The sequence below is a fragment of the Triticum urartu genome, chromosome 3, assembly GCF_003073215.2.
Source record: "Triticum urartu cultivar G1812 chromosome 3, Tu2.1, whole genome shotgun sequence".
Classification (NCBI taxonomy): Eukaryota; Viridiplantae; Streptophyta; class Magnoliopsida; order Poales; family Poaceae; genus Triticum; species Triticum urartu.
Window position 1 is genome coordinate 40984036 of NC_053024.1, and position 72089 is coordinate 41056124.

The window sequence follows — 72089 nt, forward strand, 5'->3', positions numbered from 1 at the left end:
GTGATCACGGGTATATACTATATACTTTCTACAGGATACATGTGGTGACTAAAGACGGGTCGGCTTGTGGAGCACCCGCGAGTGATTCACGGATTGGGGGCTGAAAGGACCTTTGTGTTGGGGAACGTTGCAGAAAACAAAAATTTTCCTACTCGTTTCACCAAGATCCATCTAGGAGTTCATCTAGCAACGAGTCATCGGATGCATCTACATACCTTTGTAGATCGCGTGCGGAAGCGTTCAAAGAACGGTGATGATGTAGTCGAACACGACGTGATCCAAATCACCGATGACCAAGCGCCGAACGGACGGCACCTCCGCGTTCAACACACGTACGGGACGGGAGACGTCTCCTCTTTCTTGATCCAGCAAGGGGGAAGGAGAGGTTGATGAAGATCCAGCAGCACGACGGCGTGGTGGTGGATGCAGGGCGTCACAGTAGCAGGGCTTCGCCTATACTACGAGAGAGAGACGCAACGGGGAGAGAGGGAGGCGCCAGGGGCTGGTGTATGAAGTCCCTCCTCTCCCCCACTATATATAGGGGTGCTAGGGGGGGCGCCGGCCCTAGTAGATGGAATCTACTAGGGGGGAGCGGCGGCCAAGGGTGGGGGGCTTGCCCCCCAAGCAAGGGGGCGCCCCCTTTAGGGTTTCCCCTCAACCCTAGCCGCATGGGCCCTAGGGGAGTGGCGCCCCAGCCCACTTTGGGCTGGGTTCCCTCCCACTTCAGCCCATGGGGCCCCCCGGGATGGGTGGCCCCACCCGGTGGACCCCCGGGACCCTTCCGGTGGTCCCGGTACAATACCGGTGACCCCGAAACTTGTCCCGATGGCCGAAACAGCACTTCCTATATATAATTCTTTACCTCCGGACCATTCCGGAACTCCTCGTGACGTCTGGGATCTTATCCGGGACTCCGAACAACATTCGGGTTACTGCATATACATATCTTCATAACCCTAGCGTCACCGAACCTTAAGTGTGTAGACCCTACGGGTTCGGGAGACAAGCAGACATGACCGAGACGACTCTCCGGTCAATAACCAACAGCGGGATCTGGATACCCATGTTGGCTCCCACATGCTCCACGATGATCTCATCGGATGAACCACGATGTCGAGGATTCAATCAACCCCGTATGCAATTCCCTTTGTCAATCGATATGTTACTTGCCCGAGATTCGATCGTCGGTATCCCAATACCTCGTTCAATCTCGTTACCGGCAAGTCACTTTACTCGTACCGTAATGCATGATCCCGTGACCAGACACTTGGCCATTTTGAGCTCATTATGATGATGCATTACCGAGTGGGCCCAGTGATACCTCTCCGTCATACGGAGTGACAAATCCCAGTCTTGATCCATGTCAACCCAACAGACACTTTCGGAGATACCCGTAGTCTACCTTTATAGTCACCCAGTTACGTTGTGACGTTTGGTATACCCAAAGCACTCCTACGGTATCCGGGAGTTACACGATCTCATGGTCTAAGGAAAAGATACTTGACATTGGAAAAACTCTAGCAAACGAACTATACGATCTTGTGCTATGTTTAGGATTGGGTCTTGTCCATCACATCATTCTCCTAATGATGTGATCTCCTTATCAATGACATCCAATGTCCATAGTCAGGAAACCATGACTACCTGTTGATCAACGAGCTAGTCAACTAGAGGCTTACTAGGGACATGTTGGTGTCTGTTATTCACACATGTATTACGATTTCCGGATAACACAATTATAGCATGAATAAAGACAATTATCATGAATAAGGAAATATAATAATAATGCTTTTATTATTGCCTCTAGGGCATATTTCCAACAGTCTCCCACTTGCACTAGAGTCAATAATCTAGTTACATTGTGATGAATCGAACACCCATGGAATTCTGGTGTTGATCATGTTTTGCTCTAGGGAGAGGTTTAGTCAACGGATCTGCTACATTCGGGTCCGTATGTACTTTACAAATATCTATGTCTCCATCTTGAACATTTTCACGAATGGAGTTGAAGCGACGCTTGATGTGCCTTGTCTTCCTGTGAAACCTCGGCTCCTTGGCAAGTGCAATAGCTCCAGTGTTGTCACAGAAAAGTTTGATTGGCCCCGACGCATTGGGTATGACTCCTAGGTCGGTGATGAACTCCTTCACCCATATTGCTTCATGTGCTGCCTCCGAGGCTGCCATGTACTCTGCTTCACATGTAGATCCCGCCACGACGCTTTGCTTGCAACTGCACCAGCTTACTGCCCCACCATTCAAAATATACACATATCCGGTTTGTGACTTAGAGTCATCCAGATCTGTGTCGAAGCTAGCGTCGACGTAACCCTTTACGACGAGCTCTTCGTCACCTCCATAAACGAGAAACATTTCCTTAGTCCTTTTCAGGTACTTCAGGATATTCTTGACCGCTGTCCAGTGTTCCTTGCCGGGATTACTTTGGTACCTTCCTACCAAACTTACGGCAAGGTTTACATCAGGTCTGGTACACAGCATGGCATACATAATAGAACCTATGGCTGATGCATAGGGGATGACGCTCATCTCTTCTATATCTTCTGCCATGGTCGGACATTGAGCTGAACTCAATTTCATACCTTGTAACACAGGCAAGAACCCCTTCTTAGATTGATCCATATTGAACTTCTTCAATATCTTATCAAGGTATGTGCTTTGTGAAAGACCTATGAGGCGTCTCGATCTATCTCTATAGATTTTGATGCCTAATATATAAGCAGCTTCTCCAAGGTCCTTCATTGAAAAACTCTTATTCAAGTAGGCCTTGATGCTGTCCAAGAGTTCTATATCATTTCCCATCAATAGTACGTCATCTACATATAATATGAGAAATGCTACAGAGCTCCCACTCACTTTCTTGTAAACGCAGGCTTCTCCATAAGTCTGCGTAAACCCAAACGCTTTGATCATCTCATCAAAGCGAATGTTCCAACTCCGAGATGCTTGCACCAGCCCATAAATCGAGCGTTGGAGCTTGCACACCTTGTCAGCATTCTTAGGATCGACAAAACCTTCCGGCTGCATCATATACAATTCTTCCTTAAGGAAACCATTAAGGAATGCCGTTTTGACGTCCATTTGCCATATCTCATAATCGTAGAATGCGGCAATTGCTAACATGATTCGGACGGACTTCAGCTTCGCTACCGGTGAGAAAGTCTCATCGTAGTCAACCCCTTGAACTTGTCGATAACCCTTAGCGACAAGTCGAGCTTTATAGATGGTCACACTACCATCCGCGTCTGTCTTCTTCTTAAAGATCCATTTATTTTCTATGGCTCGCCGTTCAACGGGCAAGTCAGTCAAAGTCCATACTTCATTTTCATACATGGATCCTATCTCGGATTTCATGGCTTCTAGCCATTTGTCGGAATCCGGGCCCGCCATCGCTTCTTCATTGTTCGAAGGTTCACCGTTGTCTAACAACATGATTTCCAAGACAGGGTTGCCGTACCACTCTGGTGCGGAACGTGTCCTTGTGGACCTTCGAATTTCAGTAGGAGCTTGATCAGAAGTATCTTGATCATTATCATTAACTTCCTCTCTAGTCGGTGCAGGCACCTCAGGAACATTTTCTTAAGTTGCGCCATTTTCCGGTTCAAGAGGTAATACTTCATCAAGCTCTACTTTCCTCCCACTTACTTCTTTCGAGAGAAACTCTTTCTCTAGAAAGGACCCATTCTTGGCAACAAAGATCTTGCCTTCGGATCTGAGGTAGAAGGTGTACCCAATAGTTTCTTTTGGGTATCCTATGAAGACGCATTTTTTCGACTTGGGTTCGAGCTTTTCAGGTTGAAGTTTCTTGACATAAGCATCGCATCCCCAAACTTTTAGAAACGACAGCTTAGGTTTCTTCCCAAACCATAATTCATACGGTGTCGTCTCAACGGATTTCGACGGAGCCCTATTTAAAGTGAATGCGGCAGTCTCTAAAGCATAGCCCCAAAAAGATAGCGGTAAATCGGTAAGAGACATCATAGATCGCACCATATCTAATAAAGTGCAATTACGACGTTCGGACACACCATTACGCTGAGGTGTTCCAGGCAGCGTGAGTTGTGAAACTATTCCACATTTTCTTAAGTGTGTGCCAAATTCGTGACTCAAGTATTCTCCTCCACGATCTGATCGTAGAAACTTGATCTTCCTGTCACGTTGATTCTCAACCTCACTCTGAAATTCCTTGAACTTTTCAAAGGTTTCAGACTTGTGTTTCATTAAGTAGATGTACCCATATCTACTTAAATCATCAGTGAGCGTGAGAACATAACGATAGCCACCGCGAGCCTCAACACTCATTGGACCGCACACATCAGTATGTATGATTTCCAATAAGTTGGTTGCTCGCTCCATTGTTCCTGAGAACGGAGTCTTGGTCATCTTACCTATGAGGCATGGTTCGCACGTGTCAAATGATTCATAATCAAGAGACTCTAAAAGTCCATCTGCATGGAGCTTCTTCATGCGTTTGACACCTATGTGACCAAGGCGGCAGTGCCACAAGTATGTGGGACTATCATTATCAACCTTACATCTTTTGGTACTCACATTATGAACATGTGTAGTATTACGTTCGAGATTCATAAAGAATAAACCATTCACCATAGGAGCATGACCATAAAACATATCTCTCATATAAATAGAACAACCATTATTCTCGGATTTAAATGAGTAGCCATCTCGAATTAAACGAGATCCCGATACAATGTTCATGCTCAAAGCTGGCACTAAATAACAATTATTAAGGTTTAAAACTAATCCCGAAGGTAGATATAGAGGTAGCGTGCCGACGGCGATCACATTGACCTTGGAACCATTTCCGACGCGCATTGTCACCTCGTCCTTTGCCAGTTTCCGCTTATTCCGCAGCCCCTGCTTTGAGTTACAAATGTGAGCAACTGCACCGGTATCAAATACCCAGGAGCTACTACGGACACAAGTAAGGTACACATCAATTACATGTATATCACATATACCTTTTGTTTTGTCGGCCTTCTTGTCTGCTAAGTATTTAGGGCAGTTCCGCTTCCAGTGACCGCTTCCCTTGCAATAAAAGCACTCAGTCTCGGGCTTGGGTCCATTCTTTGGCTTCTTCCCGGCAGCTTGCTTGCCGGGCGCGGCAACGTCCTTGCCGTCCTTCTTGAAGTTCTTTTTACCCTTGCCTTTCTTGAACTTAGTGGTTTTATTGACCATCAACACTTGATGTTCCTTCTTGACTTCTACCTTCGCTGATTTCAGCATTGAGAACAACTCAGGAATGGTCTTTTGCATCCCCTGCATGTTGAAGTTCATCACAAAGCTCTTGTGGCTTGGTGGAAGCGACTGGAGGATTCTGTCAATGACCGCATCATCCGGGAGATTAACTCCCAGTTGAGACAAGCGGTTATGTAACCCAGACATAGTGAGTATGTGCTCACTGACAGAACTATTTTCCTCCATCTTACAGCTGAAGAACTTATCGGAGACTTCATATCTCTCGATTCGGGCATGAGCTTGAAAAACCATTTTCAGCTCTTCGAACATCTCATATGCTCCATGTCTCTCAAAACGCTTTTGGAGCCCCGGCTCTAAGCTGTAAAGCATGCCGCACTGAACGAGGGAGTAGTCGTCAACACATGTCTGCCCAGCGTTCATAACGTCTTGGTTCTGTGGGACGGGAGCTTCACCTAGCGGTGCTTGTAGGACATAATCTTTCTTGGCAGCTATGAGGATGATCCTCAGGTTCCGGACCCAGTCCGTATAGTTGCTGCCATCGTCTTTCAGCTTGGTTTTCTCTAGGAATGTGTTGAAGTTGAGGACTACGTGGGCCATTTGATCTACAAGACATATTGTAAAATATTTTAGACTAAGTTCATGATAATTAAGTTCATCTAATCAAATTATTAATGAACTCCCACTTAGATTAGACATCCCTCTAGTCATCTAAGTATTACATGATCCGAGTTAACTAGGCCGTGTCCGATCATCACGTGAGACGGACTAGTCAACATCGGTGAACATCTTCATGTTGATCGTATCTTCTATACGACTCATGCTCGACCTTTCGGTCTTCTATGTTCCGAGGCCATGTCTGTACATGCTAGGCTCGTCAAGTCAACCTAAGTGTTTGCATGTGTAAATCTGTCTTACATCCGTTGTATGTGAACGTCTGAATAAAACACCCGATCATCACGTGGTGTCTTGAAACAGCGAACTTCGCAACGGTGCACAGTTAGGGGGAACACTTCTTGAAATTATTATGAGGGATCATCTTATTTACTACCGTCGTTCTAAGTAAACAAGATGCAAAACATGATAAACATCACATGCAATCAAATAATAAATGTGACATGATATGGCCAATATCACATAGCTCCTTTGATCTCCATCTTGGGGCTCCATGATCATCTTGTCACCGGCTTGACACCATGATCTCCATCATCATGATCTCCATCATCGTGTCTCCATGAAGTTGCTCGCCAACTATTACTTCTACTACTATGGCTAACGCGTTTAGCAATAAAGTAAAGTAACTTACATGGCGTTTCTCAATGACACGCAGGTCATATAAAAGAATAAAGACAACTCCTATGGCTCCTGCCGGTTGTCATACTCATCGACATGCAAGTCGTGATTTCTATTACAATAGCATGAACATCTCATACATCACATATAGATCATTCATCATTCATCACAACTTTGGCCATATCATATCACAAACCACTTGCTGCAAAAACAAGTTAGACGTCCTCTAATTGTTGTTGCAAGTTTTACGTGGCTGAATTAGGGTTCTAGCAAGAACGTCTTCTTACCTACGTTAAAGCCACAACGTGATTTGTCAACTTCTATTTACCCTTCATAAGGACCCTGTTCATCGAATCCGCTCCAACTAAAGTGGGAGAGACAGACACCCGCCAGCCACCTTATGCAACTAGTGCATGTTAGTCGGTGGAACCGGTCTCACGTAAGCGTACGTGTAAGGTTGGTCCGGGCCGCTTCATCCCACAATGCCGCTGAAGCAAGAAAAGACTAGTAGCGGCAAGAAAGTTGACAAATCTACGCCCACAACAAATTGTGTTCTACTCGCGCAAGAAGAACTACGCATAGACCTAGCTCATGATGCCACTGTTCGGGAACGTTGCAGAAAACAAAAATTTTCCTACTCGTTTCACCAAGATCCATCTAGGAGTTCATCTAGCAACGAGTCATCGGATGCATCTACATACCTTTGTAGATCGCGTGCGGAAGCGTTCAAAGAACGGTGATGATGTAGTCGAACACGACGTGATCCAAATCACCGATGACCAAGCGCCGAACGGACGGCACCTCCGCGTTCAACACACGTACGGGACGGGAGACGTCTCCTCCTTCTTGATCCAGCAAGGGGGAAGGAGAGGTTGATGAAGATCCAGCAGCACGACGGCGTGGTGGTGGATGCAGGGCGTCACAGTAGCAGAGCTTCGCCTATACTACGAGAGAGAGACGCAACGGGGAGAGAGGGAGGCGCCAGGGGCTGGTGTATGAAGTCCCTCCTCTCCCCCACTATATATAGGGGTGCTAGGGGGGCGCCGGCCCTAGTAGATGGAATCTACTAGGGGGGAGCGGCGGCCAAGGGTGGGGGGCTTGCCCCCCAAGCAAGGGGGCGCCCCCTTTAGGGTTTCCCCTCAACCCTAGCCGCATGGGCCCTAGGGGAGTGGCGCCCCAGCCCACTTTGGGCTGGGTTCCCTCCCACTTCAGCCCATGGGGCCCCCCGGGATGGGTGGCCCCACCCGGTGGACCCCCGGGACCCTTCCGGTGGTCCCGGTACAATACCGGTGACCCCGAAACTTGTCCCGATGGCCGAAACAGCACTTCCTATATATAATTCTTTACCTCCGGACCATTCCAGAACTCCTCGTGACATCCGGGATCTTATCCGGGACTCCGAACAACATTCGGGTTACTGCATATACATATCTTCATAACCCTAGCGTCACCGAACCTTAAGTGTGTAGACCCTACGGGTTCGGGAGACAAGCAGACATGACCGAGACGACTCTCCGGTCAATAACCAACAGCGGGATCTGGATACCCATGTTGGCTCCCACATGCTCCACGATGATCTCATCGGATGAACCACGATGTCGAGGATTCAATCAACCCCGTATGCAATTCCCTTTGTCAATCGATATGTTACTTGCCCGAGATTCGATCGTCGGTATCCCAATACCTCGTTCAATCTTGTTACCGGCAAGTCACTTTACTCGTACTGTAATGCATGATCCCGTGACCAGACACTTGGTCATTTTGAGCTCATTATGATGATGCATTACCGAGTGGGCCCAGTGATACCTCTCCGTCATACGGAGTGACAAATCCCAGTCTTGATCCATGTCAACCCAACAGACACTTTCGGAGATACCCGTAGTCTACCTTTATAGTCACCCAGTTATGTTGTGACGTTTGGTATACCCAAAGCACTCCTACGGTATCCGGGAGTTACACGATCTCATGGTCTAAGGAAAAGATAATTGACATTGGAAAAACTCTAGCAAACGAACTATACGATCTTGTGCTATGTTTAGGATTGGGTCTTGTCCATCACATCATTCTCCTAATGATGTGATCTCGTTATCAATGACATCCAATGTCCATAGTCAGGAAACCATGACTATCTGTTGATCAACGAGCTAGTCAACTAGAGGCTTACTAGGGACATGTTGGTGTCTGTTATTCACACATGTATTACGATTTCCAGATAACACAATTATAGCCCGGTGAGGCCACGGCCTCCGCCCTCCTCCTTCCCCTGTCGCTGCGCCCCTCCTCTCTCTCCGTTCGCCGGCCGCGCAGCTCGGCTGCGCCCGCGTGCCGGAGCTCACGCTCCAGGCCGCTCGCCGCCCCGTGCCGTGGCCTCGTGCTCGCTGCGCACCGCAGCGCTGCTGCCGCTGCCCACCGCGACCTTGCCTTGCGTCGTCCCCGCTTCTGCTCTGCTGCCGCTGCCTACCGCTCGCCGGGCCGAGCCCCCTCCACCCCACGCACGCCCCGCGAGCCTCCTCCCTGCGCGCCCCGTGCCGCTATTCCCGCCGGCCATGGCCCGCGCGCCCACGCCCCCCCACTGCTGCAGCTACCGTGGCCTCGCCCCTCACGCCAGCCCGTCTGCGTGGCTCCACTCAAGCGGCGCCTCCTGCTGCCACCGCGGCCACGCCGGCGCCGTCCCTTGCCCGCAGCCGCTGCTCCACTCGAAGCAGCGCCTCTGCCGAGCCCACCCACCATTCCAGCCATCGCCGGAGATGGCCGCGCCGGCTTGCCCCCGCTCGGGTACCCAGTCGGGTCCCGGCGCCCACCCGCGCCCGTGTGCCCGCAAGGCCCTGGGCCACTTACACGCGGGCCCCAGCGCCCAGAACGTTTAAAAAAAGATGGAAAAAAAGATTAAAAAAATAATTAAAAAAATTAATTAATTAAAATTAAATGAAATTAAAAATATTAATTAATTAATTAATTAACTTAATTAATCCTAATTAGATTAACCTAATTAACTAGTTTCACCTAATTAACCTTGATTAATTAACATAACTAATCTGATTAACTAAACTAATTAACCTGGTTAATTAGATAACAGACAATGACATGTGGGTCCCACTGGACCCACCTGTCTGTTTGACTGGTCAACCGACCAGTTGACCTGCTGACATCACTCTGATGTCATGCTTGCGTCATCATTCACTGTTCTGGATAATGTTGGGTTTAAATAAATAATTAAAATCAGAAAATGATTTAAATCTTTAGAAAATCATATCTTTTAATCCGTAATTCGGATGAAAATACTTTATACATGAAAGTTGCTCAGAACGACGAGACGAATTTGAATACGCAGCCCGTTTATCCGCCACGCATCCCTAGCATAGCGGACACGTAACTTTCCCCCCTCCGGCTCCTCTGCCCGAAAACGCGAAACACCGGGGATATTTTCCCGGATGTCATCCCCCTTCACCGGTATCACCTACTACCGCGTTAGGGCACCTCTAACGCCATTACTTGTCATGTCATGCATCACTATGCATATGCTTGCATTATATTTATTGTTTCTTCCCCCTCTTCTCTCGCTAGACACCGAGACCGACGCCGCTGCTACCCAGTACGACTACGGTGTTGACGACCCCTCTCTCTTGCCAAAGCAACCAGGCAAGCCCCCCCCCTTGATCACCAGATATCGCCTACTCTCCTCTATACTGCTTGCATTAGAGTAGTGTAGCATGTTACTGCTTTCCGTTATTCCTATCCTGATGCATAGCCTGTCCTTGTTACTACTGTTGTTACCATTACCTGCTATCCTACTGCTTAGTATAGAATGCTAGTGTTCCATCAGTGGCCCTACACTCTTGTCCGTCTTCCATGCTATACTACTGGGCCGTGATCACTCGGGAGGTGATCACGGGTATATACTATATACTTTCTACAGGATACATGTGGTGACTAAAGACGGGTCGGCTTGTGGAGCACCCGCGAGTGATTCACGGATTGGGGGCTGAAAGGACCTTTGTCCCAACGGCCCTCTGTGTGGATCTTTGTGGCGAAGCGACAGGGCAGGTTGAGACCACCTAGGAGAGAGGTGGGCCTGGCCCTGGACGGCGTTCGCGGTTATTTCAAAATAACACGCTTAACGAGATCTTGGTATTTTATTTGAGTCTGGCTACTGGCCTATACGCACTAACCATCTACGCGGGGACAGTTATGGGCACTCGACGTCGTGGTATCAGCCGAAGCCTTCGTGACGTCAGCAACGGAGCGGCGCGCGCTGGATTGGACTGGAACGCCTACTAGGCTAGGTCTGCTTCCGGCCGCGCACGCAACGTGCAGGTGTGCTAAGGGCGATGGGCCCAGACCCCTGGGCGCTTAGGTTTAGACCGGCGTGCTGACCTCTCTGTTGGTCTAGGTCGGGCTGCGACGTGTTGATCTTCCGAGGCCGGGCATGACCCAGGAAAGTGTGTCCGGCCAAATGGGATCGAGCATGTTGGGTTATGTGGTGCACCCCTGCAGGGAAGTTAATCTATTCGAATAGCCGTGATCTTCGGTAACAGGACGACTTGGAGTTGTACCTTGACCTTATGACAACTAGAACCAGATACTTAATAAAACACACCCTTCCAAGTACTAGATACAACCGGTGATCGCTTTCTCACAGGGCGACGAGGGGAGGATCATCGGTTAGGATTATGCTATATGATGCTACTTGGAGGTCTTCAGTCTACTCTCTTCTACATGTTGCAAGACGGAGGCTGCCAGAAGCGTAGTCTTCGAAAGGATTAGTTATCCCCCTCTTATTCTGGCATTCTGCAGTTCAGTCCACATATGATACCCTTACTCCATTTGATACCCATGCATATGTAGTGTAGCTCCTTGCTTGCGAGTACTTTGGATGAGTACTCACGGTTGCTTTCTCCCTCTTTCCCCCTATCCCTTCTACCTGGTTGTCGCAACCAGATGTTGGAGCCCAGGAGCCAGACGCCACCTTCGACGATGACTCCTACTACACCGGAGGTGCCTACTACTACGTGATGGCCGCTGACGACGACCAGGAGTAGTTAGGAGGATCCCAGGCAGGAGGCCTGTGCCTCTTTCGATCTGTATCCCAGTTTGTGCTAGCCTTCTTAAGGCAAACTTGTTTATCTTATGTCTGTACTCAGATATTGTTGCTTCCGCTGACTCGTCTATGATCGAGCTCTTGTATTCGAGCCTTCGAGGCCCCTGGCTTGTAATATGATGCTTGTATGACTTATTTTATTTGTAGAGTTGTGTTGTGATATCTTCCCGTGAGTCCCTGATCTTGATCGTACATGTTTGCGTGTATGATTAGTGTACGATTAAATCGGGGGCGTCACAAGTTGGTATCAGAGCCGACTGCCTGTAGGAATCCCCCTTCCACACTCCTTGGCCCAAGTTGAGTCTAGTCATTACAAAACTTTTACTAACATGGCTGTGTGCCTTATGGGCCCACGTCGCCATTGGGTGGTATTAGGATCTTTTACTCCTCGATCCTTACCCTGGGACTCTGAACTCTCTCCTACTCGGGTTAAACGATTTTACTAACTCTAACACTAGGATCTCGTGACCACGTTCACCCCAAAGTTGGGTAAGCCCTAGTTATTCTTTAGAGTAGTACTTGAACATTATCCACATTGTCATTTGACTCCTGTGAAAACATCTTTGTTTTCAGATGGAACCCACGAGGCAGGTCGTGCGCCACATGACGGCCATTGGTGCCTTAGGATCACCTGCTGTGTTCGTTGAGATGATGACCTATCTGGGTTATCGCTGGCACCCTGAGTACACCGTCTATGAGGAGTATCAGGACTTCAACCAGGAGCAGTACCGTGCCATCGTCCACCTCTACTCTCGGGAGTATGACTCCACTACCGTGCTGCACACTGCTCATGGTGTTGGAGTGACTATCGATATGGCGGTCCACGATGCTGCTTATGCTGCTCTGACACGTCTCCGTGGAGAGTATCAGGAGTTGGATACCTCCCCCTTCAGGCACATTGCTATCGCATCCGATGTTGGTGCGGAGGGATACTACACTGCTGCCTACTCCACTGTCACCCGAGAGCCCTTCTACCATCAGAACCTGGTTCTGCATGCTGATGGGCTGGATAGAGCTAACCGAGCTCTTCGCCACGAGTTGTACACCACCCGTCAGCACCTGTACCGTGCTCTGACGCTGTTGCACCCCTCTGTCCGATCTGGTGATCTGTCGCGTTCTGTGGTCTACCCTGCCAGGACCGTGATGCCCCAGGGCGTTGGCTGGCCAGATGTGGGGGGCTACTCTCCTGCACTTGGTCCTCTCCTGCCACCTGTGCATCGGGTTCCGCACCAGAGTATCCGCGGACCCCAGGCTACTCGCGTGGAGGTCTTCCCTTCGCGTCACTACCAGCTGTCGGGCTACACCTACCTCCGCAGTACCGCATGGGACTAACGTAGACTTGCTTATTAGGGTTAGATGCATTCGCCGCGAGCCTGTGTGCCGCCTATGATGTCTTAGCCTATGTACTGAACACTGTGTAACGAACTCTATGCATGATCTCTTTTGTAAGATATGCCGACTACTATGTAGTATCTATCGTGCTGCTATCGTTGTGCATGTTTCATCATGAATGACTCTTGTTTTTTTGCAAATTTCTCAATGCTGAACTACCCCTGTTAAATATTAGCAGGATGGTTAGACCAGGTGGTCGTGGTCGTGGTGGCAACGCCCCACCACCGCCTGAGTACATGGCTGGTATGATCCAACAGCTTGAGATGAATCGCCAGTTCATGGAGAATATGATGGCTCAGTTTCCTCGCCCCAATATGAACCAGCAGCCAACCCCAGTAACTCTGCAGGATTTCATGCACCTGAACCCAACTGTGTACCGCAGCTCAACTCAGCCTCTGGATGCTGATGACTGGCTCCGTGACATCACCTATGAGATGGAGTCTGCTGATGTAGCCCCTGCAGCTATGTCACCTTTGCTTCCTTCTTCCTGAAGGGACCCGCAGCTCAATGGTGGGACAGCCACAGGCGTACACTGCCAGCTGGAACAATCATCACCTGGCCAGACTTCCAAGCTGCCTTCCGTGCTCCCTTCATTCCTCAGGGAGTCATGGACCGGAAGAAGAGTGAGTTCCGCAACCTCACCCAAGGCAACAAAACTGTGGAAGCTTACCATCGGGAGTTTCTTGACTTGTCCCGCTATGCTGAAGAAGACATTGCAACTGATGCACGCAGACAGGAGAAGTTCCGTGATGGCCTTCAAGCTGACATCAAGCTCGCACTTCTAGTGCATGACTTTGTTGATTTCGCCACTCTGGTGAACAAAGACATCAATGTCGAAACTGGTCTGCAGGAATACCAGAGCTCTCACAGGCGCAACCGTGACACGGGCTCATCTTCGGGCCCGTCCTCGCAGAAACGCAAGATATGGATTCCCAATAGCTTGTACCAGCCAGATGCACCTACCCCAAGGCAGACCTATGCTGCACCTCGTCTTCCTGCTCCTCCGACTAGGCAGCCAAGACTCCCAGCTCCACCACCACAAGCTCCTGTTCCCACTCCCAATAATGGATTGTGCTTCAGGTGTGGACAACCAGGGCATCGCGCTAGGGAATGCAACCAGAACCAGAATCAACTGGCCCTTCCAGCAACTGGCCGTGGAAGCAACCAACCCCGCAGCAACAATGCCAAGTCTTATTGTCGTGTTCATGCCAACCACATTGATCTGAGAGAAGCTCAAGACCATCCTGCTACTGTGATGGGTACCCTCCTCGTAAATTCAGTACCAGCATCCGTTTTATTTGATACAGGTGCATCGCATTCATTCATGTCAGAAGGTTTTGCATGCTTGCACGACATTAAATGTGAGGACATGAATGCTTCACTATTAGTACACACCCCTGCGGGCCAATGTCGAACCTCCATGATTTGCAACGACGTCCCTGTAGAAATCGAAGGACTGGAATTCCTTGTCTCTCCCATCGTACTGAAGTCATGTAGCATTGATCTCATTCTGGGAATGAATTGGTTAAAAGCGCATACTGCTTCTATATTTTGCGCCACTAAGGTCGTCCATCTGCTACACCCTTCTGATGAAATAATAGCTTACCAAGCTCATCTAGTTCAGAACGCCGAGGCACGACTTTATGCCTTGAATGCATTGAACGCTGCACCACTTGAGGGCATTGAAAACATTCCCGTCGTTCGTGAATTCCAAGATGTCTTCCCAGAAGAACTTCTAGGGATTCCCCCTGCTAGAGCTGTCGAATTCATCATCGACTTGAAACCCGGCACTACCCCTATAGCTAAACGACCCTACAAGATGCCGCCGCATGAACTCATTGAGCTTAAGGAGGAAATCGACAAATCTCTTGTCAAAGGTTTCATTCGCCCAAGTTGCTCTCCTTGGGGAGCACCTTCTCTCTTTGTTAAGAAGAAGGATGGGACAAACCGATTAGTCCAAGACTACCGTCCTATAAACCAAGCTACCATTCAGAATAAATATCCTCTTCCCCGGATCAATGATCTTTATGATCAACTGGCTGGCTCATCAGTGTTCTCCAAACTCGACTTGAGGTTGGGTTACCACCAGATCCGTGTTCGTGAAGAGGACATCCCAAAAACCGCCTTCGTGACTCGGTATGGATCATACGAGTACACCGTCATGTCATTCGGCTTAACAAATGCTCCAGCCACCTTCTCTCGTCTGATGAATTATATATTCATGGATTACCTCGACAAGTTCGTCGTGGTTTATTTGGACGATATCCTTGTATTTTCCAAGAACAAGGAGGAACATGCTGAACATCTTCATCTTGTGCTGGAAAAGCTTCGGGAGCATCAGCTGTATGCTAAGTATTCCAAGTGTGAATTCTGGCTCCCCGAAGTAACCTATCTTGGGCATGTCATCTCCAAAGATGGTATTGCCGTCAACCCTGAACGAGTTCAGGCTATTCTCGATTGGACTCCTCCGAAGAATGTGAAGCAAGTCCGAAGTTTTCTTGGTCTCGCCAGCTATTGCCGTCGATTCGTCGAGAACTTCTCCAAGATTGCCAGGCCTCTGACTAATTTGTTGCATAAGGGTGTCAAGTTTGACTGGACAGACAAGTGTCAGGAAAGTTTCCAGGCGCTCAAAGACAAGTTGACTTCTGCCCCCGTGCTTGCACCACCTGATACTAAGAAGGACTTCGTCATTTACTGCGACGCTTCCCGCCAAGGATTAGGCTGTGTCCTAATGCAAGAGCGCAGAGTGATTGCTTATGCCTCTCGTCAACTGCGCCCTCATGAAGAAACCTACCCAGTTCACGACCTCGAGATGGCTGCTGTCATTCATGCACTGAAGCAGTGGCGACTTACCTTCTCGGTAATCGTTGTGAGATCTTCACTGACCATCAAAGTCTGAAGTATCTGTTTACTCAGCCAGATCTGAACCTCCGTCAGCAGAGATGGATGGAGACTGTTGCAGACTTTGACGTGGGTATATCCTATACGCCCGGCAAGGCTAATGTAATGGCTGATGCCTTGAGCCGCAAGTCTTACTGCAACCACCTCCAGGTTCATAAAGTTCAGCCCTTGCTTGTCGAAGAATTTAGAAAGCTGAACCTCCATATTGTTCCTCCTGGAGCACTCGCTCCCCCTCCCCCGGAATTCCGCAAGATGAATCTTCTTGTTATTACTAAGGGTTCTCTAAATACCCTGATTGTCGTACCAGATCTCGTAGCTGGTATAAAGACTATACAAGGTTATGACTCTGAAGTCCATAAGATTAAACGCCATCTAGCAGAAGGGAAGCCCTCATTCTTCACTATCGCCGATGATGGCGCCTTGTATTTCAAAGGCCGCCTAGTGGTACCATGTTCGAAGAAAAACCTGGATAAGACTAAAAGGGTTATGCAAGAAGCTCATGATACGCCTCTGTCCATCCATCCTGGTAGTACAAAGATGTACCAGGATATTCGTCAAAGATTCTGGTGGTCTAATATGAAGCAGGACATTGCTCGTTATGTTGCTGAGTGTGACGTATGTCGCCGTATCAAAGCAGAGCATCAGAGGCCTGCTGGAACTCTGCAACCTATCTCTATTCCTGAATGGAAATGGGACCATGTTGAAATGGACTTCGTCACTGGATTTCCCAAATCGCAGAAAGGTAATGATGCTATTCTTGTCGTCATTGACCGGCTTTCTAAAGTTGCACATTTTCTGGCGGTCAAAGAGACAATCACTGCTAGTCAGCTTGCTACTCTCTACATGGCCAGAATTGTTTCACTTCACGGTATTCCACTGGTTATCAGTTCAGACCGTGGCAGCTTATTCACTTCAAGATTCTGGGCAAGTTTCCAAGAAGCTATGGGGACTCACTTATCTTTCAGTACTGCGTTTCATCCGCAATCACAAGGGCAAGTTGAACGTGTCAACCAAGTTCTCGAAGACATGCTTCGAGCTTGTGTAATCTCATTCAGCAAGAAATGGGAGGAATCTCTTCCATATGCCGAGTTCTCTTATAATAATAGCTATCAAGCTAGTCTGAAGATGTCCCCCTTCGAAGTGCTATATGGACGAAAGTGTCGAACCCCTCTGAACTGGTTAGAAACTGGGGAACGTCCACTCTTTGGTCCGGATATTATCCAACAGGCCGAAGGACAAGTTCGCATTATTCGCGAGAATCTCAAGACTGCTCAGTCACGTCAGAAAAGTCAGTATGACCGTCATCACCAAGACATGGTCTGTCAACCTAGCGAAAAGGCTTATCTTCGAGTTACACCAATGAAGGGTGCACACCGCTTCGGGATCAAAGGGAAGCTAGCTCCCCGCTATATTGGTCCTTTCACTATTCTCGAAAGGCGTGGAAAGGTGGCATATCAACTGGAGCTTCCGCCGAACCTTTCTCAGGTTCACGATGTGTTCCACGTGTCACAACTCCGACGCTGCTTCAAGGACCCAATCCGAGCAGTGGATCATGAAGTGCTTGAGTTGCAACAAGACCTCTCCTATAAAGAGCATCCGGTCCGCATTCTCGACCAAGCTGAACGCCGCACCCGTCAGAAGGCGATCAAGTTCCTCAAGGTCCAGTGGTCGAATCACTCTGAAGACGAAGCCACCTGGGAATGCGAGGATCGTCTTCGCGATGAATACCCTGCACTGTTTCCTTCTACCTCCTAAATCTCGGGACGAGATTTCTTGTAGTGGAGGAGATTTGTAACGCCCGGATAATCATGCTACAGTGATCTTACGTTAATGGTGACACGTCACCTCTGTCACTGTAATTAATCTCGGGTTAATTCAAAACCGTTTCAAATTTAAATCCTAAATAAGTCAAACGACAAAAGTTTTCAAATATTAAAATAAAATGTTCGGGCTATGTCTAATATTACACAGGTAATTATGGGGCAGCAAACCCATTTTTTTTATAAAATGTCTAAATAGTTTAGAAGGTTTAAAAGCAGAAATGCAAATAGATAAAAACAAAACAAAAAAAGGGCAAAGCAACCCCCCTTTCACTGGGCCAAGTGGCCCAGCTGGCCTCAGCCGCCCGAACGGGCCAGCCCACCCCACGGCCCAGCCGCCCCCCCCCCACAGTCCCTTAACCCCCACACCCCAGAAACCCTAACTCACCCCCACCCCACTCGCACCACTCCCCCCTGGATCTGGATCGGGAACTCCCGATCCCCTCGCCCCCGCACGCCGACGCCGGCGCCCGGAGCCCCCCGGACTGCTTCACCCTCCCCCCGCCGGACTGCCCTCCCTACGCACGCTCGTCCCCGTCGCCTCCCCAACCTTCCCCGAGCCCGCTGCTTTGACCCTACCAAGCCCGGTGAGGCCACGGCCTCCGCCCTCCTCCTTCCCCTGTCGCTGCGCCCCTCCTCTCTCTCCGTTCGCCGGCCGCGCAGCTCGGCTGCGCCCGCGTGCCGGAGCTCACGCTCCAGGCCGCTCGCCGCCCCGTGCCGTGGCCTCGTGCTCGCCGCGCACCGCAGCGCTGCTGCCGCTGCCCACCGCGACCTTGCCTCGCGTCGCCCCCGCTTCTGCTCTGCTACCGCTGCCTACCGCTCGCCGGGCCGAGCCCCCTCCACCCCACGCACGCCCCGCGAGCCTCCTCCCTGCGCGCCCCGTGCCGCTATTCCCGCCGGCCATGGCCCGCGCGCCCACGCCCCCCCACTGCTGCAGCTACCGTGGCCTCGCCCCTCACGCCAGCCCGTCCGCGTGGCTCCACTCCGGCGGCGCCTCCTGCTGCCACCGCGGCCACGCCGGCGCCGTCCCTTGCCCGCAGCCGCTGCTCCACTCGAAGCAGCGCCTCTGCCGAGCCCACCCACCATTCCAGCCATCGCCGGAGATGGCCGCGCCGGCTTGCCCCCGCTCGGGTACCCAGTCGGGTCCCGGCGCCCACCCGCGCCCGTGTGCCCGCAAGGCCCTGGGCCACTTACACGCGGGCCCCAGCGCCCAGAACGTTTAAAAAAAGATGGAAAAAAAGATTAAAAAAATAATTAAAAAAAATTAATTAATTAAAATTAAATGAAATTAAAAATATTAATTAATTAATTAACTTAATTAATCCTAATTAGATTAACCTAATTAACTAGTTTCACCTAATTAACCTTGATTAATTAACATAACTAATCTGATTAACTAAACTAATTAACCTGGTTAATTAGATAACAGACAATGACATGTGGGTCCCACTGGACCCACCTGTCAGTTTGACTAGGTCAACTCGACCAGTTGACCTGCTGACATCACTCTGATGTCATGCTTGCGTCATCATCACTGTTCTGGATAATGTTGGGTTTAAATAAATAATTAAAATCAGAAAAATGATTTAAATCTTTAGAAAATCATATCTTTTAATCCGTAATTCGGGATGAAAATACTTATACATGAAGTTGCTTCAGAACGACGAGGACGAATTTGATACGCAGCCCGTTTATCCGCCACGCATCCCTAGCATTAGCGGACACTAACTTTCCCCCTCCGGCTCCTTGCCCGAAAACGGAAACACCGGGGATATTTTCCCGGATGTCATTCCCCCTTCACCGGTATCACCTCATACCGCGTTAGGCACCTCTAACGCCATTACTTGTCATGTCATGCACTATGCATATGCTTGCATTATTATTTATTGTTTTCTCCCCTCTTCTTCTCGCTAGACACCGAGACCGACGCCGCTGCTACCAGTACGACTACGGTGTTGACGGACCCCTCTCCTCTTGCCAGAAGCAACCAGGCAAGCCCCCCCCTTGATCACCAGATATCGCCTACTCTCCTCTATACTGCTTGCATTAGAGTAGTGTAGCATGGTTACTGCTTTCCGTTATTCCTATCCTGATGCATAGCCTTGTCCTTGCTACTACTGTTGTTACCTTTACTGCTATCCTACTGCTTAGGTATAGGATGCTAGTGTTCCATCAGTGGCCCTACACTCTGTCCGTCTGCCATGCTATACTACTGGGCCGTGATCACTTCGGGAGGTGATCACGGGGGTATATACTATACTTTCTACAATACATGTGGTGACTAAAGACGGGTCGGCTTGTGGGAGCACCCGCGAGTGATCACGGATTGGGGGCTGAAAGGACCTTTGTCCCGACGGCCCCCGGCTGTTACTTTGTGGCGGAGCGACAGGGCAGGTTGAGACCACCTAGGAGAGAGGTGGGCCTGGCCCTGGTCGGTGTTCGCGGATACTTAACATGTTTAACGAGATCTTGGTATTTGATCTGAGTCTGGCTACTGGCCTATACGCACTAACCATCTACGCGGGGACAGTTATGGGCACTCGACGTCGTGGTATCAGCCGAAGCCTTCGTGACGTCAGCGACTGAGTGGCGCGCGCGGATTGGACCGTAAGCCTGCTCTTGTATTAAGGGGGCTAGTTCTGCTTCCGGCCGCGTTCGCAACGTGCAGGTGTGCTAAGGGCGATGGGCCCAGACCCCTGGGCGCTTAGGTTTAGACCGGCGTGCTGACCTCTCTGTTGGTCTAGGTGGGGCTGCGACGTGTTGATCTTCCGAGGCCGGGCATGACCCAGGAAAGTGTGTCCGGCCAAATGGGATCGAGCGTGTTGGGTTATGTGGTGCACCCCTGCAGGGAAGTTAATCTATTCGAATAGCCGTGATCTTCGGTAACAGGACGACTTGGAGTTGTACCTTGACCTTATGACAACTAGAACCGGATACTTAATAAAACACACCCTTCCAAGTGCCAGATACAACCGGTGATCGCTCTCTCACAGGGCGACGAGGGGAGGATCATCGGTTAGGATTATGCTATGATGCTACTTGGAGGACTTCAGTCTACTCTCTTCTACATGTGCAAGACGGAGGCTGCCAGAAGCGTAGTCTTCGAAAGGATTAGTTATCCCCCTCTTATTCTGGCATTCTGCAGTTCAGTCCACATATGATACCCTTACTCCATTTGATACCCATGCATATGTAGTGTAGCTCCTTGCTTGCGAGTACTTTGGATGAGTACTCACGGTTGCTTTCTCCCTCTTTTCCCCCTATCCCTTCTACCTGGTTGTCGCAACCAGATGTTGGAGCCCAGGAGCCAGACGCCACCTTCCGACGATGACTCCTACTACACCGGAGGTGCCTACTACTACGTGATGGCCGCTGACGACGACCAGGAGTAGTTAGGAGGATCCCAGGCAGGAGGCCTGCGCCTCTTTCGATCTGTATCCCAGTTTGTGCTAGCCTTCTTAAGGCAAACTTGTTTATCTTATGTCTGTACTCAGATATTGTTGCTTCCGCTGACTCGTCTATGATCGAGCTCTTGTATTCGAGCCTTCGAGGCCCCTGGCTTGTAATATGATGCTTGTATGACTTATTTTATTTGTAGAGTTGTGTTGTGATATCTTCCCTGAGTCCCTGGTCTTGATCGTACATGTTTGCGTGTATGATTAGTGTACGATTAAACGGGGGCGTCACAACTGCTGAGAATTGCAAGAACGATTACTACGCTGTTCAAAAGAATGTAGTAAGTAGTGTTACCTAGATTCATCTGCTGATGCCAGTAAGCGCTCCCTAGCTGTGAAGGAGGTGGCTCATGCCAGGAAGAGCTCCCTGGCTGTGAAGGAGGTGGCTCATGCCAGGAAGAGCTCCCTGGCTGTGAAGGAGGTGGCTCATGCCAGGAAGAGCTCCCTGGCTGTGAAGGAGGTGGGAAGGAGGTGGCTCATGCCAGGAAGATCTCCCTGGCTGTGAAGGATGAGGTTCTGCACGGTGCACAGAGGGTCGTGGTTCTGAACGGTGCACAGAGGGTCGTGGTTCTGAATGTTGTACAGAGGGACGTGGCGGACGATGTGCTGGAGGAGGAAGTGCAACATCCGAAGTCCGTCTACACGTAACAGCTGCGTAAATCCCGCGTAGCTTGTCATCAAGACGCCTCAACCATGAGACGCCCTCTCGCGGTGGGATAGTTCTCCCCTCTGAAAGCGCCGCATTAAAGCGGAAACCTCCTCTCGCGCCTGTAGTGTCAAGTCACCCTGTACACAAAGATGAACCAATTATATCCTCGTTGTATGATAGACACCACGAATAGACAACCAAGCGAATATGTCCAGATTAACAAAAGACTTAACATATGAGAACCAAGGCATTTACCGCGTGGTGTCTGGTTCCCACAACAGAGGCAGTTGGGTACATATCGCTGGTGAGAGGGGCTTCGATCTGATCAGGAGCAGCTGATGGAACCAAGTAGATCCTCGTTGTATGCCGGTAACGCTGCAGATACAACCCGAACATTTCCCAGTTAAAGGGCCGAACCTCACCCCAGATATTTGTCGCAGCGGTAGTCCATTCGTCAACGTAAGGGGTAATGCTCTCAAGCCAATAAGCCATGGACTTGTTTCCTCCTAGGCGACTGTCCCTGAGATTGACATGCGCGATACATGATTAGGTATATTATGAATGCAGAGCTGCCAACTAAAATAGTATTAGTACTTACTTGTGCACGTGGTCTGGCAAGTGTGGAATATCTGGAATCTCAGGCTCTTGATATAGACCGAACTGTCTCATCACCCTATGAAGAGACATCTCCTCAACCGTCACGTCGAACACCAACTTGGCCTTGGTCATCCAAAAGTGCCGATCTCTAGTGCACAATCCAGAAATCCCAACTGGGTACCTCGATGATATAGCCTGAGGCGAGTATGGCTCCCAATAACTTGATCCTCGTGCAAACTATCAAACTGCGCCATGAAGGACGGGTAGCATCCCCTAACCTGAGTATGCGCAAACTGTCTCTGTGCATGACAACAAATAAGCATTAGTAATACTATTGAATGGCAAGAAATAATTGAATTAATTGTTACTTAATATAAAAGTACCTCTCGCCGTGTCCAAACAGATCCCATAGTAGGTAAGTCGCCGATAGCAGGCACATAAGTCCCCAGCTAAGTCCTCCAAACCAAAAGGTTTATCAACATGTAGACATAGGGTCGTCCAATAGGGAATCTCTCGTATGACCAGAGCTGCAACAATAATGGACATCCAACAAGACTAGATTTTCTAGACTTCAACAAGCAAGCTTTGCACAGGCCTCTGTACGTAGCCGCTAACACAGCAGAACCAAAACTCCTCTGTAGAATATCCGCAGGGCAACGTGCGTCAGCTATCTCTCGTGCAATACCGATGAGTCGTGCATCGACAGTGGTCACGTGGTTCTCCGTAAACATTGTCTTGCCGAACAGCCAAAGAATATATGCCTCTAGGGACCGGTCAATCTGTAGCCTCCGACAACTGAACGTCGGGATGTCCTAACGAGACAATCTACATAGAAACGTAATAATTGTATGAACATCGGACAACTAAAAAACAACATTTGTTTAAGTGGCCGTGATGGTTACCTGAAACTGGCTCAACCATCTAAAAAGAGGTCCATGAGGATCGTTGTCTATGGCCCTAGCAGTCGGGACCGCAGCCAAAAAACGGGTCTGCATCGCTGCTTGCCACCCAGATTCTGCCTCTAAGGGACCTATGGCAGCACCGGCCAGAGGTAATCCCAACAAGTAAGACACATCCTGTAAAGTAGGCGCCATCTCTCCCCAAGGAAAGTGAAACGTATGTGTCTCTGGTCTCCATCTATCTACTAAGCAGGTAAGGAGTGACTTGTCGTAAGAGAAACGTTTCACTTGCCTCTTGTGTAACTGCAATGGTTCACCTGCCTCATCTAAGTCCGGACCATCAATCCACTCATCCAATGTACCCTCAACCAGCCGTGCCAAGGGTAGAAGTCCAGCCCAACTTAACCTACAAAATAAAGAGATTGTTAGCGGTTATGAAAAGTATGTCAAACATAGTAAGTCATTATATGGTCTCCATTATATGCACACATACCTATCAACCCATGAATCGTGTATCAGCCAGTTAGTCTTTGGGGTACGAGTGACCAACACGTCTAAGTTGTTGCCCGCTTCCGTAAGGGCGCCCCGGTGCTTTCTATCGATGTTACCATTAAGCAACGGATACGAAGACATATCTGCAATTCAAACAACAAATCTTCAGGTGCAAATAAAACATAGTATGACATATTACAAATTAACATAGTCCTGACATATTACGAATTAAAACATAGTCCTGACATATTACATATTAAAACATAGTCCTGACATATTACAAATTAAAACATAGTCCTCACATATTACAAATTAAAACATAGTCCTGACATATTACATATTAAAACCCACTACGGCACATTATATAGCTTGTGAGTTATTTCTTCCTCGTCCGCCCCTTCGGCCTCGACTGCCACGACCACGTCCGCCTCTTGCTCCTGTTGTCGCAGCCGTCGATGTGGAAGCACTCGTCGATGCGGAAGCACCATCTTTGTTCAGGTCGGGACAATATTTCATCCTATGCCCATAAGCCGCGCATAACAAACATTGTCTGGTTGCTCCACCAGCTTCAGACTGGTCCATATCGTTCGGATGCGACGGGCCTTTCGTCTGCCCCTACTTGTTCGCCGAAGGTCTGGATGCGGGATGTATACTCTCTCACCGTCGTTTACCTTGTTGAAATTGCCGACGACTCTAAACCCTGTCATCTCGCCTGTCCAGGTGTTGAGCACTGCCTCTTTTAAATAGTATGGGGACACGAAGGATATAGCATCCAACTCAATCTGGCCACAGGCAGCCAACACATGAGAGCAAGGTAGGTGCAACAACTTCGGTTTGTTGCATGTACACTCACACGTTGGATAAAATTCCGTTCCAATTTTTACCTCGTGTGTCTTCACCTCATTTCCAGAACCAAAACCATCGGTAGGAAGCTGAACCTCATACCTCCTTTCTTGATTCCCTATGAGTCTGACAGTGTGCTTCTTTGCTTTCTCTATCTTCTTTGCCATGTATTCCATGACACGGCTACAATAAGGTGTGTTCTGATTATCTTCAATATGCTTCTTTGCTAACTCGTGCCTTTCTCTGAAATATCTCAAAGTGCCATGGAATACAGCCTCCACAATAGCTGTGAGTGGCAATGCTCTATTCCCTCTCAGCACAAAGTTATACACCTCTGCAAGATTGGTTGTCATGTGGCCATACCTAGCTCCATGTGTGTCATGCAGCAAAGACCAATTCACTGGAGGCTCTTTCTCTATCCACTCAGAAAAATTCTTTATTGCCCTTCCCTTCTTTCTCTTAGTATTAGGAGGGTCAATTGCTGGCAAGTCACAAAGACCTACTGGCTCCTCTAGCTCCGCGACGAGTGCTGCTAATTTAACCTGATCTTCTTCCATTTTCTTCCTCGCACGGACCTGCTTCTTAGTAAACTCATCTAGTTTTGACCAAATAAATTCGTATTTGCTGCTGGCTCTGCTTGCATAATTTTTTGAACAAGTTCATCAACCGCTTGTTCTTGAACTGTGAGAAAAAATTAGCCCCAAGATGGCGCATGCACCACCGGCTCTGCAAGTCCCTCCAAGGTGTTGGTTCGTCATCTGTTGGATTACGTAGTGTCTTCACGGCCTTCAATATACCAGCATGTCTGTCATGAATGACACACACGTTTGGTCGGTCCTTCACGATGGCAATTTTCACTTGGGAAGAACCATACCCAGCTGAAAAGTTCTCACCCTCCACAAATGCCATGGCAAGTGGGATGATTTGATTGTTCCCGTCCACACCAATAGCAGTCAGGATTTGCCCTCTATACTGACCGGTCAGGAATGTACCATCCACAAACATAACAGGAGGACAATGCCGGAAAGCTTCGATGCACATAGCAAAAGAGAAGAACACTCGTTTCAACACCTTGAAATCTGGTATACTCAGCAACCTCATGTGTTGTACGTTCACATAAGTGCCGGGATTCCTCTCCTTCAGTATGCCAGGAGACGGACAACATTATCATATGAGTCGAAGAACGTCCCAAACCTTTCCTCCATAGCCTTCTGCTTAGCCCTCCAAGCCTTCCCATAAGGAATGACATAATTCCATCTGACCTTCACTGCTGTCTGGATGTGTTTTGCTTCCATATCTTTCTTCTCTACTATCTCAGTATACATGAGTTGCGCAATGAGACTTGAAGTCAGGTTCGGATGCTTCACCAGCAGGTTCTTCCTCACACAATTATGTGGGACGACAATGGTGACAACCCAGTGGATGTCATACTTCGGCACGTGCCCGTGCACCTTCCCAGGACAACCTGTTTCAACACATTTCACGGTATAGTTTGTTGGACTTGAATATGTGTGTCCGGAAAACCCTCTGCGTAGACATAGCCCACTTTATCACCGCATACTTCAATTTTTTCTTTGTATCAAACATAGCCCCTATCTGTACTTGGTTCAGATTATACTGCCATGGAGTCTCATGGCCATCGTTCACCGTAAGGCCAGTGGATATGTCCTGCTCCCATGCAGAAGGAATCGGTACCTCCACTTCATCCTCAGAATTTTCAGAATCCAGTTCCTCCACCAATCCATCCTCGTCCTCTTCCTCCATCACCCTCTGCATTTCATCCCCTTCCTCATCCCCATCAGCAAAACCGGAACCAGCTAATATTATCGACTGGCTACTCTGCCCAGTATCAGGACCACAAACATTGTGTGGCACGTAGTCTGACTCTTTCTCGGGTTGGCTAGCATCCACATCTTGTGGCTGTGACCCGGATAAAACAATCTCGTTAGCCACTTCACTGCCTTGGCCGGGTTCATACCCCCTGTGGAGTTGTACGGCATTCTCCTCCTTCGGTACAGGTTGCACAAGTGCATATGGGTGGATTCTTCGGTCTCGGCAGCGTCTTAACAGGGAGAACCAATGTTGGCTCCTATCTACTGGCATCAACTCCCACTTGACATTTTTACAAGATTTGGTCCACAATGCGTGAATACTGATGGAACATACTTCAGGATCCAGCCCGAAACTAGTTGTCAACCAGTACTTCAATTGTCTAATGTCCAGTCTGTCCGGGTCTGCTAGTGTCATGACGCCATTTTTAAACTTGCTAAGATCAACTCCCAACTCATTATATCGAACGTTACCAGCGCCGTAGTAAACATTCAAATTTACTGATTCAGACATTTTCACCTGTCAGACATTGTCATCTTCTCATTAATCACAACGAACACTAATATTACCCGCTACACTAACTACGCGCTAAAATGCCACCACAAACATATTAACTCTAACTAATAAACTATACAATTTAGAGAAAATTTGTTACGCCATGGTTATACCTTCGAAGCGTGCGTCTCTTCCGGTCACCGGCACCGGCCACCGGACAACGGCAGCGCCGCCCACTCGACGGCCGGAGGTTTAACTCCGGTCACCCCACAAGCTGCTGCTCCTCCTCACCACCTCCTCCTCCACAGCTGCTGCTCCTCCTCACCACCACCTCCTTCCCAACCGGACCTCCTCCACCCCACCATGGCTCCTCCCCCAAGCGCACAAAAAACTAACCCATAACGAAAAAAAAACCATAGGCCGGTGGAGAATGCTATGATCTATCTATTCTGTGCCTTGGTTGTGTAAATGAGTGCAAATTGGAGGAGATCAGGGAGGAGACGCGAGCTCTACAGAGAAGAACGAGAGGAACGAGAAAGAACAGAGGCGAGCAAGAGGAGGAAGGCGACGACGGGATCGGCCTTATCCAGACCTTTTCGGTCTAGGCCTGGCCGAAAAGGTTTTCGGCTGCGGGCTGGCCGAAAACGGCCCATTTTGGTCTAGGCCTGGCCGAAGCTACTATTTTCGGCCCACCCCACCCCGACGACACCTCTTCGGCCCAACTGAGGCTCATTTCGGCCTAATGCTGGACGAAAAGTCCTTTTCAGCCTAGTTCCGGCCGAAAACTACCACTTCGGCCACCACAAGGCCGACAGGGTCATATTTTTGATATTTTGGCAGTGGGTACTATAGTTTCAGAATTAGCTATAAAAAAGGTCATAGTTTTGAAAAAAAATCCTGGATCTACGCACAAGAGACAACGCTGACGAAGCACTGCGCGGTAGTACTAAGGCCAACTCCACCGCGCGACCCCATTCTGCCTGGCCCTGTCCGTATGAGGTAAAACGGACAAACAAGGCGGCCCAGCGCGCGAAGGCCCGAACGCATCTGGTCCATTTTATGTCCGGGCCGACCCATTTCAAACGCATCTTTGCGTCGGGTTTGGATCGCCGCGGACATCGAACGGACGCGCTGCTCGTCCGCGTCTGGCCGCGTGGCGGGGCGGCCACCTACCTCCCGCCCGCCAACATCAATGCGCACGGGTGGCAGACCCCACTTGTCATCGGCCCAGTGGAAGGTCGCCGTCCTTCTTAAATGAGGAATTCGTGGACCGGTCGTCGTCCACACTGTCCCACTCCATCCAGCGGCCTCCTCGAAACCCGACCGCGCTAAACCCTAGCCCCTTCCTTGTCGAGCTCGCCGGCCGGCCACCCTCGACGCCATGGGCTTCTGAAACCGTAAGGGGAAGCACGACAGCAGGGCCGGCTCCTCGTCGGGGCGCCGCGCCGGCTCCAGGAAGCACGACCGCGAGGCCGGGCGTCGCGCCGGCTCCGCATCACCACCACGCCGGGCCCCCGCGCCGACGGATTTCTCCATCGCCCCCACGTCCGCCGGCGAGCGTGGCCGGTACTACGTCCGCGCGTCGGTGTGCCGCCGTTATTGGGAGACGAGGACGCTGCTTCCCTGGAGCGACGTCCACCTCCCCAACAACTGGCACCTGTCCGTCGATCGTGTGCCGATCCCGCCGGTCCCGGGGAGCGGCCGTGCAGGCCGTGAAGAGATCGCGCGCCGCCGCCGCCTCCTCCCCGACGACCTGTACTACGACCACAGGTATGCCCCCGACTCCCCGCTGTGGGACACTTGGCTCCAGGACGAGCACGACGTGCAGCGCGCGTCCTACTTCGCCGGCACCGTGTCGGGGCCGTGGAGGCCACGTGCAGAGGCGCGCGGGCGTACGCGGGTGCGCGGCTTGACGCCCACGCCATCGCCTTCCCCGTCTCCGTCACCACCTCCCCCTCCTCGCATGACAGCGGAGGAGGAGGCCCGTCTCCTACAGCGTGTCATGGACGACTCCATGAACACGCACGACGAGCGGCAGTGGGACGGCCTGGAGGAGGCCATGGCGCTCTCTGCCGCCGGGGACGTCGCCTTCCCAGAGGAGGCGATGGAGGAGGACCCGCCGGCCGCGTTCCAGCAGCTGCTGGGCCAGGGGTGGGGCTGGTCCTGCACTGCTCTGGAGATGGCCGCCGGCGTGGGCGTGAACTGGTACCCCACTCCGCCGCGCTCACCGGAGCGGGCAGCGTCGCCACGGGAGGAGGTGGTGCAGGCACCTCCGGCCGTCCAGCCCGCCCCCGTCCACCACGCACCTCCGGCCCACGTGCGGACGCCGCCGGCATACGTCGACCTCGTCAGCGACGACGACGACGACAGCGGCGGCCAGTGAAGATGGCGACGGCCACGGCACCGATGGACGCGGCAGGAGCGCGCGGGAGGAGTTTTTTTATTTTGTTTTTATATGTTAATTATGAAACTGGGCCTTTTAAGTGGCCGTGGAAACTGGGCTGTTTTGTGGCCGACCCCTATATATGTTTTATGTTTTTTAAATGCGTTTACTTACTTTTTTAGTTATTTCATTCCATTTTATATATTTTTTTTATTCATGTCCACTCCGGACACGATTTGGGGTGCGGCCACGCGATTCGCGCATGCACGACCTATCTGACAAAGCCGGACACAGGCGAACCCATCAGCGCCTCAAACGGACAAGATCCAGCCAATCCGGACGTCCGTTTGGGATCGTGCAGTGGAGTTGGCTTAAGCATTCTCGGCCCGGATCAGAATGATCGGTCGGTGCGCAACGCCCTGACATCCATGCGGTAGACGCTGGCCGGGGGAGCTTGATCGGGATTTTGCAGATCGAGTGATCATTGCTGTTTTTACTGCCAAACTCTCCGTCTTATAATATACTATAAAATAATTTTGTAACCCATGTAGAGCACCAACAGTCGGACGTCTCAAACCAGTTTCAAACATCCGAACGGGCGGACCGGTCACTGACGGGGGGGACGAACGCCCGCCCGCCAGCTCCGTCAGAAAAAATGCGAAGGAGCTCCGGTTTGGGCTAGAGCAATCTGTGCGCGAGGCGGCGCAGACAGTGGCTATGCTGAAGAGAAAGCAGGACCCCACTGTCCGAAGGATGAAGGGCTTCATCGATTCCTCCTCCCCCTCCTACGACATCACCTACGGTGACGGGCTCCGACCACCCACTGCATGGTACCGCCGACTACACGGACGCCTACAACAGTGTCGCCGCCCGGAAAGGGCAAAGAGACGAGGAAGTGGTGAAGCTTCGCTGTTTCTTCATCTTTCTTTTTAATTATTATTAGTAATCTAGTTTAGAACTTTGTCCGTCGGTTTATGTGGACTTACTGTGATGATCTTTTGGTGGTCGAAATGTTGCTTATAAGCGTTTCTATGTTCGTTCGACGGTCTGCATAGTTTTTATTCACGTTGCATGCTCGTCTGCACGCGCCCGCGGACTTATAGAATGCCGGTTTTGGCAACCGCGGCTGTAAATGCTCTTAGCTTGCAAAACGTCTGGGAGGGAGTAGTTCACAGACCTTGCTCTGTTTCTTAACTCTGTATTCGTGTGCGGATTACATATGTGCCTCATTTTTGCTATGTGCTGCGCGTTTTCCAGGATGAAGGCGAGAGTCGGAACTCAAAACTATTGTCCTGTCGTAGAACATTAATGCAACGCAGATGCTACTCCATTTGAGTACTCTTAAGTGCAAGAAAAGAACATCACTTGTGTAAGATACATAGGGCTGGATTTATAATTTCGGATTAGTTAATCATGCATAAGTGACTAATTGGAACCAGCCAAAATATTCCACACAGGCACTAAAAGTCATCACTAGATAAAGATTTCACTTTCAGAAATTTCACCATTATAGATAAAGATGAGGGCTGTCAACTTTTGCATATATCCACATCCTGTAACTTGGACAGCAGAAACAGGCCTAATTACACCCAAAAGAACAATCTACCCGTCTGTCACTACACGCTCCTTTCTTAACCTACTGTGATTACTCCAGACCAAGAACAGCGCGAGCAGCCAAAATGCCAAAAGAATTACCAGAGCACCATGGAAACCAGCCGATCGAGCTAACTACAAGCTTCCTCCATGTCTTTGTTCCCTCGCCTATCAGTGAACCCGAACTTGCTGCTGCCTACAACGCCAGCACCATCCCCTGAATCAGCACCGACCACCAGAGCACGGCGACCATGGCAGACCACGAGGAGGACGCCGGGAGGCTCGAGCTCGCCTCGGGCTTCCTCCCGCCCCCATCCATCCCGTCCCTCACGCCGACGCGGGGCGGGTCCTGCGCGTCCTTGCACACGGCCACGCCGGTCGGCGCGCCGCCGGCCGTCTCCGCCGTGCACAGGCCGGGGTTGTCCCAGGACGCGAACCTGCTGCCCATCCTCTGGTAGAACCGGGCCGAGAACTCCAGCGTGCCCGTCAGGTTGTTGCCGTTGAGGTACATCGCGCCGATGCTCGGCAGCAAGGCGAGCTTGGCCGGCACGGCGCCGGAGAGCCGGTTGTGGTCCAGCGCCAGGAACCGCAGCCTGGGCATCGCCGCCATGGACTCCGGGATGGCGCCGGCGAGGCCGACGTTGGACAGGTCCAGCGTCGCCAGGCTCGCCATCTTCTCCCAGCCGTGCTGCATCAGGGTGCCTCCCAGCAGCGGGTTGCTCGAGAGCAGCAGGTCCTGCAGGGCCGGCATGCCCAGCACGAACTCGGGGAGCCCGCCGGTGAGGCTGTTGTTCCGGAGGTCGAGCAGCGTGAGGCTCTCGAGGCCGGCGAGCTCCGGCGGGATGCGCCCCTCGAGGCGGTTGTTGCTGAGGTCCATCTTGAGCAGTCCCTTGAGCCCACCTAGCGACGGAGGCAGAGACCCGGTTAGAGAGTTCTTGCTCATGTCCACGATCAGCAGCTGCTCGTTGTCGAGGCGGCGTAGTTGGGGGTTGTTGTTACCGAGCGTCGCCGGCACGGGGCCCGACAGCCCGTTCCCGGACAGAACGAGCCGCCGCAGCTTCGCCAGCCCGCCGAGCTCCGGCGGCACGGCGCCGGTGAGGTTGTTGTCGACGAGGACCAGGGACTGCAGGCTGGCCAGGCGGCCGAGGGACGCCGGGATGGCGCCCGCCAGGCCCGTGTTCGAGCGGAACTCGAGCGTCTCGAGGGTGCCGGCGAGTTTGTCCCAGTTTGTCGCCGGGATCGTCGTGGGGTTGGACGCCGGGAAGCAGGCGTAGAAGGTGAGGCTCTTGAGGCGCCGGAGGTCGAACAGCTGGGGGCTGAACCTGGCGTCCGGCGCGCACTGCAGCGAGTTGTCGAGCACTGGACCGACGCTGACCACCGTTGGGTACCACACGCCATTGAAGAGGTCACATGACACCCCCTGCAGAAAACAACAGAATGGGGGTCCAAGAACCAATTATTGCACTGAATTTGAATATCGAATTCAGTAAAATTGAATGCCAAATCATCACTCAGTAAAATTGCAGGCAAATTGAGAAGTATTACTAACAAATTTGGATCCAATAACCAAATGTTTCACTCAAAATGTGATTCTGGTAGTACGACTGGGACTGTAAATAATTCCCAGCAGATGTAAACGAGGTTAAACTAAGTAACTGCGTATGAAGGTAACAAGTGTTAAATCGGTGAAAGTAAAAAAAAGTAGTACAGTACTTGGTACCAATAATTCTCCGGGCAAAGCAAAAGAGCAAGAGGACAGAGGCATGGGAAAAGAAGGACGAAATGGGATGCGTTTAAGAATACATTGACATTTCAAATCACAGATTCTTATCATGTGCGGGGAAAGAAAGTTGTTGCGCACAGGAGAAAGAAAATAAGCTCCCAAATTAGGCAACAATCGCGAGGCCGTAGGTCGAGGAACAGAGGTTTTCGTCTCAATCGTCCAAACAGTGGAGTACTGGTAGTAAATCTTGCATTTTCCGAGGAGAAACAGTTGAGGAACAATGGAGCAAACAGTGAGAGAGCTGCTGCAGGTGAAAATGGGATGAAACAGAGGGTGCACACAAGAACAGGGGAGCTTGGAGCGATGATACAGTGCTGAGAATTTGACGGGATCTTGGCGATAAAAAGCATGTTTGAGGAACGCTTGCTCGGAGCAATTCACTGTGCGTTCCCAAGATATAAGACGACTAATTGGATGTACTGTGCAAACAATCGGGATCCTTTTCTGCAGCGATTTGTGGTGAATCTCAAGAGAATGTAATGCAGAACAGGAAAGATTTGACTGGGCATAAATCCATGAAAAAAGGGGGCAAATTTTGGTGTTTTACAATCCTCAGTTTGCTCAGAGTTGTTGAAGCTACCATTTCCCATGAATCAATCAAGAACCGAAGACGCTGAGTAAAGAAAAGGAGCTAGCTGTGGGGGAGACGAACAAGAAGACGAACCTGGATGGGAGTCTGGCCGCAGGGGTCAGGGAAGAGGCCGGAGCCGTTCCACGCCTTGCCGACGAAGCCCCCGATGGCGGCGTACAGGGCCGCCTTCTCCTTGTCCTCCATCGGCGCCTCCGGCTCCTCCGCCGCCACCGGCGAGCCCACCTCGTCCTCCCCTTCCGCCGCGCAGCCGGAGACGAGGAGCAGCGCCACGAACAGCGCGGCGAGGACAGGGAGCAGCCTTCCGCCGCGAGCACGCCTCATCGCAGCAGCAGTCCAGAAGGAAACTAACAAGAAGCTCTGCTCCTCCTCCGGTCTGCCTGCCCTGCTCGCTATATAGCCGCCATTGTTTGGCGCTGTCGCGAGCGACCTCCTCTGCGTTTCTCGATGCGGCTGGCCAGGAATTGAAGCTGGGGTGGGGAGGTGTGCCCCTTTTAGGTGGCAAATAAATGTGGGTTTGGCTGCGCAGAGACGGAGGCCGCGGCAGGCCGGGACATTCCTACGCAAGCCAAGGCCAGCTCAGTTCTTCTGCGCTGCGCTGCGCCGGGGATCCCGAGGCGGCGAGCAACGGAAAGGAGAGAGGAGGAGGAGCAGGGGACACGAGAGTGTGCTGCGTGTTGCGTGTTGCGGGTGGCTTTTGTGCTTGTGCTGGCGGTTTGTAGGAAAAGAGAGGCCAGAGGGAGAGAGAGAAGAGGGGACGGCGGTTTCTGAATTCTGATGATGGAAAGATGGCAACGGTGGTACTACAAAGAGAGGCAGAGAAAAGCTCTGGCCAATGGATTTATGGCTTGTGCAGTGTGTGTACGTGATCCTACTCTGCTCGGTTCAGATGGATGGGTACCTTAGCTTGGCTTTAGTGCACCAAAAAACAAATCTGGTTGAAATTTCAAAGAGAAAAATATGAGGGGTGATTAGGGAATCTCTAGCCAATCCCTTCAAGTTTAGGCCCTCTTATGACTCCTCAAACTTTAACTTGGATTTGAGGAGTTAACCAAAATGTGGTTCATAGCCGAAAGCTTAAATTTAAGTCCCTAAAACTTATTTTTAACACAGATTTAAATATAGACCGCACAATTCGATTCAAACTAGTATATTTTATGACACGGATTAGAGCATTTTCAGCCACGTATATCTAATTCGACCACTCAAACATCCGCGGACTGAGGTACAATTGCATTTGGGCGACGTCGGAGTGGATGCAGCCGAGCGGGAGAGAGCGGTGGATGCGAGAGAGGGGGAAATTATCGTGATAATGAGTCGCAGCCGAGTAAATATAAATGGCGGTCGTGCGAGGAGTAAAATTACCCGAAGAGAAAGTCCAACCGACCGACCGAAACGAACGAGGAATTCATTCGCCTGTTGTCCATTTGAGTCAGCAGTAGAGAGCGACGTCCGGCCCTTGTACGTGCATTTCTGGGCAGTGCGCCCAACCGGTCGACCCATTTAGTTCGTATAAAACGTTTTTTGTCAGATTTTCTCATTTGGCACATTCTAATGATTTTACATCAATAAAAAACATTACATATGATTAAACAAATAAGTCAGACAATTTATAATACAATAAATAAAAACATGTAGTCTACAACCAAATGAATTTAAAATTGTAGCAAATACATTGAAGTAAAAGAGATGATAAATCTATTGATTTCCTATGGGAGTCCTTGTATTCTCAACCAAATCATCTTGAAGGTTAATGTGAGTTGCCTAATCATGCATTTCTCAACAAAATTTGTGCTTCCAAGCATCCCAGAAAGCCTCTCAAAGCATTGATCGATAACAGCTGGCAGTCCGGGTTGTATCCTCATCACTTGATTCTCTATAGTACTCCGGGCCAAATATTTTTACCACAGCTTTGCAGAAGTTGTACAATAACTCAAGGTTGCGACTGGGTTAGGCTAGGTTTTTTCTTTCCTTTTTAGTGAATGGCATAGGGAACCTACTTGTAAGATGTACTAATATGCGGGTAGGCGGATCCACAAATATGGGTATTGCCTTCTCATCCCGAGCTTATCCGATGGGTGCATTTTTTCTCATTTACAAACTCGTATTTAAATTTTCCAAACCCTTACCTCAATAGGGTTTTTACCCGCCGGGTTCGCGGGAGCAGGTACCCATTGCCATGTTGAACCGGGAACTTCATACGCAAGCATCCGAAAGTTGCAGAGTTGCAGTGCATTTTTCTAATAAGAGTTGAAGCCAACCCATCTAATAGCATCAGACTACAAAGAAAGTAATCATCATAACCCATCACTCCCTGTAGAATACGATTAAACAATGGCCTCCCCATTCGGAAGCGTCGCCGAAAAAACTTGGCCGGGACTAGTGGTTTTGTACAACGGAAATAATCGTTCAAGAGTAGGACATGGCCAGTTTCTCTGTTATGATTGCAATGTGGTCATTCACTAGAAGTGTAGCAAGCACATTATCGGAAGAAACGTTCGATGATGAAGATATGAAGTTATTGTAAAAAACCTTGTTTGAGCTATCCACCATGATCCTTCAGAGTGATGCGAATCCGTACCTGACTGGACAATGGCGAGCGTGGACGAGTCTCGGCTGGGCAAACGGCCGGACACCTTGTGGGCACGCATGGATGAGCCTCGTCCGATGACCGCCCCATCCTTGGCGCGTTTAGGCAGTAGGGCTGGTGACTCCACGTCCTCCGACGGTCACCGTGGAGGTGGAGGCGGTGTGCCAAAGTGCGGCGACGATGCTGGGTAGGGTGCGGGCCGCGAGCTACACCATCGGTGGCAAGAAGCGGAACTAACGTTGGCAGGGGGCGCGTCGATGGATGCGGCGGACTTGGATGCAGAGGCGGCGGATGGGTGGGGGGCCGAAGGTGGCGAAGAGGCCGGAAGCTAAGTGTCGGCGACGAGGGTGACGATGATGGGGAGGCCTGACTCGTTTTGGGAGGCGGTGGAATGGCTAGTGTGCCACCGACAGGCGGGTCTGAGGAGGACGTCGCGGGTGTCCGAGGCGTGTCCCTGCGGACCCAAAACCAGACCAAATTTAGGCTGGTAATGGGTCGAAGCGGTCATGAAAATGGGCATCCGTCTGTTTGCGTTGGCATGTTGGGTCGTGTTTCTAAGTGCAAGGACACAAACTGATGCAGGCAGACCAAATGGTCTGGCTCGTTGGAATTGCCCTTACAGCGTATAAGGGCTTGGCTAGATCCAGTTTAAGTCCTAAACAAAAAAAAGTTAGGTGGTTAATCGTTTTTGAGAGATCGACTAGTGATGCTCTAAATGACAAGGCAAAAAAAAGTTGCATTGGGATGCAGACTATGCTGGTGAGCTCCATGATGAACAATGAAATTGAAAAGGTATTTTAAAAATAAAATAAAACTAAAAGTACTGGCAACAAACATTGACCATTTTTGTACATATGTATAAATTTTCGTGAAGAAAAAACAAACCTAAATGGTCTTGCTGAACAAATTCAATGTCCCAAAGAAAACTAATTTGGAAAGGATTGTGGATCATTGGTTTTGTGTTTTTTGTCCGAGCATTGGGAATGCTTCTTCTTCACGAAAATCTGCATGGTTTGAAAACATTCAACAATGTCACTGCCAAAAAATATATCAGAGTTTTTTTTATTTTTCTTTTACTATTTTATTTGATTTTACTATTGATGACATGTGCATTCGACATGGGGAGAAGAAGGGTATTTTCGGAACTGGCATTTTGTCTTATCTGAGAGTCAGGTTTTTTTTTTTGCGGGTATGGGGTTCAGATAATTTGGTGAAATTGAATTTGAGCCGCGCATCACAGACTACGGCTCACGCAGGAGCGTTCGTGCCTTGAGTTTGAGCAAAACGAGCAAGAGATCGGGGATCGAAAAGGCTGCAGGCAGAATGGAGTTGTAAAGGTAAAGAGGACGATGCAGAAAAGAAAAGCAAGAGGGAGGGAGGGAGGAACAGGGAAAATATTGTTGCACGCCGCGCTGGCTGGGTTGGCTCTACAAGAGTAGGCTGCGCTGGACCGGTACAGTACGGGGAGCACGCAGCAGCAGCAGCAGCAGCAGCAGGAGTCTGACGAGCGGCATGCACAGTACAGCACGGTCTGCGGCCGATGGCGACGGCGCCGGCCCGGCCGGACCCCGGGTCTACTCCGCGTGTGCCGGCACCCTACGGCATCCTACCGCTGCTGCCTAGCCCACGGCGCGCGCGTCCGTCCGTCCGGCCGGCCCGTGCATGCAAGCAGCGCGTCCGCCGTCCGCGTGAGGCAAAATGCACGCGGATCCGGGGTGCCGGCCGGCTGTGGCTGGCCGTGCCGCCGCCCGCGTTGACGGTCTGTAGTTGTACCCCCGGCCGCGGACGGCTCGAGTTTGTTGTGAAGTTGGTACTGCTCCTGCTGGTACAGTGGATCAGATTCCACGGCCGGCCGATCGAGCGCACTGCACTGCACACCTCTTGGAGCACCACTCATGGAGTTCCACTCGAGCTCCGGACGCGCCGGCCGGCAACTGCGCTGTCCATCGACCCAACAGCCGCTGCCTGACAAGTTCGCACGGCAACTGTTCCTTCCATCCTGCTCCCGAGTGTGATGATCAGCGGCGAACAGTGAGCAGAGAGTGAGGAATGCGGCGGCAGGGAGAGGCCGGGGTGATTTGAATTTACTCTACTACTAGTAGTACTGATAATGTTGATTGGGATCTGATTGATGATGACACGTCCCGCCCCACTGCGCGGGGTGTGAGCTGTCCGAGCGGCGAATGGGGCTCCAGCGTCTCGTACGTGGATCTTTGCTGCTTTTTGTTGCCGCGGCGAGAGTGAGAGGAACACGGAGGACGGTGGAAAGATTGTGGGACTGGGAGGAGGAGAGCTCTGTTTTGTTGCCATAGCATCTTCAAGAGAATTATTCTCCTTACCAAAAGAAAAAACAGTGCATAGAGAGTTGGACCAAAACGTGTTGCAATAAATTCCATTTTCTTCAAAAATTGCTGGAACGTGCCAATGAATCCCTCCGTCTCTCCTAATATGTCGGAAAATTTGGCCTCTCGCAATAAGCAGCGGCAAGCAACAATCCAACTTCGGACTCAAGTTGATATTCCCCCCCATCTCCTCACCTCCGTCCCGCCGTGCCGACCGCCTCCACCTCCTCCACCCCTGGGCGTTGGTGCCGCCCCGTCCTAGGCGTGCTCCCCGTCAACACTGGTGCCGTGCGGGAAGAGGGAGGCGTCGCTACTCGCTGGACTGCCTCGCCGGCAAATAAGGTGCAAACGACGAATAAGGCCGGTGTCCATTCCGAGGACGTGGATCTTTGCTGCTTTTGTTTGCGGCGGCGAAAGTGAGAGAAACACGGAGGACGGTGGAAAGATTGCTGGACTGCGAGGGAGTGAGCTCTGTTTTGTAATGCAAGTGAGGAGCGATGCTCTGTGTTTGATCTTTGTGTATGTTTAATTTGAATAATTTGGATCATATGTTACGTTTACTTCGAATCATGTGGGATTTGATATGATTGAATTCAAATTTTAATGTGATTTCAAATTTCATATATTGTTACGTTTACGTTTACGTTTACGTTTATAATGGCTCCACTTCGATGTCGCACTCGTCCTCTTCCTCTAGCCCATAGTCGTCCGGAAACTCGTGGTCGAGGGGGAAGCCGTCCAGGTCGATGCCGACCTGATCACGCATGAAGGCCGCCTGATAGGGATCATAGCCAGCGGCCGGCGTGAACGCCCCGCGGCCGTCCTGGCTTTGCGTCTCCTCAGGATCGTAGCCAGCGCCCGTCGCACCACCCTCGAAGATGAGGTGTTGCATGTAGTCCTCGTCGACGGCGGACGGCATTTCCTCGAACAGGTTGCGGGCGTCCGGGAGACCGCCGGCCGGCGTCTGTCGCGCGCGTTTCCTCGCGCCGCCGGACGACGAGCCACCGACCACCGGGGCGGCGTTGAGGTCGACGGGCGCGGGCGCGGGTGTGGAAGGCGCGACCACGCTCATGTCGGGTGAGCACTTCCCGGAGAGGCGGGAGGCCTGCGGGTAGACGTGGAAGCCGGGGACTGGGTTGCAAGCCGATGCGCGGGGTGAGTCGGGCATCACCATCCGAGGAAATGCCGACGAGCCGGTGCTGGCCGAGGCGACGGCGGCTTGGACGAGGTGGTGCTGGCTAGGGTTTACCCCAAGCATGTAAAGCGCCTCCCTCGTTACAGCGGCGACGCGGGCATTGGTGAACTCCTGCTACGAGGCAGCGGCGGCGGCCTGTGCAGCGGCCTCATCCCTCGCGTCCGCGGCGTGCCTCCGGCCCTTCCTCTTGGCCGACTCCCTTGCCCGCTGTTCGGGCGTCAGCGCCTTCTTCGGCCTGGTCGCCGCGGCGGTCTTGCGCGGGGCACGAGGCTTGCCTTTCCCGAAGGGGGCGACTGCGCCGGACGAGGCGAGGAAGGCGAGGCCGGCGGCGGCGTCGAGGTCGAGGTCGATAGCGTTCTCCATCGCTGGTTTGGGGGCGGGGGGCGCGCGCTGGCGGGAGCGTTTTTTGGAAAATGGAAGAAAATGGTTGTGGCTGGCACCGACAGGCGGGCCCGGGGAGAGGAGTAGGTGCGCGCGTGCGTCCGTCTCGTGTCCGCGCCAATGCAAATCCGGCTCAAAAATCGGCTTGAAATGGATCGCCCGCGGACGAAAAACAGACGAGCGTCCATTTGGGTCGGCGCGTTGGGCCGCCACTTTTGTCCGCGCCGATCCAAACAGACGTGGGCGATCGCCCCATTTAAATTGCTCTTACCTAGTTGAAAAGTCGGCACAGTGAACAATGATTCCACGATTGATGTTTGCACGTACCAACAAGAACAATGGCGCACGGGCATCACTGTTCCTCACTGACGAAAACCTTGCTGCTGCTCGCTAGTGATGATGATTAGATTCATATCAGTTATGGTTCACTAAAATTGGGGTGCAGTTCAATAATCCTTGACGCTCGTGCTGTACCCGGAAGGGACGATCGACGCGTACGCGTGTCTGTAGACGAGTTGAGTTGAGTTGGTTGGAAAGTTGAAAGTCGGGACAGTGCTGCATCAGATTCCACATGCACGGTCCAGCCCAGACCCACTGTGATCGTCTCGCTCGCTTTCCCGGGGCAGTCAGTCAGTCAGTTATACTATAGGCAGCGCGTACGGCCGATCGAGCAGTGATGTTCATAAACCAAACCAACCAAGATCCATCCATGACATCCACCTCCAGCTCTGAGAAGAACACTGGTGGGTTGACACTGTTCCTCCCTGACTGAAAAGCTTGGCTGCTCTATCGCCAGTGATGAATGAGATGATTATCGCACAGTGCAGTCCTGCGCCCGAAGCTAATGCGGCGGCAGCATAATTCGCAACCTGACACGACGTCTTACGGAACCCTACGATTCCCAGCACGTATGCACGGGCACTTGTTTGAGGATGTGGTGATGATTGGGATCTTGATGACTCCGTCGTCTCAGCCGGCCACCCCGTCCGTCCTTGCAAGTTGCAACATCTCTTTGCTGCGGTGAAGTTAGCTACGGGAAAAGATCGAGGGAGTGAGTCAGTGAAAGGATAGTGGGAGAGGCAGAGAGTGGCCAGTCATGTCTTTTGCTTCTTGCACTAACCGCAAACCTGACATGGGCGCCACCAAGGTCCAGACACTACTTCTGTTGTACTGTTTGACATTTTCTGATGAACCTAGTGCATGCATGCATGCATCAAGGCAATTTGGAAGGAGACGTCGATCGAGCACAAGCTTTGGGCGTGGATCAACAGCGGGCCGGCGTTGTTAGCAGCGATAGGAGGAGGAAGGGTAGGGTAGATGGTTGCCATGCAAGGGGGCGGGAGGAAATGCGATGCGAAGCAACGGGTGGCCGGCAATGTGCGTGGATCAGACGATCAGACCAGATCTCCCTCGCTCGGTGCCTTTGTGGAGCGGGCAGCGCAGGGGACCGTTCAAGCCGGTGCAGTGCAACATGGGATGGAGGCATACTGGCTAGTACATGGGATGGATGGAGGCCATGGGCCATGCCATTCCAGCAACACAGCAAGCAATCATGGCTAGGGGACCTCGATCGCCTCCACATCCACGATGATCCACAACTTATCCTCGATCCAACCTGGATCATCTCATTTCTCACCTTCAATTCGACACAGGCCTGCATGTTACTCTAGGTTAGTCAGAACATCTCTAGCAGACCCGTATCTTGCCGACTCGCAAAACGCGTTTGTAATTCACGGAAAAACAGTTTTGCAGGCCGGCGCGGGCTGCCGCAGAGGCAGACCCCGTAAAATGGATCCGCATAAAAGGATATTCGCGGAATATGCTCTTTTACGGGTCGGCTTTGCGGGGTCTGGTCTGACGCCGCTCCCCTCGGCCCGCAAAACCTAAATTTGCACCCTAATTTGACAAAACATAATGCATTTTTTCTTTGCTTTTTCAATAATATTGGATACATAGGACATCACCAAATTTTTGCTACAATAGCAAGACCAAATAAAACAAGAACCACAAATATGCATTTAAGAAGATTTTCAACTTCCATAACTGCTCCCACTAGTTGGACCAATATCTTTTCAATGCATTCATTGTTGATATGTGCATTCTTGATTTTTGCATTCTTCATTATTCATCTTCTGTTCAAAAGAAGTAGACCTTGCTTCCCCTCTAGTTGCACATGCAGCCGGATCATTGCCTTCGATTCTACTAAGGTGTGCACGAACGCCTATTAAGTTTCTTTCTATTAATAAATAAATGTATTCGCCTTCCCAAAACCAAAATGAGCATCCACCTTCCTACACACACGATGATGTTCGAAATGAGCTATCGCAATTGAACCGAAGAATGGACTATCGAAATGAGCCGAATGAAAACAACACGTACCATGTCGTTTCCGCATTTGAAGAACACCCATCCGGGGTGCTTCGGCGTGCCGGAAGTTAGCCGCAGCACTGTCCACGCGCAGTCGTCGCACTGAATGAGCGGCATCGGCGAGCCACAGAGCCTCTGCGCGAGCGCCGAGCCCGGCGGACGGCCGACCGAATCCATGCCCGCAAATCGTCAGCGGCGGCGACAGGACGAACCCGTAGCTGCATGCGGCGATGCGGCTTTGCCGGGGCTGCACGAGATGCTCCCCGACCATTCCATCATTGGTGCAGCCACCGGCGGCCGGAAAAGCCAAATCCAGCCGTCCGCGACGAAGGGCTGCAGATCCGCAACTTTCCGGCCCGCCGACGCAGCAGGAGGGGCAACCTCGTGGATGTGGCGGCCTTTCGGCGTGCTCCCTCCGGCTACTTCCGCCAGAATCTTGGGCGGCGGCCCAACGACGGGGCGAGGGGAGAGGGGAGGTGGTTGGTGGGGAAAAGCGCGGCTGAAATGTCCTCCCCACCAACCGCTCCCGCTATATGCAGGGCACTGACGAGCCCGGGGGGGGGGGGGGGGGGGGGGGGGGGGGAAGGAACCCGCGTATTCACGGGTTGGTGTCAAGATTTTGCCGCGGCCCTAAAAAATTTTGCGGGCTGGCCGCATTTGCGGTTTCTCTTTGGGTGGGATTTTCGTGCCGACCCGCATTTTGACGGTTATTTTACGGGTCGGGGCTTTTTGCGGGGTCTGGTAGAAATGCTCTCAGTCAGTTAAGTTACTACTCCACCTGCATCGAGAATGATCAAGTCGAAATGTGTTACTACTCTACTACTATAGCAAAGAAACAATAAAGATGAGCCTGGGCAAAATAAAAAATCACAAACAATAGAAAAAAATTCAAAAAAATTTGAATTTTCTTTTTGCAAGCAAGATGCTTGTGTGCATGATGTTCGTGCAAAATTTGGTGAAGTTTTGATATTCGAAGAGTGCACGACAAAAAATAAAATTCAGCTATGTGAGTAAGGTTACTGTTCACGCACCGTTTTGGCCGGTTTTCTCTTTTTTCCCAAGAGCTCCATAGATGTTCAAATGAGATAAAAAAAATTCACGCACATCCTGCACTCAAACATCTTGCAAAAAAATTGATTTTTTTATTTCTTTTCTATTTTTTACAGTGTTACTGTTCACCGGGTTCATATGGATCCAGGCACCGAATTGGATAGTCGAGAAACAAATGATATTTTGTTGTGCATGCATATACTATATGCCTGCATCGAGTGCTTCCTACCAGAATAAGGCATCTACTAAGGGGCCAGCATAAGTGCATCTCTAGCGGATCTGGTGAAATTATTCCCCCCCCCCCTCCCCCGCTAAAATGATTTTGCGGGAACCCCAAGGTTCCAGCAAAACAAATCCGGTAAAACTCGTACTGTAAATTTAAATCCAGTTCGCGCCACAATTCATCACACCATCATAGTTCGTACATAGCAAATACAAAATTCATACTACAAACTTAGTCTAGATTGACCGGCTCACTCATCGAGCCAAGGTAAAGCTTCTCTGCGGACTTGAGGCACGCGTTGGCGAGGCGTGCTCGTCCTTTGCGGCGGCGAGATGGTTGGCGGCACCTTCTTCTCTGGCCACCACTTGCGCGCTCTGCAGCAAGGAGCTCCGCATCTGTCTCCCGGCACCTCCGGATGTGCAAGAAAAGGGCGTCGTGGAGCTGCCGGCCTCCGCGTCATGACGTCCGAACTTCTGTGGCGGCGACCCGTCACTCCCGCAAGCAGCACCGGCCACGGAGGAGAAGAAAGTAATACGGAGAAGAGGCGGGATTTGATGCCGGACCTGGGGCGTAGTAGCGGTAACGCGCGCACGGGCGGGGGGAGGGGGATGGGGTGGGGGAGGGGGGTTGCGCCAGAGGGGATATGGTTTGTGTCCGATAAAGTAGAGCTGAAGCCGTAGATATAGCGTCGGAGCGGTCGCTTTGCAGGCCGCCTATAAGAGTTTAACGGCCCGGGCAAATTTTAGCGGACCTGTTCAAGCCGAAAAAGGCACTATTTGATAAACGGTCAGAATTTTATAGGCCAATGAGGTTTTTCAGAATCTACTAGAGATGCTCTAAGGTAACCACCCCACGTATAATAGAAGTGCCGGTAACTCAAAACACCATCGGCTTGCCAGGAACTTCTTATTTAACATAATACAGATGTAGATGTTCATACATATGTACATACACTTACCCTTATAAACGCATACACATCCTATCCCTATGAGCACTTCCGAGATATTGGGTCGGCACATCATATTGAGATTGATGAAGTCTTCACAGACGCATTCATAGTCGATGGGAACGTCTCCTCCCATTGAACACACATTACTGAAAAGGCCTGAAATATATCCAGGAAAACGGAACACCAATGTCAAGTCTAGAACTTGAACCCTGATGAGATGGGAGTAGGACTGTCGTCATAACCATCTAGCCACATGTTTGTTCACGACTTGCCAAATACTTTATTGCCTTGTAATATACTAACTCGCATGTCCATACCTTATTTTTTTGCTCTTCCTTGTCATGGCTGGGTGGCGAGGGCACTTATCCCCTTCGAGCTTTATCGGCAAGCCCCTCTACATGCCACTTAGACCGTAGGTGGAGGAAAGGGGGATCCTAGTGCCTCTACTTAAGCTAGTACTTTAGGTCAGAGGTTTTTTTCCTCAGGGCCCGTGTTCGGTTGGGTGGCGGCGCATCATCTTTGAGTTGGTCTTCCGAGCTCCTGTCTATCGAGGTGGAGTTGACGAAGCTTCATTGTAGATTCATGTCGTCTCCTTGGCGTGATGACGTTAGGGTTTCTTGCCATGCGTGCGCGACGACGAGATTTGGTGTTAAATAGTTCAAGCTGATTCGGGGGTTAAATGGTCACAACTACGGCTCTAGCGTGCTGATCCTTAGGGATACATGCATTATAAATTCCCGGTTGTCATCGATAAGGTCAAATCAGATAAGATAGGGAAGTGGTGATCGCAACGCGTCGGCAACTCGTTCTTGCGGCGATGGCGGTCGTTCAGTGGTGCAAGGTCCTTGATATAGTTTTTATTATGTTTCGGGTGCTTTTGTGTTTCATATATGAACCTTTACAAAAGATCTAAATTCTTTTGTAATTTTATTATTTTTAAATGTTAATCACTATTGCCTTGGTTCTCTTTAAAAAAAAAAAACTCATGTATGGGCATCTCCAACGATGCGGTCCTCGAAGTGCCGCTGAAGGTCTGGACACTTTTCGTAATCCAACGCGGTCACCTAAACGTCCACATGTCTGTATTTCCCTAAACCGGAATCAAACTTGTAGGAGCTTTGCGGAGGAACTCCTATTCTGTGCAGTGCTTGCCACAAAGATGCGAAATGCCCACCCCCGTGCCCACTTTTGAGTCGGCCTATGTGTGGGGTGGGACGCCCCCCCCGTTTTCCCATTGTGTTTTTTATTTCGGTTTTTATTCTTTAAAATAATTCCGGATTTGAAAAAAGTTCTAAATTTTTGAAAAATGAATTTTTAGAAACTGTTTAAGGAATTATAAAATTTTAGTGAATGCAAAAAAAGTTCAGAAAATCATAAATGTTCAAGATTCAAAAATATTTTTTTATTTTGAAAAAAATAACTTATTATTTTTTTCACAATTTTAAGAAATATTAATGAATTTGTATTAAAATCATGAATTAAAAAAGTGTTCATAGTTTTTCAAGAAAATTTTCATGAATTCAAAAAATGTCCATGATTCAATTTTTTTTGCAAATAAGACGAAAATTAAAAAAATCAAAAATAAGAAATAAAAAACAAATATGTAAAAAGGCAGAAAACCCCGAATAAGTGTACGTAGCGTGGGTGGGTGTGTGGCGGTATGAAGTCCGAACATCATGACAGAATTCCCTTGGCCCAGTATTAGTTGGACTACAAGTTCTGTTGGCCCATGTGTTTTTGTCCCACTATTAGTTGGACTACAAGTTCTGATCGCCCATGTGTTTTTGTCCTCTAGGTCTACCTAGCTGCCCCTGCTGTCCGCATTTTGGGGATTGTTTGCTTCGCTTACAGAAAAACCAGCCTGAGTCAAGTACAAATCTCACGCGTCTGATTCTGGAGGCATGTGGTTGAGATTTGTGCCTGCCTAAAGAGTCGCCTGCCTGGCCTCCATCCGACAACCTCTTGATGCTCTACTTGAGACATGGTTGGATGACCGGCTCGCGTATTGTGTTCATGATATGCGTATTGTGTTCATGATATGTGTCTGTTTAGAGGTCCGTTTTGAAGGTGCCATAGCATTCTTACGCTGTTGTTTTCTATATCAGTCTAGACTTTTGCCCACGCCAGCTCCGAGCGTAATTGGCATGATCATTCGCTGGTCATGACCCATGCATGGTCAACATTACGGCTGGTCAAGATGGGTTGGTTTTAATGCTGTAACAATTGGACCTTGAGTAAAGTGGTAGTATATATCCTCTCCGTCCGAAAATATTTGTCGAAGAAATGCATAAAAATGGATGTTTCTAAAACTAAAATACGTCTAGATACATCCATTCCTTTAACAAGTATTTTCAGACGAAGGAAGTACTTGTTACAGAAGTAGATAAAAATAAATGTATTTAAAACTAGAATATGTCTAGAGATATCTATTTTTCCGATAAGTATTTTCGGATAGAGAAAATATAAGTGAGCATCTGCAACTAATTGGGCTGACCGCTGACTGGAATAGATGGATGAATAGTTCGTCTCATAATGTAAGACGTTTTCTAGTATATAAAAACGTCTTACATTATGGGATGGAGGGAGTAGTTACGAAGTGAGTGTGGGTGTGGCATCATACATCTTCGATGATGAGCCGTAGGTACGCCCATTCATCGCGTGATAAGGTATGGCGAGGCAGGCATGGCTAGAGAATGCATGATACAAACCGTACGTGGCCTTGCATGGGGCCAAGATGGGTCACGCATGCATGCATGACGCACTCTTTTATTTTTTTTGGAGGGATGCATGCGTGCGTGATGGGCGGCCCTGTCACGCATCGAGTTGGAGCCTCCAGGGCGGCCCTGATAGGCGTGTAACTACCGCCAAGCCCGGCCTGAAATATTGAGCAACTGGCTGGTTTCCTTATTCAGTAACCCTGCTATTTATCGTCTATCTCACGCCCGTACTGATTCCTGTTAGAAAATCGCTTCCCAGAGTGCTCATTCGTTTTCTTTGTTGTCTCAACGGTTTCTTTTTTTCTCCTTCTTTATACTTTGTTTTTCAGTAGTTTTCTTTGGATTTTTATTTCTTGGTTATACTTTTGTTTTATTTTCCTTTCTTTGTTTTCACTGTATGGTCAATTGAATTTTTTAGACACCCATGAACATTTCTTTAAAATGCCTTGTACCTTTTACAAATGGATATAAACAGTTTTTTTTACCTGTGAGACATTTATTTACATTGTATAAATATTGTTTTAAATGCACGAAAAATTCTATAAATCCCATGATTTTCAAAAATGGCACGTACATTTTAATGCGATTGAATTTTTTTTGATATTATGCACATAATTTTTTGCATGGTGTGCAATATTTTAAATATAACAAGCATATTTATGAAACTCGTGAACAAATTTTTAAATTAAATGTACATTTTTTTGAATGTATGAAACATTTTTATTGAATTACGTGAACATTCCTTTAAATGTCACCTACATTTTTTTAAACATATAGCACTTTCTAGATGTTCCAAATGCATGATTAACATATTTCTTATAATTCTTATACATGTTTAGCATATTTCAAATGTATGATTAATATTTTTAGCATTTTTATACACATGATTACTAATTTCTTATAAACATTAAGCATTTTCCTCATTCGCTAGGTGCTAAGTGGGCTGAAGATCTATTGTCTCTACCCCACCCTTTTTTGGGAAATTCCTAGAAGGCGCCCTTCAGTTTTCTGGGCTTGATTTCTCTGGTTTTTGTTTTGCACCATTTTATCTTTTTTGGTTTAATTTGTTTTTCTTTTTCACAATTAAATTTTATTTTTTTTTCAGTTTCGTTTTGTTTATATTTTAAAATTTTCATTTTCTTATTTATTTTAATTTCAAACTTATTTTTTTTCAATTTGTGAACTCTTTTAAAAAATCATGACAAATTTCTAAATTCGCTAGCTTTCTCGAATTCTGATGAACATCTTCAAGTTCATGAAAAAGAAAATTAAACTCGCAAATTTTTTATTTTAAATTTGTGATTTATTTTCCTAAAATTCATGAAAGTTTTGGAATTTGTAAACTTATGTTAAGTTCATGTCTTTTTTTTCCAAATATGTCATATTTTTTAAATTCGAGAATTTTAAACAAAATCCACACACATTTCAAAAATTCAAGGACATTTTAAAACTGCACTTACATGTTTTCCAAATTCGTGATAATTTTGGCTATCTTTTTCTTACCAATTTTCTTGTTTTCGGTTGGTTTTTATATTCTGTTTTTACAAAAATATGAATATTTCTTAATCCAGCACTGTGAATATTAGAAAGTTGCAAAATATTTTCTGAAAAAATAAGAACATTGTTTTAGAAAATTTGGAAATTTTATTATGAAAATATGAATAATTTTTAGAAATTACTTTTTTCAAACACGAACATTCTATAAAACTATTATGAACATTTATTGAAATTATGAACAGTTTTAGTTTTGTATTTGTTTCGTGAAACCTGAATATTTACTATTTTTTGGAACATTTACAAAATCCATGAACATGTTCTTATATAAAAGAAAAACAATAAGTAAAAAAAAAATCAAATCGAAATAAAGAAAGAAAAAGTTATATAAACAGAAACTTGTGAAACTTGTACCGAATATAGCACGAAAAACAGAAACTAAAAGCAAACGAAGGACCTTCGTAGAACCGAAAACCATACCCAAAACTTTCCGAAAACCGCGAAATAAGTTAACGCTCTTTGGGCCGGGCCGGTTAAGCTTGGTCGAGTCGTTCCAATGCAATAGCCCGGCATCTTGTCAGAATGAGCGAGGAATAGGGAAAGCCGGGCGCCGCAGCGTATATATCTCGCGTTAAGCGAGACGAGAGGGAAGTCCAGCGTTGAGCGTATAGTATCAAGCCAGCCCACTGTGACCCATATTTTTGAGAAAAAAACCGAGTTAAACTGGTGCAAGCGGAGGTATGCTCAGTCGAGTCGTTCCAATGCTATAGCCCGACATGTAGGGAAAGCCGGGCGCCCCAACGTGTATATCTCGCATTAAGTGAGACAAGAGGGAACTCCCGCGTCGAGCGCTATAGTATCGAGCTGGCCCACTCTGAACGCATATTTTCGGGAAAAAACTGAGTTAAAATAGTAAGCGGGTGATTGACCCTAGGATATACTACTTGCTTTCCGAGAGATGCTAACCACTGCACCAGACTCGACTTGTTCTACACTATGTAGAGCACAAACCTGTTTACTTTTTTCTTCTTCCTCATTTTTACTCGGTTTTCTCCGGGGTTTTTCTTTTTCCCTTTTTTCTTTTGTTTTCATATTCTTCTCCAACTCTGTTGTTACTCTTTATTTATTTTATTTGTTTTTTATTCTCTTATTCATTTTCCTTTTTTTATTCTAATGTCTGTTTGTTTCTTTCTTGGTTTTCAATTTTTTCCATCTGTTCATTCTTTCTGATTTGTTATTTTGGCTTTAGTTTTTCATTTTCATTTTTCTTTGGTTTATTTTGATTTTTTTTCCAGTTTTCATTGTTTTGGTTTTCTTGTTCTTTTGGCTTTTATTCTACATTTTTCATATGTCAATTTTTTCTAATAATTGTCTAACATTTTTTCCAATACACATTTAACATTTTGTAATACATAATCAAATTTTTTCTATACACATTTAAAAAAATTGAGATGCTTGATTAACATTTTTCAAATACAAGATAAACATTTGTTGAATATATGGTCAACTTTTGCCACTAAAGACTTTTAAAATTATTCATATGCTTAATTAACACTTACAAATACAAGATTAACATTCCATATTTCCAAATGCTTGATGTAGCGACCCGACCTCAAATGGTCAAGTCTCTGTGTTCCAGTGTCATCCCTGGATCGGTAATGCTGACACACACAGTACTCGAAGGATTTATAACAGAATGGCAATCACACACTTATTACATCGAATGTCTCAAAAGAGAACTTATTATAGAAAAATATGGCTTAAGGCCATATAATACGATAACAGTGGAAGGCTTGGAAGACAAAGTGAGTCCACCAACTCCAACGGCATAGCTGAGTGCATGACAAACGACCTATCGCACGTTACTGCTCGTCCGAAAAGTCTGCAACATGATACGTTGCAGCCTGAAAACGGGTCAACACAAGGAATATGCTGGCAATGTAATAATGTAACACAGAAATGTAATGAACAGATAAAAGCTATCACTATATGCATATATGGCTGGTGGAGGCTGTATGGTTAATATGTTTTACGAAAAGCCAATTTTTCCCTAGAACAAAGGAATATATTTTATTTAACTATCATGGTAGTTGAACAATATTGAGAAGATTCCTCCAACTCAATCCCAATTAAAAGTAATTATGAACCCAACAAATTAATTTAGAGTGATGAGATCCATATGATAATCCAAGAACCAGATACTTAAGATGTCCATAACCGGGGACACGGCTAACCATAATTAGTTTGTACACTCTGCAGAGGTTTGCGCATTTTCCCCCACAAGACTCGATCTTCTCCGTTGGATTTCTTGCACTACAGGGTGTTTGAGAAACGGATGACCAAGACACAATCTTTCAGAAGCATTTGCTCTTTACTCCGGGCGGACCGGTACACCTACAATCCCCTACATATGCTAGTCCACCTCTTCAAGAACTCACACAACTTACTCAATTATGCTAGAGCCCATAATGGCTTGTGGCTGCACACGGAAGTTTTTAGCATGAATAGTCTTATGATCCCTTTGAGCCTGGGTGACGGACCGTAGGATGATCACACGGGTACTCCGGGATATCCTAAGACAACACTGGATTCTCAAGGTGCCCACAAGCAATCCACCCAGATGTGTATTAAAGTTGCCACCTTAAGTTGAACCATTAATTAACAACTCACATCTGTCATGGATACATTCAAACCCAAACCACGTCTACGAGCATAACATGGCAATATAAGCATAACGTAGAAGTAACTCCCAAGGGTTTGATAATAAAACAGGTAATAGGCTCTACCTCATTATCTAATTCCTAGACCCACATGTTAAGAGATCCTACTCATGCAATGTGTGAAGGTTAAAACTAATGCATAAAAACCGGGTGATAAAGGGGTATGATCAAAGTGTTACTTGCCTTGCTGACGATCTGCAAATCCTAAAGACTCGTAGTAGCACGCTTCGCACTCCGGGTGTTCTGTCACAAACAAACAATAGCATACATACGCAATCAAGAAAAGATGCATGGGTAAATCTCAAATGAGAAAATCTAACCAGAAAGTTCAACTTAAGAACTCCGTTTTGCAAAAAGAATCAAATCAAACGGATCAACGAAACACAAACTGCGAAAGAAACAAGATCCGATTACTAATCTGGACTGAAGTCAACTTTTACCATACCAAAATCTTGTTCAAGTTGGTTAAACAGAAAGAGGGCTTCGAGACGAAGATCTAGGCGCTTGAATCGCCTGATTTCGATAAACGAGCGAAAAGATAAACTAAAACAAAAAACGGGGCAGAAATCGTGATCGAAAATAATCACGAAAAAACCCTAAAAAAAGAAAACTGACGAACAGGCTAACGAACGAACGTTCGCTGTCTGCGGTTAACGGGTGAAAACCATTCGTTAAAACGAACGTATGAATGGGCATTCGCTAACTAACTAAACCGGAAAAAAACGAACCGATCTATTAAAAAAACGGATCTAGGGTTTTTACCGAAAAAACCGAACCGACAAAGAAAACCAGCGGCGGCGGTGGCGAACTCCGCCGAGCGGCACGGGTGGCGGCACGGCGGCGGGGTGGCGACAATAGCGAGGCGGCGCGGCGGCGGCGACTTAGGGTTTCGGGTGGGGCGCTGGGCTGCTGGGGTCGGGCCTCTCGGCTTATAAAGGCCGGCCGGGCCAGGAGTCCTAGGCGGACACTGCCAGGTTAGGTCGGTTACTTTAAAAAAAAATTCCGCGCAGAAAAACGAAGAAAAGAAATACCAAACGGACTCAAAAAATGCTGGAATAAATTTTTCCCACCCTCTAAAAATACGCCAGACAAGGTGAATATTTATTTGGGCCTCTAATGCAATTTTGAAAAACGCATATTTTTCCCAATTCAAATAAAATAGCGATAAAACCCCAAATAAAAATACAAATTGATTTTAATATTTTCCTCCAACATTTCATTTATTGTGGAGAAGTCATATTATCTCCTCTCATATAATTTTAATATGAAATATTTTTGGGGAAGAAAAATAATTAAAACCAAAGTGATCCTTGTTTCAATATTTGATAAAACTCAAATATGAGAACGAGGGAAAATCCCCAACTCTCTCCGAGGATCCTTGAGTTGCTTAGAATTTCGAGGACCATAAGAACGAAATGCAATAAAATATGATACGCATGAATGACCTATGTATAACATTCCAAATGAATGTTACACTTGATTACAATTTAGTCAAACATTTTCAAATACAATATTTAAAAATTTAATCAAGCATTTGGGAAAAATTAAACAAGTATTTGAAAAATGTTATTCATGAGTTTGAAAAATGTTGAATGTGTATAGAAAAAATGTTGACAATGTATTTAAAATTGATGAAATATTTCAATCATGTATGTGAAAATGTTAATCAATTATTTTTAAAAAAGGTTGAACAAGTATTTTCAAATGTTAATCAAGCATTCGGAAAATGTAAAATATCTATAGAAAAATGCTGATCATGCATTTGCAAAAATGTTAATCTTGCATTTAAAATATGTTGATAAAACATTTTTAAATGTTTACATGTGCATAGATAAAATATCAACCACATATTAGAAAAATACTAATCTTGTATTTTCAAATGTTAATCAAACATTTGAAAATTTAAAGTGTGCATATTAAAAACTATTGACCATGTATTGGAAAAATATTAATCTTGTATTTTGAAAATGTTAACCAAACATTTTAAAAATGGTCAATTCATATGGAAAAAATATTGACCATGTATTAAAACTAAATTGGTCATGTATTCAAAAAGTGTTAGAAACATGTATTTATGGAAACATGTTTTTGAAAAATGTTCAATGTGTATCAAAACAACATTTTATGCGTACACTAATAATATATACTTTATACTGAGAAGACCTACATGAAACAAAAGAAAAATGGGGAAAACAAAAGGAAAACAAGTAAAAGAAACAAAGAAACCCAAGTAAAATGAAAAAACAAAGAAAACCGCTCAAAGAAAGAAAACCGGTGACAATATAAAGAAAACCCTAGTATATCAAAGAATAAACAAAGAAAACCGACGAAAAAAAGATAATCCAAGACAAACCAGATGAAAACAAAAAAAGGAAAAAAAACTGAAGCGAAGAGCCACCGAAGAAAACGAAAGTAAAAAACCAAAAAAAACAACCAGCAAAGAAAACTAATAGAAAAAACATAAAAAATGTGAAGAAACAAAGAAAAAAAAAGCAAAAACTGGAGCGAGCCGAGCGAACGAGCAAACTCACTAGATCGAACGAACTCACCTAAAGGGAAAAAAAGGCAAAACGGGCCCGCCGAGTAGCTACAGTACTGGGTAAAAAGCTTCAGCGATAACACGAGCTATAGTTCTCACGGGGGAAAGGCAAAAACGACAAATTTAATCTATGAATGAAAAGAATTCACAAAATGAACCGTTGGCGAATTTTTTTTCACTCGGCTGACCCTTTTGTGTAGCGCCCGACAGACAGGCGCCACACTACACTATGCAGCGCCTGACTGACAGGCGTTACACGCCTGGCCAGCGTCGCACTTTAAACTGCCTAAAAATTGCTAAGTTAGTGTGCAACGCTAACAGCTAGGCGCTACACTGCGCTGCACTATGGACTTTGGAATGGAATCTCGTGTCTCGTTAGGGCCAGTGTTAGTCGGTCATAGTAGTTGCATCTTCTTGGACTAAAGTCAGCTCGCAAGCAAAAGCCCTTCCCACACTTCCAAATATTCACCTGCCTTCTGTACAACTCGTGACATACTGCACTTGCAGCTTGATGCGATCTTGCTGCGGTGGTGCCGATCGATCGCTTTGGATTTCGGAAGATTTGGCAAATGTTTAACCCAGCATGTTGCACCTGGGTGATTGACTCACTGATATTGCATGTTCATGACACTTTCAGGAGCTAGCGCTTTCAGTTCAGGATTTTTACTATATGAACCCATGAATCCATCTCAAAATCAACGTGGGATGGGATCGGTTGCTTTTTTGACTGGCTAGCTAAATCACAGCGCATCTAAAGGCCCTGTGTTCTTTTGCAAAGAAAGAATTAGTGCGTGCATGTGTACGCACGTCTCTAAACCATACAATCAGCTGGAAAAGAATACAAAAAATGATTAATTCTAAAAAAGGTTGAAACAAGAAAGATTAAGACGTAATTTTTTTTAGCGTTCTACAGACCAAAGAGAGCTTCTTTCACCGTAGCGCAGCCTAGGAGAGACACGACATGACAGTGCTTGTACCTGCCCTGCTAATTCAGATTTTTTGCGGTTGACACGACAGTAATCTCTATGCATAGTGCAGCCCAGTTTTATATGCATTTAGACAGTGCTTAGATATTTTGAACATGGGGTAGCTAGCTAATCCCTGACAGGCCCCTCCTTCCATGGTACAGAATTTAAGTGAGACAAACCCTTGATTGTGCAACGCCTAAGCCGGCCTTAGGCGCTACTTAGGCGTTGCACACCGACTTAACAATTTTTAGGTAGTTTGAAACGCGACGCTGGTCAGGTGTGTAGCGCCTGTCGGTCAGGCGTTGCACAGTGTAGTGTGACGCCTGGTTGTCGGGCGCTACACAAAAGGGTCAGCTGGATGAATTTTTTTCGCCAATAATTTACTTTGTGAATTTTTTTTGTCCATAGGTCAAATTTGTTGTTTTTGCCCCTTATCTATACCTCTATACCTACTAATAATCTATATCTATATTTATACCTACCTACTAATAAAGGGGCTATTGCTTTTTACCACCGAAATTTCGTCCGTTTTTGGTCCGTCCACCCCATCTATTTACTTCCTCTCCTTTTTAAGGTGGTATTAAATATTTCATGCGTTCACTCAAAGTTTTTGTTTTTCCTGTCCCCGTATTGGGCTGCCCGTAGCAGTACATGTGTTACGGCGGCCCGCTCAAAAGGACTCAATGTACGAAAGCGCATGTTCTTCCTTCAGTTAAAAAATCCCATACCGCTCCTTTATATCTGATCTCATCGGTTTATATGTGCGTGGCCCGGTGATCCAAACAAGCGGCCATGAAAATTAATAAGCAGAGGTGAAGAGGATGATGCAAAGGAATTATCTCCACAAGGAAAGGGAAAAAAGGAGGGCGAAGGAAGGGAAAAACTCCGCTGTCATGGTCGGCGGCATCAGTGATGTCAGGCATGCGGGCGTGGCCAGATTTTGGGTGGCGGCGAACACCATTGCTGGACTCCTTTTCCTCAGCAAGGGAAGGGAAGGGAAACAACAAGCAGAGGTGGACAGGATGAAGCGACAGCATGCGGATGAGGGACATCAGAATGCGAGGCGTACCGAAACTGCTGCACACACGACAAAAGTGTGGACGATAGTTGCACGACCAAGAATCCAGCGGCCGCCTGCTCCTCTGTGCATGAGATTCTTGGGCTGGATTTAATTGTCGTGCATGAGTCGTCCAAACTGTGTCGTCCACATAGCACTGCTCGAGGCGTACACGTGATGGGGCTGTGTGGTGGCCGCTTGACCTCCAATTTAATTAATGAATGATGAATGTGTGTTTACTGGTGGCCGGCGGAGGCGTTCACACAGGAGAAACGTATTCTGAGAATGGGCACGGGAAGATTGCGTGCAGTTCTGGTATCTCTTTTAGACAAAGAGCATATATGTTGTCTACATGAAATGTTTGTGTTCGGATGAAGTCCACATAGTGCAAAAAAAGAAATATAATCTTGTAAGCCAAACAGCTAACATTCTCGAAAAAAAAGTAGATAGTAAAAAACCCACTTGCTTTTGAATAATTTTTTTTTATAGAAACAATCTCACTTCGATCCACCACCACTCTTTTACCCGATGATAGTGCAAAGCTGAATGTGACTTCATCGGAGGACATGAACGGGGCTTCATCAATTTTATAAAATTGGGAACACCAAAAATCATACCATCATGGAGGGAGATGGTGAACATGAAAATCACCGCCGATAGCGAATATGAAAAGTGGCAACATGAATGAGTCGCAACAAATAGTTGACACTTCAAGTTTCTCTCCCGTTGCAACGCACGGGCATATGTGCTAGTTGATCGTAAATTTTCTATTCGCATGTAGCGCGACAGTTGCCCAGCAAACACGTACCAACCATATTGCTCGTGGGCCGGTCCGTTCATTTTCGATTCTTTTCATCTTTCCTGTTTTTTTGCTTCCCTATTTTCCTGTGTGTTTTTACGTTTATTCTAGTTTTCTTTTCTTTTTCTTTCATATTTTGTATCTTTTATTTATCTTTTTGTTTTATTTTTGTGTGTTTTATACTTCATCGTCTTTCCTTAAAAAAATACATGAGCAATTCTAATCAGTGTGATTTTTCCCAAATTGCTGAAAACTTTTGAAATTGGAGAACATTTTTAAACTCACAAACAATTTTTAAAATTCCTATAAAAATATGAATTCACAAATAATTTTAAAATATGGTGATTTTTCTTAAATTGTTGAACATGTCTTACTCGCGAATAGTTTTTAAAATCGCAAAAAAGATGTTATTTGTGAATATATTTTCAAAATTGCGCACATTTTATAAAAGTAATTAAACAGTTTAAATTTTACAATTAAAATCCGGAATATTTTTAAAATTCATGCATTAGGCGGTTTTCACAAAAAGAGCCCAGCTAAACCTGCACGGGAGCCGTAGCTTATATGCTGACAAAAACCTTCCAAAACCACTTTCTGGGGCCGCCCACTGTTAGTGAGAGATGCACTTTTGCTTTTTGTGTATCAGATTGTGCGCGAAATAATTGGTCTCTATTCTCCACTTCTCAAGGGCGATTGTATGGACCTATTTACGTATGCCTATTCATGGCGTAATAAGGCGAGGTGGAAGAGGCATGGCCAGGGAATGTTCATCACGAATATTTTTCAAATTCAAGTATATGTTTTAAAATTCCTTTTTTAAATTTTATGGGTATTTTTAATAATATTGAACAATTTTGAAAATCTAAAATATTTTAAATATTTCCACCTTAGCGTGTTGTGAAAAACCCCCCGGCTAAAACTGGTCATCCCATTTTGTAGGAGTAGCCCCTATCCCGATCAAAACCTCAAATTTGGTTAGCCCACTACCAGCAAGATAACACACCGTTATGTACGGATGACTATTAATCCTCTACTAAACCTTAAACCTTAATGGCAACAAGTCAATACAAGTCTTTCATTTTCTATCACTATGGTAGACTACTTGTAAGATTGAACCCATATAATGCACACCACTTCCGCTATTGATTGGAGATCTAAACTGGCCAAGAGTAGACATGCAATCCGAAAGAAATATGCACATATATATCAAACATATGGCATACATAAATCTGAACATAAAGAGATAATTGAGCACATGGTCAACATCACCACTATGAATACATCAGATAAACCATAATCATGTAGGACAACTCACATGGCTATTGTATTGAACGTAAAAACACATCAAGATGGAGAGATTACAACTTTGGCTACTGCCATGAACCTGTAGTCCAGGGGATGGACTACTCACAACTCATCTTGGAGCATGAGGATTGAGGTTGGTGACGATTGAGATGAATTCCCCTTTGGCAGAGTTTCGGACCAGGTTTTAAACCGAAGATTGCCTCAGAAACGCGATTTGGCAGTGGCAGAAAAAATGCTCGATAATTAGGGTGTGCAAATGAGGACATTTATGGACAATAGGGCACCGAAGGCCAGGCGGGGGGGGGGGGGGGGGGGGGGGGGGGGGGGGGGGGGGGGGGGGCATAGGCTGTAGAGGCCAACAACCCTAGGGCTACTACTCCCGTAGGAGTTCTTGGATTCCCCAAGGAGGAAAGGTGATTTTCGGTGTCAAAACCGGCACATCTCGGATAGGGGGCCCAAGCTGTGAGTCTGAGGATCAATGGTAACAAGGGACAATAGGGATACAATGTTTACCCAGGTTCGGGCCCTCTCAAAGGAGGTAAAACCCTACGTCCTGCTTGATTGTAGTCGATGAGTATAGGGGTTACAAGAGTTGATCTACTTCGAGATCGTAATGGCTAAACCCTATCCGTCTAGCCTATGATTATTCTGATGCCCTTTGCGGATTAAACCTGAAGGAAATATGCCCTAGAGGCAATAATAAAGTTGTTATTTATATTTCCTTATATCATGATAAATTTTTATTATTCATGCTAGAATTGTATTAACCGAAAACTTAGTACATGTGTGAATACATAGACAAACAGAGTGTCACTAGTTTGCCTCTACTTGACTAGCTCATTGGATCAATGATGGTTATGTTTCCTAACCATAGACATGAGTTGTCATTTGATTAACGGGATCACATCATTAGAGAATGATGTGATTAACTTGACCCATCCATTAGCTTAACACGATGATCGTTTAGTTTGTTGCTATTTCTTTCTCCATAACTATACATGTTCCTATAACTATGAGATCATGCAACTCTCGAATACCGGAGGAACACTTTGTGTGCTACCAAACGTCACAACGTAACTGGGTGATTATAAAGGTGCTCTACAGGTGTCTCCGATGGTGTTTGTTGAGTTGGCATGGATCAAGATTAGGATTTGTCACTTCGATTATCGGAGAGGTATCTCTGGGCCCTCTCGGTAATGTACATCACAATAAGCCTTGCAAGAAATATAGCTAATGAGTTAGTTACGGGATGTAGCATTACGGAACGAGTAAAGAGACTTGCCCATAATGAGATTGAACTAGGTATTGAGATACCGACGATCGAATCTCGGGCAAGTAACATACCGTTGACAAAGGGAACAACGTATACCGTTATGCGGTTTGACCGATAAAGATCTTCGTAGAATATGTAGGAGCCAATATGAGCATCCAGGTTCCGCCATTGGTTATTGACCGGAGACATGTCTCGGTCATGTCTACATAGTTCTCGAACCTGTAGGGTCCGCACGCTTAACGTTCAATGACAATTGGTATTATGAGTTTATGTGTTTTGATGTACCGAAGGTAGTTCAGAGTCCCGGATTTGATCACGGACCCGACGGGGAGTCTCAGAATGGTCGAGACATAAAGATCGATATATTGAAAGCCTATATTTGGACATCAGAATAGTTCTGAGTGGTTCGGGCATTTTTCCGGAGTACCGGGAGGTTACCGGAACCCCCCGGGGAGTATATGGGCCTTATTGGGCCTTAGTGGAATAGAGGAGAGGGAAGGGAAAAGAGGGAGGCGCGCCCCAAGCCCAATCCAAATTGGGAGGGGTGCCGGCCCCTGTTTCCTTCCTTCCTCGCTCCTCCTTCCTTCCTCTCCTACTTGGAAGGGGGGGGGGGTAATCCTACTCCCGGAGGGAGTAGGACTCCCCTAGGGCACGCCATAGAGAGGGCCGGCCCTCCCCCTCCTCCACTCCTTTATATACGGGGGAGGGGGCACCCCATAGACACACAAGTTGATCATTGATCTTTTAGCCGTGTGCGGTGCCCCCCTCCACCATAATCCACCTCGGTTATATCGTAGCGGTGCTTAGGCGAAGCCCTGTTCCGATAACAACATCATCACCGTCATCACGTCGTCGTGCTGACGAAACTCTCCCTCGAAGCTCTACTGGATCATGAGTTGTAGGGACGTCACCGAGCCAAATGTGTGTAGATCGCAGAGGTGCCGTACCTCTCGTTGCTATGCATCACCATGATCTTGCGTGTGCGTAGGAATTTTTTTGAAATTACTGCATTCCCCAATAGTGGCTTCCGAGCCAGGTTTATGCTTAGATGTTATATGCACGAGTAGAACACAAAGGAGTTGTGCTTACGTGAGACTGGTTTTACCGACATGCTTCGCACACAGGTGGCTAGTGGGTGTCTGTTTCTCCAGCTTTAGTTGAATCGGATTCAATGAACAGGGTTCTTTGTGAAGATCAAAAAGCAATCACTATACCGCGTTGTGGTTTTTGATGCGTAGGTAAGAACGGTTCATGCTCAACCCGTAGCAGCCACGTAAAACTTGCAACAACAAAGTAGAGGACGTCTAACTTGTTTTTGCAGGGCATGTTGTGATGTGATATGGTCAAGACATGATGCTAAATTTTATTGTATGAGATGATCATGTTTTGTAACACAATTATCGGCAACTGGCAGGAGCCATATGGTTGTCGCTTTATTGTATGAAATGCAATCGCCATGTAATTGCTTTACTTTATCACTAAGTGGTAGCGATAGTCGTAGAGGCAATAGTTGGCGAGACGACAATGATGCTTCGATGGAGATCAAGGTGTCAAGTCGGTGACGATGGTAATCATGACGATGCTTTGGAGATGAAGATCAAAGGCACACGATAATAATGGCCATATCATATCACTTATATTGATTGCATGTGATGTTTATCCTTTATGCATCTTATTTTTCTTAGTTCGGCGGTAACATTATAAGATGATCTCTCACTAAATTTCAAGGTATAAGTGTTCTCCCTGAGTATGCACCGTTGCTACAGTTCGTCGTGCCGAGACACCATGTGATGATCGGGTGTGATAAGCTCTACGTTCACATACAACGGGTGGGTGTGATAAGCTCTACGTTCACATACAACGGGTGCAAGCCAGTTTTGCACACGCAGAATACTCGGGTTAAACTTGACGAGCCTAGCATATGCAGATATGGCCTCGGAACACTGGAGACCGAAAGGTCGAGCGTGAATCATATAGTAGATATGATCAACATAGTGATGTTCACCATTGAAAACTACTCCATCTCACGTGATGATCGGACATGGTTTAGTTGATATGGATCACGTGATCACTTAGATGATTAGAGAGATGTCTATCTAAGTGGGATTTCTTAAGTAATTTGATTAATTGAACTTTAATTTATCATGAACTTAGTACCTTTTAGTATTTTGCATGTCTATGTTGTTGTAGATAGATGGCCCGTGCTGTTGTTCCGTTGAATTTTAATGCGTTCCTAGAGAAAGCTAAGTTGAAAGATGATGGTAGCAACTACACGGACTGGGTCCGTAACTTGAGGATTATCCTCATTGGTGCACAGAAGAATTACGTCCTGGAAGCACCGCTAGGTGACAAACCCGTTGCAGGAGCAACACTAGATGTTATGAACACCTAGCAGAGCAAAGCTGATGACTACTCGATAGTTCAGTGTGGCATGCTTTACGACTTAGAACCGAGACTTCAACGGCGTTTTGAACATCATGGAGCATATGAGATGTTCCAGGAGTTGAATTTAATATTTCAAGAAAATGCCCGGATTGAGAGATATGAAGTCTCCAATAAGTTCTACAGTTGCAAGATGGAGGAGAATAGTTCTGTCAGTGAACATATACTCAGAATGTCTGGGTACCACAACCACTTGACTCAACTGGGAGTTAATCTTCCTGATGATAGTGTCATTGATAGAGTTCTTCAATCACTGCCACCAAGCTACAAGAGCTTCTTGATGAACTATAATATGCAAGGGATGGATAAGAAGATTCCCGAGCTCTTCGCAATGCTAAAGGCCACGGAGGTAGAAATCAAGAAGGAGCATCAAGTGTTGATGGTCAACAAGACCACCAGTTTCAAGAAAAAGGGTAAAGGGAAGAAGGGGAACTTCAAGAAGAACAACAAGCCAGTTGCTGCTCAAGTGAAGAAACCCAAGTCTGGACCTAAGCCTGAGACTGAGTGTTTCTACTGCAAAGGAGCTGGTCACTGGAAGCGGAACTGCCCCAAGTATTTGGCGGAGAAGAAGGATGCATGGCAAAGTGAAAGGTATATTTGATATACATTTTATTGATGTGTACCTTACTAATGCTCGCAGTAGTGCCTAGGTATTTGACACTGGTTCAGTTGCTAACATTTGCAACTCGAAACAGGGGCTACGGATTAAGCGAAGATTAGCTAAGGACGAGATGACGATGCGCGTGGAAAATGGTTCCAAAGTCGATATGATCGCCGTCGGCATGCTACCTCTACATCTACCTTCGGGATTAGTATTAGACCTAAATAATTGTTATTTGGTGCCAACGTTGAGCATGAACATTATATCTGGATCTTGTTTGATGCGAGGCGGTTATTCATTTAAATCATAGAATAATGGTTGTTCTATTTATATGAGTAATATCTTTTATGGTCATGCACCCCTGATGAGTGGTCTATTTTTACTAAATCTTGATAGTAATGATACACATGTTCATATTATTGAAGTCAAAAGATGCAGAGTTGATAATGATAGTGGAACTTATTTGTGGCACTGCTGTTTAGGTCATATTGGTGTAAAGCGCATGAAGAAACTCCATTCTGATGGACTTTTGGAATCACTTGATTATGAATCACTTGGTACTTGCAAACCATGCCTCATGGGCAAGATGACTAAATCTCCGTTCTCTGGAACAATGGAGCGAGCAACAGAGTTATTGGAAATCATACATACTGATGTGTGTGGTCCAATGAACATTGAAGCTCGCGGCGGATATCGTTATTTTCTCACCTTCACAGATGATTTGAGCAGATATGGGTATATCTACTTAATGAAACATAAGTCTAAAACATTTGAAAAGTTCAAAGAATTTTAGAGTGAAGTGGAAAATCATCGTAACAAGAAAATCAAGTTTCTACGATCTAATCGTGGAGGAGAATATTTGAGTTATGAGTTTGGACTTGATTTGAAACAATGCGAAATAGTTTCACAACTCACGCCACCTGGAACACCACAGCGTAATGGTGTGTCTGAACGTCGTAATCGTACTTTACTAGATATGGTGCGATCTATGATGTCTCTCATTGATTTACTGCCATCGTTTTGGGGTTACGCTTTAGAGACAACTGCATTCATGTTAAATAGGGCATCATCTAAATCCGTCGAGACGACACCTTATGAACTGTGGTTTGGCAAGAAACCCTAGTTGTCGTTTCTTAAAGTTTGGGGCTGCGATGCTTATGTGAAAAAGCTTCAACCTGATAAGCTCGAACCCAAATCGGAGAAATGTGTCTTCATAGGATACTCAAAGGAGACTGTTGGGTACACCTTCTATCACAGATCCGAAGGCAAGATATTCATTGCTAAAAATGGATTCTTTCTAGAGAAGGAGTTTCTCTCGAAATAAGTGAGTGGGAGGAAAGTAGAACTTGATGAGGTAATTTTACCTTCTCCTTTACTGGAAAGTAGTTCATCACTGAAATCAGTTCCGGTGATTCCTACACCAGTAAGTGAGGAAGCTAATGATGATGATCATGAAACTTCTGATAAAGTTACTACCGAACCTCGTAGGTCAACTAGAGTAAGATCCGCACCAGAGTGGTACAGTAATCCTATTCTGGAAGTCATGTTACTTGACCATGACGAACCTACGAACTATGAGGAAGCTATGATGAGCCCAGATTCCGCAAAATGGCTTGAAGCCATGAAATCTGAGATGGGATCCATGTAGGAGAACAAAGTATGGACTTTGATTGACTTGCCCGATGATCGGCAGGCCATAGAGAATAAATGGATCTTCAAGAAGAAGACTGACGCTGACGGTAATGTTACTGTCTACAAAGCTCGACTTGTTGCGAAAGGTTTTTAGCAAGTTCAAGGAGTTGACTACGATGAGACCTTCTCAATGCTTAAGTCCGTCCGGATCATGTTAGGAATTGCCACATTTTATGATTATGAAATTTGGCAAATGGGTGTCAAAACTTCATTCCTTAATGGATATCTTAAATAAGAGTTGTATATGATGCAACCAGAAGGTTTTGTCGATCCAAAAGGTGCTAACAAAGTGTGCAAGCTCCAGCGATCCATTTATGGACTGGTGCAAGCCTCTCGGAGTTGGAATATACGCTTTGATAGTGTGACCAAGACGCTTAATTGGACTTTCACAAAGCACATACCTTGATAAAGTTTTGAAGAAGTTCAAAATGGATCAGGCAAAGAAAGGGTTCTTGCCTATATTACAAGGTGTGAAGTTGAGTCAGACTCAATGCCCAACCATTGCAGAAGATAGAGATAAAATGAAAGGTGTTCCCTATGCTTCAGCCATAGGCTCTATCATGTATACAATGCTGTGTACCAGACCTGATGTGTGCCTTGCTATGAGTTTAGCAGGGAGGTACCAAAGTAATCCAGGAGTGGATCACTGGACAGTGGTCAAGAACATCCTGAAATACCTGAAAAGGACTAAGGATATGTTTCTCGTATATGGAGGTGACAAAGAGCTTGTCATAAATGGTTACGTCGATGCAAGCTTTGACACTGATCCAGATGACTCTAAGTCACAGACCGGATACATGTTTTTATTAAATGGAGGAGCTGTCAGTTGGTGAAGTTCCAAGCAGAGTGATACGTCTCCAACGTATCCATAATTTTTGATTGCTCCATAATTTATTTTCTACTGTTTTGGACATTATTGGGCTTTATTATCCACTTTTATATTATTTTTGGGACTAACCTACTAACCGGAGGCCCAACCCAGAATTGTTATTTTTTTGCCTATTTTAGGGTTTCGAAGAAAAGGAATATCAAACGGAGTCCAAACGGAATGAAACCTTCGAGAACATGATTTTCTCACTGAACATGATCCAGGAGACTTGGACCCTACGTCAAGAAACAAAGGAGGAGGCCACGAGGTAGGGGGCGGGCCTACCCCCCCAGGTGCGCCCTCCATCCTCATGGGCCCCCTGTTGCTCCATCGACGTACTCCTTCCTCCTATATATACCTACATACCCCCAAATGATCAGATACGGAGCCAAAACCCTAATTCCACCGCCGCAACTTTCTGTATCCACGAGATCCCATCTTGGGGCCTGTTCCAGAGCTCCGCCAGAGGGGGCATCCATCACGGAGGGCTTCTACATCAACACCATAGCCTCTCCGATGAAGTGTGAGTAGTTTACCTCAGACCTTCGGGTCCATAGTTATTAACTAGATGGCTTCTTCTCTCTTTTTGGATCTCAATACAATGTTCTCCCCCTCTCTTGTGGAGATCTATTCGATGTAATCTTCTTTTTGCGGTGTGTTTGTTGAGACCGATGAATTGTGGGTTTATGATCAAGATTATCTATGAACAATATTTGAATCTCCTCTAAATTCTTTTATGTATGTTTGGTTATCTTTGCAAGTCTCTTCGAATTATCAGTTTGGTTTGGCCTACTAGATTGATCTTTCTTGCAATGGGAGAAGTGCTTAGCTTTGGGTTCAATATTGCGGTGTCCTTTCCCAGTGACAGTAGGGGCAGCAAGGCACGTATTGTATTGTTGCCATCGAGGATAACAAGATGTTTTTTTATCATATTGCATGAATCTATCCCTCTACATCATGTCGTCTTGCTTAAGGCATTACTCTGTTTTATGAACTTAATACTCTAGATGCATGCTGGATAGCGGTCGATGAGTGGAGTAATAGTAGTAGATGCAGGCAGGAGTCGGTCTACTTGTCTCGGATGTGATGCCTATATACATGATCATACCTAGATATTCTCATAACTATGCTAAATTCTGTCAATTGCTCAACAGTAATTCGTTCACCCACCGTAAAATAGTTATGCTCTTGAGAGAAGCCACTAGTGAAACCTATGGCCCCCGGGTCTATCTTCATCATATTAATCTTCCAATACTTAGTTATTTCCTTTGCTTTTATTTTACTTGGCATCTCTATCATAAAAATACCAAAAATATTATCTTATCATATCTATCAGATCTCACTCTCGTAAGTGACCGTGAAGGAATTGACAACCCCTTATCGCGTTGGTTGCGAGGAGTTATTTGTTTTGTGCAGGTACGAGGGACTCGCGCGTAGCCTCCTACTGGATTGATACCTTGGTTCTCAAAAACTGAGGGAAATACTTACGCTACTTTGCTGCATCATCCTTTCCTCTTCAAGGAAATCCAGCGCAGTGCTCAAGAGGTAGCATAGAATATTTCTGGCGCCGTTGCCGGGGAGTCTACGCAAAAGTCAAAATACCAAGTACCCATCACATACCCTTATCTCCCCTATGACATTATTTGCCATTTGCCTCACGTTTTTCTCTCCCCCACTTCACCCTTGCCGTTTTATTTGCCCTCTCTCTCTATCCTCCCTCTCTTTCTCTGTTTGCCTCTTTTCCGCTTGCTCGTCGTTATGGCTAGTCCTCTATCTTCTCCGTTGTCTCCCGAGAATGAAGTTCTGAATTTTAAGCAAAGGGAGGGAGAAAATCTAAAAGACGCTTGGTATAGAATTTGCAATGCTCAAAATAGATCTACTAGGAAGCAATCTACTTCCATTCTTCTTTGCAATTTTTATGTAGGCGCTACTCCTTGGCACAGATATATCCTTGATACCATTACCGGAGAAAAACTTCTTGGGTAGCCATACTTTTGATTCTTATAATGCTATGATAGATTTGTTTGGCTCACCTCCTCTTTTGGTTAATGGAACTACGTTAACTTTGGAGCATGTAATGCAAAGGCTTGAAATTATTGAGAATAAGGTTGCCACTGTAGAGTTAATTGAAAATTTGGATAAAAAGATCCACAACCAAATTACTCAATATGGATCTAAAGTAGGAGTCACCTTGAAAAATATTAAAGAAAAAGAACCTATGGTTAATGAAAAAATAAATCAAGATTCCACTCGAATCGACAAACTTGAGGGTATTATTACCAACTTGGGAACCGATTTTTCTTTCGTAAAAAATACTCCAAGTCCTCCCACTAAAATTGCCAAGCTTATGTATGTTTCTAAAAATAAGGGTGAATCTTCTAGTAAGGAAACTGCGGATCTCAAATCTATAAGTATTCATCCCAAACTTTTTGCTATCATTAAGGAACCATTTGTTACAAATGAATTTTTCGATCTTGTGACTAAAAGTTTGACAATCAATAAAAAGAAAGAAATTCCTAAGGATGGTAGATGCCTCATTAAAGAATTACCAACTAAAGATGGCAATACTTAGATCTATCCTTGCTTATTATGCCTAGCTAGGGGCGTTAAACGATAGCGCTTGTTGGGAGGCAACCCAATTTTATTTTTATTCCTTGCTTTTTGCTCCTTTTTAGTAATAAATAATTTGTCTAGCCTCTGTTTTTGTTGTGTTTTTTTGTGTTTAATTAGTGTTTGTGCCAAGTAGAACCGTTGGGAAGACTTGGGGAAAGTCTTGTTAATCTTGCTGTAGAAAACAGAAACTTTAGCGCTCACGAGAACTGCTGCCATTTTTATTTGGAAAGTGCTATTTAGTTAATTATTTTTGCAGATGATTAATAGATAAATTTCTCAGGTCCAGAAATTTATTTTAGAATTTTTGGGGTTCCATATCTTGCGCTAGCTACAGATTACTACAGACTGTTCTGTTTTTCACAGATTCTGTTTTTCGTGTGTTGTTTGCTTATTTTGATGAATCTATGGCTAGTAAAATATTTTATAAATCATAGAGAAGTTGGAATACAGTAGGTTTAACACCAATAGAAATAAAGAATGAGTTCATTACAGTACCTTGAAGTGGTCTTTTGTTTTCTTTCGCTAACGGAGCTCACGAGATTTTCTACTTTGAGTTTTGTGTTGTGAAGTTTTCAAGTTTTGGGTAAAGATTTGATGGAATATGGAACAAGGAGTGGCAAGAGCCTAAGCTTGGTGATGCCCATGGAACCCCCAAGATAATCTAAGGACACCTAAAAGCCAAAGCTTGGGGATGCCCCGGAAGGCATCCCCTCTTTCGTCTACTTCTATCGGTAACTTTACTTGGAGCTATATTTTTATTCACCACATGATATGTGTTTTGCTTGGAGCGTCTTGTATGATTTGAGTCTTTAATTTTTAGTTTACCACAATCATCCTTGCTATACACACCTTTTGAGAGAGCCATACATGATTTGGAATTTGTTAGAATACTCTATGTGCTTCGCTTATATCATTTGAGTTATATAGTTTTGCTCTAGTACTTCACTTATATTTTTTAGAGCACGGTGGTGGATTTGTTTTATAGAAACTATTGATCTCTCATGCTTCACTTAGATTATTTTGAGAGTCTTAAATAGCATGGTAATTTGATTAAATGATCCTAATATGCTTGGTAATTAAAGAATAAAAACTTTCTTATGAGTGTGTTGAATACTATGAGAAGTTTGATACTTGATAATTGTTTTGAGATATGAAGATGGTGATATTAAAGTTGTGCTAGTTTAGTAGTTGTGAATTTGAGAAATACTTGTGTTAAAGTTTGTGATTCCCGTAGCATGCACGTATGGTGAACCGTTATGCGATGAAGTCGGAGCATGATTTATTTTTTGATTGTTTTCCTTATGAGTGGCGGTCGGGGACGAGCGATGGTATTTTCCTACCAATCTATCCCCCTAGGAGCATGCGTGTAATACTTTGCTTTGACAACTTGTAGATTTTTGCAATAAGTATATGAGTTCTTTATGACTAATGTTGAGTCCATGGATTATATGCACTTTTCTTCCTTCCACCATTGCTAGCCTCTCTAATACCGTGCACCATTCGCCGGTATCAAACACCCACCATATACCTTCCTCAAAACAGCCACCATACCTACCTATTATGGCATTTCCATAGCCATTCCGAGATATATTGCCATGCAACTTTCCACCGTACCGTTTATTATGACACACTCCATCATTGTCATATTGCTTAGCATGATCATGTAGTTGACATCGTATTTGTGGCAAAGCCACCATTCATAATTCTTTCATACATGTCACTCTTGATTCATTGCATATCCCGGTACACCGCCGAAGGCATTCATATAGAGTCATATCTTGTTCTAAGTATCGAGTTGTAACTGTTGAGTTGTAAGAAAATAAAAGTGTGATGATCATCATTATTAGAACATTGTCCCAGTGAGGAAAGGATGATGGAGACTATGATTCTCCCACAAGTCGGGATGAGACTCCGGATGAAAAATAAAATAAAAAAGAGGCCAAAAAAAGAAAGAGAAAAGGCCCAAATAAAAAAAATGAGAGAAAATGAGAGAAGGGACAATGTTACTATCCTTTACCACACTTGTGCTTCAAAGTAGCACCATGATATTCATGATAGAGAGTCTCTCATTTCGTCACTTTCATATACTAGTGGGAATTTTTCATTATAGAACTTGGCTTGTATATTCCAATGATGGGCTTCCTCAAAATGCCCTAGGTCTTCATGAGCAAGCAAGTTGGATGCACACCCACTTAGTTTCTTTTGTTGAGATTTCATATACTTATAGCTCTAGTGCATCCGTTGTATGGCAATCCCTACTCACTCAGATTGATATCTATTGATGGGCATCTCCATAGCCCGTTAATACGCCTAGTTGATGTGAGACTATCTTCCCCTTTTTGTCTTCTCCACAACCACCATTCTATTCCACATATAGTGCTATATCCATGGCTCATGCTCATGTATTGCGTGAAGATTGAAAAAATTTGAGAATGTCAAAAGTATGAAACAATTGCTTGGCTTGTCATCAGGGTTGTGCATGATTTAAATATTTTGTGTGGTGAAGATAGAGCATAGCCAGACTATATGATTTTGTAGGGATAACTTTCTTTGGCCATGTTATTTTGAGAAGACATGATTGCTTTGTTAGTATGCTTGAAGTATTATTATTTTTATGTCAATATTAAACTCTTATCTTGAATCTTTCGGATCTGAATATTCATACCAGAATTAAGAAGAATTACATTAAAATTATACCAAGTAGCACTCCACATCAAAAAATATCTTTTTTATCATTTACCTACTCAAGGACGAGCAGGAATTAAGCTTGGGGATGCTTGATACGTCTCCAACGTATCTATAATTTTTGATTGCTCCATGCTATATTATCTACTGTTTTGGACATTATTGGGCTTTATTATCCACTTTTATATTATTTTTTGGACTAACCTACTAACCGGAGGCCCAGCCCAGAATTTCTGTTTTTTTGCCTATTTTAGGGTTTCGAAGAAAAGGAATATCAAACGGAGTCCAAACGGAATGAAACCTTCGGGAACGTGATTTTCTCAATGAACAAGACCCGGGAGACTTGGACCCTATGTCAAGAAACAAAGGAGGAGGCCACGAGGTAGGGGGGTGCGCCTACCCCCCAGGCGCGCCCTCCACCCTCGTGGGCCCCCTGTTGCTCCACCGACGTACTCCTCCCTCCTATATATACCTACGTACCCCCAAACGATCAGATACGGAGCCAAAATCCTAATTCCACCGCCGCAACTTTCTGTATCCATGAGATCCCATCTTGGGGCCTGTTCCGGAGCTTCGCCGGAGGGGGCATCCATCACGGAGGGCTTCTACATCAATACCATAGCCTCTCCGATGAAGTGTGAGTAGTTTACCTCAGACCTTCGGGTCCATAGTTATTAGCTAGATGGCTTCTTCTCTCTTTTTGGATATCAATACAATGTTCTCCACGTCTCTTGTGGAGATCTATTCGATGTAATCTTGTTTTTGCGGTGTGTTTGTTGAGACCGATGAATTGTGGGTTTATGATCAAGATTATCTATGAACAATATTTGAATCTCCTCTGAATTCTTTTATGTATGATTGGTTATCTTTGCAAGTCTCTTCGAATTATCAGTTTGGTTTGGCCTACTAGATTGATCTTTCTTGCAATGGGAGAAGTGCTTAGCTTTGGGTTCAATCTTGCGGTGTCCTTTCCCAGTGACAGTAGGGGCAGCAAGGCACGTATTGTATTGTTGCCATCGAGGATAACAAGATGGGGTTTTTATCATATTGCATGAATCTATCCCTCTACATCATGTCATCTTGCTTAAGGCGTTACTCTGTTTTATGAACTTAATACTCTAGATGCATGCTGGATAGCGGTCGATGAGTGGAGTAATAGTAGTAGATTCAGGCAGGAGTCGGTCTACTTGTCTCGGACGTGATGCCTATATACATGATCATAACTAGATATTCTCATAACTATGCTCAATTCTGTCAATTACTCAACAATAATTCGTTCACCCACCGTACAATACTTATGCTCTTGAGAGAAGCCACTAGTGAAACCTATGGCCCCCGGGCCTATCTTCATCATATTAATCTTCCAATACTTAGTTATTTTCTTTGCTTTTTTACTTTACTTTTATTTTAATTTGCATCTCTATCATAAAAATACCAAAAATATTATCTTATCATATCTATCAGATCTCACTCTCGTAAGTGACCGTGAAGGGATTGACAACCCCTTATCGTGTTGGTTGCGAGGAGTTATTTGTTTTGTGAAGGTATGAGGGACTCGCGTGTAGCCTCCTACTGGATTGATACCTTGGTTCTCAAAAACTGAGGGAAATACTTACGCTACTTTGCTGCATCATCCTTTCCTCTTCAAGGAAATCCAACGCAGTGCTCAAGAGGAAACACAGAGCGTCGTGGCGGGATCTACGTGTGAAGCGGAATACATAGCTGCTTCGGAAGAAGAAAATGAAGGAGTCTGGATGAAGGAGTTCATATCCAATCTAGGTGTCATACCTAGTGCATCGGGTCCAATGAAAATATTTTGTGACAATACTGGAGCAATTGCCTTGGCAAAGGAATGCAGATTTCACAAGAGAACCAAGC

At 46.5% G+C, this 72089-nt stretch overlaps 1 protein-coding gene across 2 annotated transcripts; it reads right to left on the reverse strand.

Moving 5' to 3' along the window:
- Nucleotides 1-30850: 30850 nt before the first annotated feature.
- On the reverse strand, nucleotides 30851-34150 carry LOC125542645 (piriformospora indica-insensitive protein 2-like). Of its 2 annotated transcripts, XM_048705762.1 has the most exons (3): nucleotides 33417-34150; nucleotides 31969-32389; nucleotides 30851-31869 (listed from the first exon to the last, which is right to left on the reverse strand). In XM_048705762.1, exons 1-3 carry the CDS (start codon nucleotides 33663-33665, stop codon nucleotides 31166-31168), a joined length of 1374 nt encoding a protein of 457 aa, XP_048561719.1. In that variant the 5' UTR covers nucleotides 33666-34150; the 3' UTR covers nucleotides 30851-31165. The 2 variants fall into 2 exon arrangements, with proteins under 2 accessions (XP_048561719.1, XP_048561718.1); XM_048705761.1 differs by having other exon boundaries at nucleotides 30851-32389.
- Nucleotides 34151-72089: the final 37939 nt, after the last annotated feature.

What these genes read in the sequence shown, in the direction of transcription:
- LOC125542645 (XM_048705761.1), bottom strand. Translation starts at nt 33,665, where the DNA reads ATGAGGCGTGCTCGCGGCGGAAGGCTGCTCCCTGTCCTCGCCGCGCTG. An exon ending in GCGGCCAGACTCCCATCCAG is followed by an intron (nt 32,390 to 33,416) that starts GTTCGTCTTCTT and finishes TGTTTTCTGCAG; the next exon opens with GGGGTGTCATGTGACCTCTT.